The sequence below is a fragment of the Canis aureus genome, chromosome 24 (genome assembly GCF_053574225.1).
Source record: "Canis aureus isolate CA01 chromosome 24, VMU_Caureus_v.1.0, whole genome shotgun sequence".
Classification (NCBI taxonomy): domain Eukaryota; kingdom Metazoa; phylum Chordata; class Mammalia; order Carnivora; family Canidae; genus Canis; species Canis aureus.
Window position 1 is genome coordinate 10107431 of NC_135634.1, and position 57892 is coordinate 10165322.

Genomic DNA, 57892 nt, shown 5'->3' on the forward strand with positions numbered 1-57892 from the left:
AGCCATGGGAGAAGGCACTCTGCTGGAGCCAATGGCGAGGATCTGAGACTTCAAGTTTCTCAGATAGGCCCTAGATGGATAGATATGGGATTATGCCTTCTAGAATGGCCATACCTGTCCCCTTGCTGCTTATGGTTCTTAGACAAGCTGCCCAAGCCTGATAACATATAAAACCTGGAAGGGTTTGCAGCAGTGGGATAAATTTTTCCAGCCTGTGCAGGTGAGAAAGAGCTGTCTATCCGCTTCTTGGAGGAGCCCAGAGGGAGCAGGGGACACTTGTGTGCACGTCAGCAGCAAGTGAACCCCATCTCTGTTAGCCCCTTCACGGCTCATCCAGGAATCATACATTGACCAGCCTTCCCATTGACCAGCTCATTTTTCTTGGCTAAGAGGCCTCAGTGGACTGACCTAACCTGAGGGTACAGACAACCCATGATATCCTCTTTGAGCACTCCATATGTTAAGGGAGAAGACCAGACCCAATGATTAGAAAAGGTTGTTCCAGTGAATACAGAGTCAATGGAGAAGGGAAGGATAATTTTAACAAAACAGAAGTAAATTCTCAAGGAAATTCAATCATAGAGGGAAAAAAAAGGACTTTCTAAGATTTATGATAAAATAAAATTTGATGCCTCGATATTAAAATAGGATAAACAGACCATTTATTGCTAAGAACCAAACTGATATTCTGAGTGGACAAAAGGAAGAAATATACAACAGAGTCAAAACATTTTTTTTTTTAGTCAAAACATTTTTTAAAATGGAAACTACATACAAAAAGTAAAAGAGACTCCAAGAACAGATCCAGGAGGCCTCTGCTGCAAATATTATATTCAGAAGGAGAAAAAGTCTCATAGAGAGTAACATAGCGAAGAAAGGCCATAATAAAAAATATGAAATAAAAGAAATTACCTGAAGTTAAAGAAAATGAAACAGCATAGCCTCGAAAAGTTACTGAAATATTCCAAAGGTAAAGAAACAATCTTATAAGCTTCCAGAAAAGCAAAACCAAAAACTCAGATAACTTATGGCAGTAATTGAACCAGACTAATATTTTACTTACAAATTATACTCTCATCCAAAAGACAATGGAATGACTGTGGACTATTGAGAAAATCAAAGTTCCAAGAATTCTACACACACACAAGATATCATTTAATGCAAAAGAATGACATTTGGGGACAAGTAAGGATTCAATGTGTTGCCACCCTTGCAACCCATGTGAGGAAATACATAGAAACTATTTTATCCAAATAAAAGTCAGATCATGGATCTGATCATTTGGGAAAACAAGAAATGCATGAACAAGTGATAGTTAAGTATAAATGGATGATACTAACATAAATATGTGACCCAAAGTTTATATCTTAAGTCTTCTTTAAATAGGACAAGAAATTGTAAGGAAATCCCTAAGAAAAGCTTGAAGCAAAAATTTCCAAACTATCTGAGCCATGAAGTGAGTATGAATGTATGTGTCCATGAGTGTGCAGGGATGGAGTAGGATGTACAATATGGGATGGAAAATTAAAGATCTCCTCTCAGCAAAGAAGGGAAGAACTATGAAGGTAAATATACTGGAAGCATAGGAATTGTGTAATCTTTATATATTAATAGAAAAATCCAAATTTAGCAATGGTCATGTGTGATTTTTTAAAAATTGCTAGTATAGAAATAGGATAATTTAAAAATTGACAGTGTAAGGGCCATCCAGTGGCTTAGTCAGCTACGCATCTAACTCTTGATTTTGGCTCAGGTCATGATCTCAGGGTCATGTAATTGAGCCCCAAGTTGGGCTCTACACTCAGCAGACAGTTTGTTTGAGATTCTCTCCCTCTGTCCCTCCCCCCACTCACATTCTTGTGCTTGCTGTCTCTCTCTCTCTCTCTCTCAAAAAAAATTAACAGTGTAAGAAAAAATTAGGAAAGAGTAAAAAGAACAACAAAGAATAACCAAAAAATGTAAATCATAAAAACAAGTATGCCAAGCCTTGTAATTATTGAGTACAGGCTAAATTCTCATATTAGTTATAATATAAAACCCAAACATAATGTATTTCTGGCAGCACCCTGAAAGAAAGTTACAAAAAAAGATTGGAAATTAAGGGAAGGCAAATATATACCAAGGAAAGGTAAAGAGGAGCACCTAGGTGGCTCAGTGGTTGAGCATCTGTCTTTGGCTCAGATCATCATCTTGAAGACCTGGGATCAAGTCCCACATAAGGCTCACCATAGGGAGCCTACTTCTCCCTCTGCCTATGTCTCTGCCTCTCTCTGTGTCTCTTATTTATTTATGAATAAATAAATAAAATCTTTTTTTTAATAAAGAAAAGGTAAAGAAAAAAAACCAGTATGAATGGCAACCTTAAAATCAGTTAAAATGTAATTCTTGGCCAAAATTATTTTTTTTTTAAAGATTTTATTTATTTATTCATGACAGTCACACAGAGAGAGAGAGAGGCAGAGACATAGGCAGAGGGAGAAGCAGGATCCATGCAGGGAGCCCGACGTGGGATTCGATCCCGGGTCTCCAGGATCGCACCCTGGGCCAAAGGCAGGCGCCAAACCGCTGCGCCACCCAGGGATCCTAGAAGCCAGAGAGAAATAGCACGCAATGGGGAAAAATTAATCAGTGAAAAAGCTCTATGCGAATCAAACATTGATAAACATAGCAGCTTTATATATTATATATTTACATATATGGATATAAATATATACATAATATATATTGTATAAATACATATGAAATCCTCAAAATACAGAAAAAATTGGTGAAAACATTTTTACTGTGGGATGTTTTTAATATACTTTCAGAATTTGACGGTTCAAGTATACAATTAAAGTGAAGTATCATATAAGAGATTTGAGAAATACCATAAACTATATATTTTTTTCGCTTCTTGTATTCATGTAATATACAAATTAATCACATACTTGCATAAAAGAAAACTTTGCTAAATATCCCAAAACAAAGATTTGTTTTAAAACTTTTGAACAGAAAATCAATAATAAAAAGTTCTTTAAAAATCTTCTAATTATTGGAAAATTAAGAAGCCTCTTCCACATAATTTCTGGGTCAAAGAAGAAATCAAAATTGAAACTATAAATCAAGTATCCAGAGAATTGGAAAAAACATTATAGCAAAGCCTGTTGGATACATTGGGGGTGAGGGGGGAAGGATTTATGGCCTTAAATGATTTTATTGTTTAAAAACAAAATAAAGCAAAACAAGATTAAACAAACCCAGGAATAGATTATTTGGAACAATTTAGTTCTTTTTTTTTTTTCATTATTGAGAAAACGATCCAGTGCTTTCACCGATTTTCAATTTTCTTCATTTCAACAGTTTCCTTTATTTTTCTGCTCCAAACCAAAGTCACAGTGAGAGCGGATAAAGCGATCAAGAATTTGTCTGTCTGAAAAACAGGATGAAATTTTCCATTTAACTATCTAAGTACTAAATAGAGAAATTCTAGAAAGGAGGCAAGTATCAGATAATAGTACTGTATATACAAATTTGATGAGACCAAAATAATCAACGGGCATATGTCTAACACATAAAATGCACAATTGTGTAATTATTGATTTAAAAGAGTAAACTTAGTATTCAAAGGATCGGCAGGGCTTCTTGGAAAGAGCAGAGCGTTTTGAATGAAACTGACTTAGCTTTTCCATTCTGCACTGGCAAGCTTTAGCAAGTCATGTGACCTCTCCATTTCTTCATTTCCTCTTCTTTGAATGTATTCAAGAGGACTTACCTTGCACACCTACTGGATTGGATTAGGAATGCTATGTGTTAAGCACCTAGATAGGACCTGGTCCATAAGAGACAATAAATAGGACAGCATTACCCTTTATTATTGAGAACACAGTCATAAATAGTGATGACAAAAAAACAACACAGGCTATCTTTCCCAGGGCTTCATCGAAGCTGGCACTGTTTTTCTGCTCACCAATGTTGGTGTGCTTTGCTATCTTTGACTGATAACTGACCCTAAGAGGGCCCTTCAACTCCCTGGCCTCCATTTCCTCATCTGGAAAGTAAAGGAATCTTGTCTGGTTCTGAATATCTACAGGCCCCTGATTCTCATGACATATATGTACTAACATTACAGAGTAAAGCTGTAGAATTTTTCTCACTCCTAGAATTGTCATCTGTGCAGCAAAAACCAAAAGAGAGGAAGAATGCAAGTGGTACCTTGTTATCATGTTCAATGTCTGTGTTACCATATTCAGTGTTACAAATGTCAGCTGAGGTCTAAAGATCAGGAGTGTGTGTGTGTGTGTGTGTGTGTGTGTGTGTGTGTGGTCTTGGTTTACTCTCCAGTCCTTCGTGGTTCTTTGTTTTTGTGACCTAACATCCCCACCCTACTTTATATCTTTTTTAACCTCTGCATTTTTAAAAATTGAGGTATATTTTTCATGAAGTGAAACACACTGATCTTTCATGTGCAGTTCAATGGGTTACACTTGCATGCGTGTAACCCATACTCATATAATAAGATCACTGCCACCACTCCAGAAAAACCTATCCTGCTCCTTCCCAGTCAACATCTCCTACCTCAAGAAAGTCAGTGTTCTGATTCCCTTCATCACAGAGATGTGTTGCTTGTTGCAGCCCTTTGCATAAATGCAACCACACAAAATGTAAGATTTTATGTCTGGCTTCTGACACTTAGCATGTTTTTGAAGTTCATGTTGTTGAATGCAACAATAGCTGGTACTTTTTTATTACCTAGTAGTATTTCATTTTGTGAATAAACCAGGTTGTTTATATTCTGCTGGTGGTGGAAAGTCAGGTAGTATCCAGTTTGGGACTCCTAAGAAAACAATGGCTGTGGACATTTTTGTATAAGTCCTTCAGTGGACACAGGTTTTCTTTTCTCCTGGGTAAATACCCAGAAATAGAATTTCTGGGTCATGGAATAGGTATAGGTTTAACTTTATGGGAAACTGCCAGAAATGTTACAGTGATACTACTACTATTTGATATGCCTACCAGCAACATATTGTTTCATATTCTCAACATTTAAATCTTACAACAAAGAGTTAATTTTAAATAAGCAAGTAAACAAATTAAAAAAATCCTTCTTATGCCAAAGATAAGCATACAAGATGAATCAAGTTCCCCACGAATGAATAAAAAAGATGAGATTGTATCAAATTTAATATCAACTGAAATAACTGTTCAAAAAGGCTACCAGTTGTCATTCGAATGCTACCTGTATTTATTATGTGTAGATGCAGATTCATGTCCCAGTGATTTTGTTTATGCTGTTCCCTTTGCTCCCTCTAAATGGCCCTGCTTCTCCTGTCATGCTGAATCATCCTCAACCCCTAAAAGAAACCTCTAAGCAGTCTTCCTTAATGCCCTGTCAATCCACAGGGCTGGGAGTACCCCTTGCAGGCTTCTAATATACCCAAAGACTACTTGGATTATAGAGCCTATGACATTATACCTATGTGTCTCTCCCACACCTGACAATGAGTTCTTTGAAAAGAAGGATTTGTGTTTTATTTATCTTTGTATCAAGTGAGCATTACAGGTATTCAATCAATGAAGTTTCTTGAGCCAGTGAACATATATATCCTTAACAACACTGAATCATACCCTAGGAAGAAATACCCTTGGATAGTCATATCCATGAGTTTTGACTGGAAGAATTGGCGAGGGAGTAATAGCTGAAAGATTCTGAAAACCAGGTTTCAGGTAATTTTGTCTTTTAAGGGAGGAATAAGTAGGGAGATGACAGTCTATATCAATAGATAACAGAGGCACAAAGAGTAAGCTGTTGGTTGGACTGAATCACTCAGAGATTAAAACAGTTACAAAAACAGAATGGCCACCAAAAACATTTAGTTCAAATCCCTCACATTATAATAGAGGAACTCAATACCAAATAGTGATGCGCAGAATTATTAGAAACAAAAGGTTTGTCTTCAGTTGCTCCTCCTTTCTTACTTCCCCAGCTTCATTTTGTCTTCCTGGAGTCTTCTCTATCCCACATCACTCCACCATCTCCCTAGCCGTCTGGCTCAGGCCATGATGTTCATCTTTCCCCTTCCTCTCTCTCTTTCAAAATGTACCTGTTCTGGGCCCCAGGACTGTCTAAGATGGATAACCTAGTAAAATACTTTAAGCAAGATGGTAATAATTCATTCGGCCTAGTATATCTGCCAAGTTTTTTATTCTCTTGCATACTGGCTCAGCCCTACCACAAATGAGCTCTGCTGAGGCACTCGCCATCTGAAAAGTATTAGTGTCATCCCAAACACTAATGACAATTAAATGACAAGAGTTTTTGGACATAAGAATTCAAAGGGAATCTCCTACTTGCTTGTCAGACTCTAGCATAGCTGGCTGATGCTTAGGTCATTCTAAAGCAAAACTAGGAAAAAGAAACTAAAACCCATGATAAGCAGATCCTACAAACACCCAAGTCAGTGCAAAATGGCAAAGCTCTGGAGCCTGAGCATCCGGGTACCTGCCCCCAGTGCCATCCTGAGTTCACCAGAAAAGCAGGATACCTGAAAAGCAACCAAGTCCTAGATTGGCTCTAAAGATACCTTGTTGGTAACAGATAATGTCTCACTTGTTTAAGGAGAAAACCCAGTTGGAAAAACCCAATTGAATCAGCTTATGCTAGGAATCTTGGAGAAGGTAGATCTGAGTCGAGCAGAGGCTGTCAAAGCACCTGCGGAGTCCTTAGTTCACCCTTGAAAGAAACCACTAAGGCGGGATCCCTGGGTGGCGCAGCGGTTTGGCGCCTGCCTTTGGCCCAGGGCGCGATCCTGGAGACCCAGGATCGAATCCCACATCGGGCTCCCGGTGCATGGAGCCTGCTTCTCCCTCTGCCTGTGTCTCTGCCTCTCTCTCTCTCTGTAACTATCATAAATAAATAAAAATTAAAAAAAAAAAAAAGAAAAGAAACCACTAAGGCTCAGTTACAAATCACACACACACACACACACACACACACACAATAAAGAAAAGAGGTGCCAGCAGCCACCATGGTTTTTCCAGGCAGGCAGAGAAGCAGCAACTCTGCCTATATTTCCAGTCCCTGGGCAGATGGGAGCACCTGCTTTGGGAGCACTCTGTAGAGTCAAACAGATGTGGCTCTAAAGGTAAAAATGCAGACTATGGTTTTATATATATGAACCCAAGCTGGGAAAAAGAATTGAAGGCAGGCTGCAGCTTAATGGGTAGCTTCTGCTCTGCCTCCCTGAAAGATCTGAGCTGCCAACCTCAAGGAGCCTCTTGGTTTTCTTCGGAAGTATCAAACTGGCCCAGAAGCATCTGTCAAGAGGAATGAGGTACTCTCCCAATGGCAAATACGGCTTCTGCTTGTTCTTTAGATCGAGGTAAAACATGTGCTTCTGGTACTTTGTGAAACCCAACATTCAAGCTCTTTTAAGGGCCTTTGGGCCATCAACCTTCAGTCTGTAATAATGGAAAGTATCCTCTTTCCTTCCTTTCACACACATACACACAACATGCACACCCCCTTTCCAGTCTCGCCCACAGTAGGGTTTCAGTTTTGTGTGGGGCACAAGATCCTAGCATAAAAGAGTTTCAGTGAGGATTTCAGAGGGTCAAGCTCTTCTCATTGTAGCTGGGGACAGATAAAGGACAGAGATGGGGGACCAAAGGCAGGGAGGAGGCAGGGATCAGTTGGAGGGTTACCAAGCAGCTGGTGGAAGTTCTAAATTAAGCCTGACCACAGGGCACAAAACAAGGCAGTGATCACCACATAGCCCACAGCCCCAAGTGGCATGTAGAAGATGATCCATTGTGTGCATATTTATGTTATATAGGATTATATTGTGTCACTTTTTAGTTTATTTGGCATTTAGTATGTTTTATAACTTACATAATACATTAGCTTAGTGGAGTATGAATATACTTTATAGAAATAAATATGTCTGCATTGAGGCATGTGCTAAAAAATGCAGAGCAATGGAGTGTGTTGACTAGCAATGGATGCTGAGGGCAGCCATTGGAAGAATTTAGTACCCTCTCCCCCAACTTCTATTCTCTGAGTTGACATTTTACACATACACAGACTGACCAGTTGCCCCTGAGATGCTCCCAAGCAGATACCAGTCCTTGAGCCCAGCGCTGGGATAAGTCTGTTAAACAGAATGAACTAACACTGTCCTGAGAATGGAGGATATTATACACAGAGATTCTCATGTACCTAAAAAGCCTGTCACAAAAAGTACCACCAAACAGGAAATAAAGATTATGTAAGATAAAACTGTGAGATGGTATAAACACCCACAGAAGAAATCACTTAACGGCAATAAATATTGAAGTCATCCCAGAGCAATTCAACCATGGTCTGAATGAGTGAAAAGCTAGATGTTTCTTTTTTAATAAGTGGGGATACAGTCACTAGTGCGGCCTCTTTTAGGAAAAATTTATTTTCATTGGGGTTGAGGTTTGCCCAAAACTATGGCATTTCTTTGAAGCAATGTTCATCTTTTTTTCTGAACATTTATTTTTTTTTTTAAGATTTGGTTTATTTATTCATGAGAGACACACACCCACACAGAGAGAGAGAGAGAGAGAGAGAGAGAGAGGCAGAGACACAAGCAGGCTCCATGCAGGGAGCCTGAAGTGGGACTCGATCCCAGGTCTCTAGGATCAGGCCCTGGGCTGAAGGCAGCGCTAAACCGCTGAGCCACCTGGGCTGCCCTTTTGTGAACATTTAACTCCAGTGGCTAAAAGTTGGAACATTTTCTATTTGGCATAAAGCAATGTGTTACGATCTGTAAATTCATTCAATAGTGTCTCAAAGCCTCTGCTTACCTTTGTAGGAAACATTCTGAAGGTACTCTGTGACGTGAGAAGGAGTAAATGAGTTTAAAATCATTAAGAAATCCAGGTAGGCTTTCCCGTAATCACTTTGGTAGATAGTCTGCTTCTTTGTACGCTCTTGATTCCTTATGTGGCTGAACAGCACGGAAGGGACTAGGAGGGACAGAAGAGAAGGAAAGACATGGAGGCTCTTGCTGAGCAAAGAATTCCTGCCCTTCTTTGTCAAACAAGCCCCAACAGCCCTGAGCCCAACTTGGAGCTTAGTCAGGATCCTGAAGGTACTAGAAAGTGAGGTACTGTAGGAGTGACTCGTCCTATGATTCGGGCTATGCAGAGCTTCTGGGACTCAGGACTGTAGTTGCTAGCAGTGGGGGGTGGTTGGGGTTGATGGCCAGAAACTCAGGTTTGACTACCATTTTCAGAAAAGTTCTCCCTGAAATTGACTCTTCTACAGGTCAGCATGTTGGGATGGTAGCAGTCACTATCTCCTTAGTAAACAAATGCCTTCATAGAAGCTTCTTTCCCTTTTGTGCAATCTCCTGTGCAGACGTGGGCTCACACACTAAGAGCAGTCCCTTAGGGATCCAGATGTGTTCAGATGAGCAGTGATGATATGTCCAGCCAGCACTTATTACATATTCAGGCTAATAGAAGTATCAGGTGCAAGAAAAACCAAAATCATTTATGTCTGATTCTGAATATTGTTCATTTAATGTGGGTTCTGATAGTGATGGAATTATCATGACAAAAAAAAAAAAGCAATAAAAATATGATGTGAGAACCTAATTTCCAAAACATGCCCAAACTTTGTAAATCTTAAGGACATCTTAAATACTACTTTCAGCCCCAGGTGTCTCCTTTACAGGGACCACTGGCCAGTGGGAAGAAGCAGGCTGACGAGGGGATTTTGATGCTACATTCTGAGAATAGTGTTATTATAAGGTCTGGAAATGCATTAAGTAGAGAATATGAAAAGTATATAATAAAATTTTTGTATATAGGAAGAATAATTTATATTAGTTAACCTCTGTAGGAAGAAGTAGAACCAAAGAAAAGGTTAGCAAGGAAGGTTCTAGCTGTTGGGAACTTTCAAACAGTATCTAAGAATGAAAAAGCTGCCTTGGGGTGATGCACTGCCCCAAAGAGTGATGACATCATCCCTTAGCAAAGGGGATGGGATAGAGGGGATTCCCACATGGTGTGAGGATCTAGATGAGGTAACTTCTAGACTGTCTTCTAACCTCTAGATGCTAAGCTTCTATCTGTGGTTTGTTTGTTTCACTACAGCACTACTGGATTCCAACTCCTTGCCAGGAATCTATCACTAATCCCAGACTGATACTAAATTATATTCTTGACCAGTAGCTTCAAGGTGGCTTGATCACGAAACTTTTAAAAACCTTTCTGTGAAAGCAACAGGAATCAGGATCATAAAAGAACACTTGAATAGAATGGTTGTCAAATCTGAAGATGCTTACCATGCGGTTAAGTTCCAGTGGATAATTGACAACTCTAATTTGAGTCCTACCCAGTCTCTTTTTTGTTCAATTTATAGCAACTAAATCCTTCCTTTTTGTTTTATAAGGGGGAAGCATCTTCTAATCCCAACAACTGCTCCTCCCTGACCCCACCCTCAGAAAGAGCAGGTATTCATTTCATAAGCATAAACAATCAGTTCTTTTCAAAGACTTACTCATTCCCTGGGTTTGAAGCTAGGCATAGTTTTGATTCCTTGCAGGGATGCAGGGATCACTGGCATTCTTCATGATTGTTACCAAGATTACCTGCAAAGGCCCTGTGTGCCAAAGAATCTTAGAACAAGGACAGAATCTATGGTATCACTTTAAAAGCTACAGGTGTACTTACCTAGACCCTGAGAAGCAACTGGTAGCCTTGAGTAGCATCCGTATTTGAAACTAAAATCCCGTAGCTCAGGAATTTTAGCTGGAACTTGGTAATTCCTTCGAAATTCAGTGTCTGCAGGTCGAGGAAGTAACTTTTTCCATTCCAGAGGCACCTGAGAACTTTCCTTAATCTTCTGAGCTGGGGTGGGGGTACAAATGCAAAAGATCTTGTAAGCTATTTAAAATAGCATCGTACTTTCATTCCATTTTGCTTCTGGCAGTAGAATCCAATTTATCACACTAAACCTGCTCTTCTTGTGTTAAGAGGTACAATCAATGTAGTTTTTATGGATATTTCAACCAAGAAATAATTTTCTGCTTTATCAGGCACAGGAAGTATATGCTCCAATGATTAGAAGCAGCTTCTAATGAAGATATTGTATGTCAGTTTGGAGTACTGTTTTGCTCTGCTGGGTAGACACAGAGGCATTCCTCATTCCAGTAGGCCTGCCTACTACCTAGGACAGAGGTGGGGAGCAGAGTGAGAGATTTTTAGGTAAAGCCAGGGTTGACATATAAAACATAAGATACCAGTTAAATTTGAATTTCAGACAAATAATGAATAATTTCTTAGTATAAGTGTATATAAGTGCTCATTGTTTATCTAATCTATATCTTTAGTCAAATTTAACAGATCATCCTATGTTTTATGTTTGTTAAATCTGGTAGCCCCAGATGGGCAGTACATATCATTCCCATTACCTGGAAAAGAACCACTTGAAGCTTATCCCTTACCGATGAAGGGGTAAGTAACATTGTCCTCATTGGTGGACAATAGCACTATCATTTCTTTGAAATCACTCTGCTAACAAATATTAATTAAACAAAAAATCATTAAATAGCTATGAAGCACTAAATGTCAGGTTCCACAAGCACTACCAGATTATAGAGGAGTCACATGCCATCTCCCTTAGAATGACTTCATCCTTAATTCTTGCTACTAAGTGTTGGTTCAGAGGCACATTATGTAACACCAACTTTATTCAGGACAAAAATGTTAAGACCATGGATATTATGCACAGTATCCAAATAGTGCCAATTACTATTAAAACTAAACTCGAATCTTGTTCTGAATTCATTTTTCAATAGGTCTTTTCAAAATAAATTCAGATATGTATCAAACAATATGTGACATCATCTACTGGCATCCAAGAGCATTTTAATATTGATTTTTAAAAGATGATCTCTGTCTAGACCAGCACAGTGAGAGAAAGTTTCACTATATGCTGCCTCTTTATTTAGATGACTCAGGAAAAGAGGACGTGGGTACTCAAAGGGCCTTATACTGACCTCTTAAACTGCCCAAGACAAGGTTATAGAGAAGAGGCAACTCTGTGGCTTAAAATTAGGACATCTCTTAAGATTTAAAAAAAAAGATACTTTGGAAAATCATCTGGTATTGTTCCTGGTAAGCACCATCTATAACTTGGCTTTTTGTAAATTACTAATAGCTTTATAGGAAGAAAACAAATTCCTGTTGAAGTACGTGCTACATATGCTTATCCTTCTTCCCTAGAGCTACCACTCATTAGCAAATGTCTTCAGTTCCTAATTGTGCTCTGTGCCAAAATTAAAAATAATGTAGTCACTGTTCTACCTTGAGACAACCTCAAACTAGTGTGATTAGAAAGATATACACAGGAGAAACAGACATGGAATGTGATGTCTTGTATTTGGAACCATGGTTCTCATATGGAGATAATACATCGGACTTACCTGGGAAGGTTTTTCCAAACCACATTTGCTGAACCTCATCCCAGACATTGAGAATCTCTAGAAGTAGGGCTGAGGCACTTAAACTGTGAACAAACTTCCTATGTGCTTAAGAATCACTCCCTCAGAGGCTTTGATAGGTGCTATAGAAGCCCAGAAAGTGTACAATGAGCTCAGTTAGGGGAAGGGAAGGAAAGACAAGAATTAAAAGGATATGCTTTAATGATGGGTCAACACTAAAGCAAAAGGTACACAGTGTGTTTGTGAAGTATGGTCTGGCTGGCAGAAGTATAAGGTATGCAGGGCAGGGAGAAATAGCTGAGGGTAAAGCAGGAGAGGTGAGGAACCAGTTGGCAAAGGGTCCTGAGAGGCTAGTTCACATAGACCATAATGAATCAGTACAGTGGAGCAATTGGGGATGAAGACCCAGAAAAGGCAAAAATCGGGGCCTAGACCTACTGAGTTCCTTTGAAAATAAAGATTAAGCCTTACTCTTCATTGATACCTTAGCACTTATCACAGTAACAAACTTCATTAAATGTTTATTAAATTAATGAGGGAATGAAAGAAAAAAATCAGAAACAATCTGAACCACATGCTAGTGACTACGTGATATATGCTTACAGTAATCTGTAGTTCTTCTCAACTAATGCGTTTATTGCCTTTATAAAATTTCATGCTAATGAGTTTCTTCAGCATTATTAAGAAGAGAAATTCTTTATACAAAGGGACCCAACAACCCCTGAAGTCCCCATAGTGGTATCGAAGTTTGGACAGGCGGATAACCATGACTCAGAGCTAACCAGACCCAATACTAATCACACCTCCAGGCCCTGGACTCCTCCCAGGGAGCCATCCCTGTTCCTCAGGAGCTCAGCTCCCACTGTTTCTTTTCCTCTTGATAACAGTGATACTACACTAATGTAGCTATAGCCCAAAGAGAGAAACTGGCCCATTGAAGATTAGTATGGCATTTGCAGAAAGACCCAATTCAAAAGTATATCTGCAGCAAGGACTATTCAAAACCACTGGGACTACTGAGAACTAGTTCTGCTGTCTTTGTCTGCTGTTCCAATTCATCAGAGCCAAATTCTCCAAGCCTGAATGTGAAAACAAACACCTTTTAGTGCTTTTCACTCATTTGCCTTAATACAATAATGAAAATACAAAGATAAGATATGGCCTCTGCGTTTCAGAAGCTTAAAGCTTTAGAGAAACAGATACAAAAAATGAGAATTACAATATTAGGTGATAAACACTGCAAAAGAGATAAGAATAAGATCTATAAAAACATATGAAAGGGCCACCAATCCAAACTGAGGGATCAGAGAAGACTCCCAGGAGAGAAATGAAGTTAATGGATAGACATAGGCTAAAAGAAGGGAGGGACAGGTGTTCCACAGGAAGGAAGCAATGTGTGCAAAAGGCACAAGGCTGCTGGGGGCATGGTGAGTCTGAGGAAGGAAAGCAGTCGGTGTCACAGAGAGCGTGGAGAGTGGTGAGGGAGAATGCTGGTATAGTGGGAAGAGACCAGATTGTACAGGCTCACATTGCGGCATTTGGCTTCTATCCTGTGGACAATAGCGAGTCACTGAAGGGTTTTCATCTGGAAGGTGACATCATTTTGCACATCTGGAAACTTGCAATGACTATAGTATGGGCTGTGGGTTGGAGGCAACAAAAGTGAAAAAAGGAGCTGGATTAGAGGTCATCTAAGGAGGAGACATGATAGCAGTGGCTTTGGGGAGGAAGAGAAGCAGATGGAGCTAAAAGATTTAGGAGAGACTCTTGGCAGGTCTTGGGTATTTATCTACACATGGGGAAATGGTAATTTGTGCACATTGAAAGGACTTTGATTAGAAGCTTGAAGACATCTTTTAAGAATGCTGACATTTCAAATGTCTTCCCATCACCCTTAATGTTTATCTGAAGTATGGAGGTCTTTTGATTCTATACTCATCTAACTTCAGAAAGTGCACTTCCCATATATTTTTTTCCATCATTCAGCAAATATTTACAGAGCATCTCCTATACACCAGGATTAGACTCTATATACTGAGCTAGATTCTGAGTGAACAAAGGCATTTGGGGAACCCGCTGAAGAGTGGAGGAGGAGCAAAAAAAAAAACAACCAAAAACAAGAATCAGTAAACAAATGACTGGAAAATGCAAGGTGCTAGAATTGTGGCACAGTTCTTTAGACAAAATAGTAAGAAAAGCTCTCACAGGCAAGGTGACATTTAAGCTGGAGTCTATAGATGACACAGTAAAATCACAGAAGCTTGGAGAAGAGCAATGCAGGCAAAGGGGACAGCCTGTACACTGGCTGAAGGTGGGGGAAAATTAGCATCTTATAGGAATTTTTAAAAGGCCATGTGGCTGGAGCCTGGTGAATGAGAGGGAGAAGGAACAGTTAGGAGGGAAGCAAAGTCCAGGCCAACCTTGCAGGATGTGATGAACAAAGAGAAAGAACTGAAAAACTGAAACTTGGATTCAAACTGCAATGCAAACCCAGTGACATAAAGCCATAGAATAATATGATCCAGTTTAAATTCATAAAAGATCATCTATATCATATTTGACTACTCCTTCCCCAAACTCCACTAAAATGATAGTAGATTAGAAGTTAACACATTTTTAGAAGATGGAAATCAAATACAGACGTGCCAACTGAATTAGCAAAATAGAGGAAGCTAAAACAAAATGACTGTCAAAAGGGATAACAAAACCGTGAGCTATTATACACAATAGAACCCCAATAGGTTTCTGTAACAGATACTGGAAAAGGCAAGTACTGTAGCTCAGACTGAAAACAAGAGGCTTGGGTGAAAGCTTATATACAGAGTGGATAGAGTTTCTGCACCATCTTCTTAAGCTCATGCAGTTATTTGATTGTCCTTTCCTAACCAGAAGTTTATTAGGTACAAAACTGAACCAAAGAAGCTCTGTATGCCAGGACATGAGGCACAGTGAAATGTGGGCATAGTGTGATGCTGAACAGAAAAAAGAGAGGGGTTCAGTGAGAATTTGCACAGCAAGCAGGAAGATCCCAGTTTCCTCCCTTATCCTGCTCTCAAAATGCCAATAGCCAAACGTTTATCTCCCTGGAGAAACTGACCTATAAATAGAAGCATTTAGGGGTTTCCTAACAAAAAGAGAGCTTATGACCTAACCATCTAAATCAAGGACCAGCTAACAAGCCCCATCTCGGTATGTAGTTTCCAATCGTATTTTAGTATCTCCCTTGTAAGTTTGTGAAACTTAGAGATTAATATTTTGCATACACTCACTTCAAGAAAAAGAAGAGTCCACGGAATGAGACAATTTTATTGGCATCATGGTAAATCTGCCTCTACTATCTTGTAAATATGAACAGAAGATCAAATTTTCATTAGACCATTGAAACTCTCAAAGAAAATGGAGACAACACAATAGATGAAAATGTTGAAGATTAGGTCTATCATAAATATACTAAATTTTGTAAGAGAATTACTACATGTATAAAACAAGAACAGAAGACTTTTAAAAAATAATCATGTTAAAGGCAGGAGTCTATATATTGCAGTAAGTAGAACTTATTAATTTTATTCTGCAAACAAAAAATCAGCAAGAGGAGGAACAAGAGCTTGGAAATTAAAATTCAATAGAAGATCTACATTAAAAGGTAAAGAATTTTTCAAGTTAGCAGAACAAAAATATAAAGAGAAAGATACTAGCAGAGAAAAGGTAAGAAAATTGGAGGGTCAATCCAACTAATCTAGGAATCCTAGAAGAGAATAGAGAAAAGAAATGGGAGAAAAGTAAGAAGGGACTATGCAGGAAACAATGCCAAGAATTGAAGGACATGACTCTAGCCTCTATAGCCCCTGATTATCCAGCATAATCAAAGACAAAAGATTATTACTAATGTATACAATTGTGAAATTTGGAATGTCAGGAATAAAGAAAGGATCTTAAGAGCTTCCAGAAGAATAAAATACAAAAGGGTCAGGAATCAAAATGGCATCAATTTTCTACAAAGAAATCCTGGATGCTAGAAGACATTGGGAGGAATGCATTCTGAGGGGAAGTGATTATCATCCTAGAACTTTATATCCACCCAAACTATCAGACAAGTGTAAGGAATTAAAAAGGACATTTCCAAATTGGGAAGAATACACTCAGAAAAGTTCTTCATGTGCACTCTTGCTTAGGAAACTGCTGGAGATGGGCTTCAGCAAAACTGAGGAAGAGGAAACAAGATCCAATGCAGGCAGAGGCCAAAGCAATTCCCCAGAATGATGAGAAAGGAAGTCCCAGGGCACAGTTGGGCTGCAAACCCACAAAATAACTAGTCTAGATTAGAGGATAATGATGGAGGGTGTCAGAAACATCTCTGGGAAAAATACTAGAAGTGGTAGAGTGTTTGAAACTGTGTTTTGAAAAAAATCTTGGTAAGTATGTGACAAAGTATTTGGAAAAGATTAGTGACAGGCACATCAAAAACTAAGGATGTGAAACAAAGTCAATTATTAACTCTAATAAGTACAAAACAAAACAAAAAAAAAGAAAGAAAAAGGAAAGGAAACAATCATAAAATACCACCTGGCTCAGCAGTGAATATTTACATAATCATATCATCACAATATAAACATTAGCAACTGAATTGAACAGAAATTGTAATATAATTATTGAGTGAATGGATGGAAGGGGTATAAGAAAGAGTTTCAGGAGAGCCAAATCCTCAACCACCATAATAGGAAATCAATAATAATACCTAAAATTGATGAATCAAAGGTAGTAGTTATATGCATATTATTTTAAAATATGGAGGATTACATAAGAAACAGATGAAACGATTGAATTGACTGCTAGTAGGGAATAGGGTTAAAGAACAGCTGTTATTTTGAAATAAGCCTTTATTTGATTTCTGTGTATGCATGCATTCGTTTAATGAAAGTTTTAATTTTTAAAAATAGCAATAATTGGAAACAGCATGTTTAACTTTACCTCTTCATCTTTGCCAGGCTCTTTTATATTCATTTTTCATGCCCAGGAAGCCTTTCCTGGTCCTTCCCCTCACTTTAGGTTACATGTTCTTCTGTGCGCACCCACAGCATTACCCACACGCTGCACCTTTTTATACTTGACTATTTTTGTTTGCTAAATTGCCTTTTTCTGAGTCTATACTGTGAGTTCCCTGATGGAAGAGACTGAATCTGTGCTGTTCACCACTACAACTCCACTGCACAACATATAACCAGAGAAAGGAGAAATATGAACACATTTACCTTTTGCTCTGTCCACAAAGTCTCTTCTAGTATTGGAAATAAACTGATTTGATATTGCCTTCTTAACCTCTTCTTCTGTAGCAGCGATTTTCCAAGGGAGGTAGCTCTTTATTGATGCTGCTGATTGACCTTGAGGTAGTGTCCAAAGAAAGAGGTCCTATCAATACAGACACAATTTTCAGGAAAATCCATATGGGTTCACCTAATGCAATGAAGACTATGTGTGCTTGTGTGTACATATTCTTCTGTATCCTTTACATCCAGATATCACACTGCAGTGTATACAGGAGCCTATTCCAACAGGAGCCATCAGTTTACCCAGCTGTAACACAGGTACTTCATAATTTCTTTGATTTTTCTTATGGAGACAAGAAAAAGTGATTGCAAAGTCCAAAGAGTTATACCTGCAACCAGAAATCTCCAGCTGAAACCAGAGAAGACCCATGTGAGTGCTAGCTCTAGCTGTAAGTGCCCAAGAAGCAGACAGCCACTGCTTCCCCTCAGAGCCCCAGGCTTCAAGAGATACCTGCCTCCCATGGAAAGGCCTCAGAATCAGCCTATAGGAGGCGGGAGGGCAGGTCCTCTCTCCTGCAAAGAAATTTTATGATTATGATGCTTGAAACCTCCAGCATCTCTCTCCATTTTTTCACTCTCTCATGACCTTATTTCCTATTTCCCTGAGAAAATTGAAGCCATCTGATGAGAACCTCCACACACGCAACCCACCATGCCACCACCCAGCTACCATACCCACACTCCCTTATGCTGTGATGGAAGTAGAGCAGCAGGTGCTCCTAGCAGGGCCCATGGGCCCTGGTGTGCCACAGGCCACACATTTAGTCTACTCTGGCACATGACCCCTACAATTTTCACTTCTCTCTTACAACTTCAATTTCTCCCTCTCTTTGGGATCATGGCCGTCAATATCCAAGCTTGCCTTCACTTCTCTTAAAAAGAAAACTCCCTCTTCACCCTACTTTCCCCTCTAATTATTAAGATATGTCTCAATTTGCCTTTATACTGCAATTCCCCAAAATAGTTACATATATTCCTTGTCCCCAAAATGTGTCTTTTAAGTGTCTTTAATCTTCAGGGTCCCTCTGCATCCTCTTCTTTCCCTTTAAATCCCTCTATTGAAGAAACCAAGACATTCAATGTGTAGAGGTTCCCACACTCTGGATTTTGTGGAATGCATACTCATTGTGTAGTTTAGCAAGTTTCTCTATTCCCTGTATTTCCTGCAATTGACAACTAGATCCGGAGACTGACTTACACTCAGAATACATCCGTCTGGCAAGACTATTTGGCAAGGAGGATTATAACATACAGCTGTTTCTCTTTGTGTGCTGTTACCAGCTGTTAATGCTTAATGTCTAGATTAATAGATGCAAAGGGGTGATATTCCAACTTTTTTTTCATTTATTTGCTAGAATATGTTTATAAAGACACATTTTCCCTCATCTATCATTTAGTTTACACACAAATGTGTTTATAAAGATACATTTTCCCTCATCTATCATTTAGTTTACCAGTGGCATAGTTCATATAAGGCAAGGGATAAAAGCTTGATCTTTTCCCCATTGTCAGTTTTTAAGATAATGAATTGGTTTCTTATCCTCTGAAAGTGTCCCCAACTTTTTAACAGAACTCACAGATTTAAGCATGTTTGATATATTTCAATCTATTGCATATATTATCCTTATAGACGCTCAAATTCTGGGCAGCCCAGGTGACTCAGCGGTTTAGCACCACCTTTAGCCCAGGGCATGATCCTGAAGACCTGGGATCAAGTCCCACATCCGGCTCCCTGCATGGAGCCTGCTTCTCCCTCTGCCTGTGTCTCTGCCTCTCTCTCTCTCTCTCTCTCTCTCTCTCTCTCTCTCTCCCTGTCTCTCATGAATAAATAAATAAAATCTTTAAAAAAAAAAAAAACCTCAAATTCTTTTTGGCCTGTGAGCAAAATTTCATTATAACTCTAGTAGTTTTTTAATGGATATTTTGCTCTGTGGCATGACAAGATGTTCCAGACTCATTTTGCACATTTCCCAATCCAAATCTGGAATTTAGCCAGTTCTCCAAGAAGCCCTCCATCTCACACTAATCAAGCATTCTTCCACCACAACAGCTCTTTCCAAGGCAACCAATGACCTCCATTCTGCTAAAGCCCATGGCCAATCTATCCTCATCTTCTTAAACCTGCTAGCAGCATTTCACACAATGGTCAGTCCTTTCTCTTCATTTTCTTCACTTAGCTTCCAGTACAACACACTCAGTTAGATTTTCTCCTTTACAACTGACTGCCCCTTCTCAGTCCATTTTGCTACTTCTTCCACTGGCCTCTTAATAGTGAAGTGCCCCAAGGTTCATTCCTTGAACCTCCTCTGTTTTCTAGCTTGATGACCTCATCCAGTCTCATTTTATTTCGAATACATGAATAACTCCTATACATCTTCAGCTTAGACGTCTCCCTCAACTCAGATCCCTATATCCAATGTCCTCCTGTAGATCTCCTGTTGGAATTTTACCAAGACACCTCTAACTTCACATTCCCGCACCTGAACTCCTGAGTGTCCTCTTCAGTCTTAAATATTCTACATTTTGTTAATGACCACTCTATCCTTACCACTGTTTAGACCTAAATCCCTGGAGTCATTCTTGGCCCATCTCTCTGCTCCCCATCTCACATTTTTTACATCAGAAAATCTTATTTACCTATAAAATATATTTAGAATCTGACCATTTCTCCCAACCATGCCTACCACCCTAGTCTGAGCCATCAGTGTTTATCTCCTGTACTATTGCAATAGCTTCCTAACCAGTATCTCGCCTTCCACCTCTACTCTCTTATACTCTACTCCTGACCAGAGCGATCCTGTTAAAGCATAATCATGTGACCCCTCTTCTCAAAATCCTGCAGTGGCTCCTCATATCTTTCAAAATAATAGTCACAGTCCATACAATGGCCTATAGTGCTCTACATGATTTATTCCCCCCACTTCAGCACACATCTATCCCTCTCCCCCTCCCAACCCTCCTCCTCTTTGTTTTCTGTTCTCACCTCCTCCTCCTTCTCATTGAACTCCAGCTACCAAAACTTCCTTGCAATTCCTTAAACATCAGACACACTTCTGCCTAAAGGCTTTGCCTTTGAAAGGATGAGAAGTTCTCACCAGAAATATCAGCATGGCTTTCTCTCTCACCTCCTTCAAATCTTAGTTTGAAGGTCACCATCTAAATGACTCCTCCCTAAATTATCCCACATAAAATTGCAGACCCTTACCCCATCCACTCCACTCTGGATCCCCCTTTCCCTGATCATTTTTTTCCCATAAAATTAACACTTTCTAACCTTTTATGGCACATTAAAGTTTGCCTGTGTGTTATATTTATTATCAGTTGTCTGTCTCCCCCTACAAACGTGTAAGCTCCACAAAGATAAGGGTTTTTTCCTGTTTTGTTCACGGCTACATCCCCAGGCTCAGAAGAGGGCTTGGCACATGCTGGGCACTCAATAAATATTGGCTGCTTAAACAAGTAAATAAAAAGGTAGTACAGATAACCAGTCACTGCCTGAAGGCTTTGCCCTCCCAGAACATTGCTAGGCCCAGGTAAATTGTTTTTTTTTTCCGGTATCCTGAACAGGAATTGCAGTCACCAGTGACCTCTGGTGGGATACTCCATGGATAGCAGAGATAATTTACATGATGATAGATTGCTCTATATCTCTTTCCCAGACATTTCAGATACCACATCCTTCAGGCTTTCCTTTAGGAATGCTCCTTTGTCTCCATTTACTGCTTCCTTCTTTACCCTACACCTCAAACCTACGGATTCCCCAGGACTTCATCAGGCACACCCATCTTTATCCTCTACATGCTCTCCCTGGTAGTGCTAGTCTTCTGAGGGCCCTCCTATATATGTAAGCCCTGCAAGCAAAAGGTGCCAGTGAACAGAATCAGCTGCAGAGTCCTGTAGTCACTGATTAAACACTGACCCACCTCCAGCCCATTTTCCACCTGACTGTCCACACTGGGATGCATCACAATTGCCACCCATATATATCAGCCGGCCGTTGTTTCCCACCACCCTTTCCTTGAAGGAGCTCCAAACCACTAGTCTACACTTTAACTCCCAGGGCAACTGTTCTTTAGAGGCAGATCCTCTCTCTTAGCAAAGAAGGTGCACCTTGCTAGCCTCATCCTAGGTCAGGCCCTGAGTCACAGCCAAAACCATTCAACAAAAACAAATAAGTAGCAGGTAGAGAGGGTGCAGCAGAGTAAACAAGGCAGCACACGCTCAACGCAGGTCGCAGGTCAAGGGGAAGGGCATTTAGGTGCTGGAGCTGCCGCCACCTGGTGTGTAACCCTCATTGGTTGAAAGTGCACAAGGCAGTCTGCCCCGCTACCACTCATTGGCCGAGAATGCACAGGACGCCCTACCACTTGAGCTCTCTTTGGCTGAGAGCCTTCAACAACACCTAAATGGAAAATAAATGCTTTGTGTGTATGTGTGGATATAACACATACATAGTATAATATTGTAACTGACTGCTTTACATAATTTTAAAATCTTAAGGCAAATATTTAAGAGGTAAACTCATTAAAATAAATGGAAGCATGAGGAACCAAATTAAATCGGGTATGTGTTTATGTTCTAATTACTCCCAAGTCTACATCTATAGCTCTCCTCTTCCACACAAACTCCAGACCTACATACTCAACTGCCTGTTGGACATGTTTTCAACCAACATGTCTTTAACTGAACTCACATTTCCCCCATGCCCTTTCACACCAAACCTGGTCCTAACCCATGTTCCAGCTCAGCAAACAGCTGCAGCATACACCCAGCCATCCAAGTCAAAAACAGAAACTCCATCCTTCATTCTTTCCTCTTCCTTGTGTTTTATATATTTTCAGTCACCAAATCCTGCCCATTCTACCACTTTAGTGTCTACTGAATGCATCCAGGTGGCTCCATCCCACATGGCACCATACCAAGGGGGTAGCCAAGTAAATGAAACCCTTTACTATAACTGAATATTGCTTTCTATGGTGGGAGAAGGGTACGGAAGTCAGAGGGAATATTAGTTGCTTCCATCTGGAGGAGAAGGGAATTAGAGATAGCTGCACCTTGAGGAATGTCTGAATTTCCTTGGGACAGGAGAAGGGATTCCAGACAGAGTAAACAAAATGACAAAAGATCTGGTAGCTGGAGAACACATAATACCAAACACAAATATTTGTGAGCACCAGCATTATTGACAATATAGCCAAAAGCTGGAAACAGCCCAAATGTCCACCAATAGATAAATGAAAGAACAAAATGTGGTATACACATACAATAGAATATTCTTCAACCATAAAATGGAGCCATAAAAAGAAATGAAGTACTGATAGATACTACAATGTGAATGAACATTGAAAGGATTATACTAAGTGAAGAAGTCAGACACGAAAGGTCACATATTGTATGATTCCTCATAAAAAAATATCCAGAATAGGTAATCCATAGAGCTAGAAAGCAGATTGGTAATTATCAGAGGCTAAGGAAGAGGAAAGCAGGATGTAATTTCTTAATGGGTGTGGAGTTTCCTTTTGGGATGATGAAAATGTTTTGGGATGAGATAAAGGTGGTCGTTCCAGAACATTATGAATGTACTAATTGTCAATGAATTCTTTATGTTACAATGGCTAATGTTATGCCCCATGAATTTAATTTCAATTTTTAAAAGTCTTTTTAAAATTTTGGAGGATAAGGGAGAAGTGGTTACAAATAAATGTGAGAAGGTGGGCAAAAGTAGTATAAGAAGGACCATAAGTATAGATGAAACATTTGGGGACATATTCAAATTCTCATTCTGTATGGATTACTGATACTGTATTAAATTCTTTTTTTTTGATACTGTATTAAATTCAATGGATATGTAGATATTATCTTACTTGACTGGGGTGAAATTTGTGGCTCCTGGTTCTTCTTGAAGTCCCTGTTTTGATCAAATCTTCTTTAGAAGGAAATTTCCAAACATACTCATCATTGTACTGTGTCTGATTGGGAATAGGATCACTAAGGGAATATGTATATCCTAGTCTTCTGATACTTTTTTGGCTACAAGAAAAGACAGTGAAAATCAGAATGAGGGGTTAAATACCAAATCTTACAGCAGTACACATGTCAAATAATTTAGCTTGTTACATTTTTTTTTTAAGATTGGTTAGTTTAAGACTTTATGCCAGAAATCACTTAACTTCCAGATTCCCTTGAAAAAAACAATTTTGTGTCTTAGGATGGCTCTTAACAAAAATATGGGAGACCTAAAATGGAATTTAAAAGAACAACCATCTGAAGTTCATTAATTCACTTAATTTTTTAAAATGCTTGTACTCTCCTGTATAAACAGTATTTCAATGTAATCAAATACTTGGTGAAGAAATGTTTCTCTCTATGGAAGTATTCCAGTTAATTAAAGGAAGATACATAAGAACTGAGATACCACTAGTTTGCAAGGCCCTAATAAAACCATGCATCCAGGCAATGATCACCAGTTCCTACTCACAGTCCAAGAAGAGAGTCCACCAGCTATTATGTGCCCTGGATGGACATACACAAAACCTATTAATATTTTTGTCAAAATACCAAACTTGAATCACATGAATTTGGAATATTAGATTACAGGAAATACAGGAAAAGAGAAATATTATTTAAAATATATATGGAAATAAAATAAAATAAAATATATATGGGAATATATGGGAAAGAAATATATATGGGAATGAAATCAGAAAAATCCAGAACAATTATCTGTTTCAAGAAAGAAATTCTTAGGGGAAAAAAAAAAGGAGAATCTATAGATTAAATGAGGTTAAAAAATATAATGACCAAGTGCAATGTGTAGAATTTATTTGGATTTAATTTCTAACTGACTAATTATTTCTTTTTAATTATGAGACATTAGTGGGAAATTTGATTGCTGACTGACCATTTGATATTAAGAAACTATTCCTTTTTTAGCTGAGACAGTGGTATTGTTGCATATCTTTAAAGAGTCCTTTTCTTTTAGATACACATAAAAATAATATTTAGAATTAAAATGATATGATGCCTGGAATTTGCTTCAACATTACCCAGCGGGAAGGCTGGGTGGAAGATATATATAAAAAGTGTCCATGTGTTGATTATGGCAGCTGGATAATAGCTAGGGATTCATTGCATATTCTTTTGTGTATGTCTAAAATGTTTCATATTGGCTTTTTTTTTTTAAAGAAGCCTGGGTTAAACTCAGGTACTGTCTATAAGAAACCAAACATCTAGAAAGTGGGATACATCTGGATGATGGACTATTTTACTTGTCATTCAGATGTGTAGGTTCAGCTAAAGTAATCAAAGGCACATGAAGATTTTCCAAAGGCAACACAGTACAAATAAAATCGCTTTAAGGGAATTGATTTTCAGATCTCCACCCCTCAATGTACTCTTTCTTAATGCGCCTCTGCCTGAGAACAAACCTCCAGATCTCCACAGGTGTTTTCTATCCCACACCTTTCACCCTTCCGCACATCATGATAGGATCTTACATCAGTGCAAGACACCTCTGGGTATAAGCCTCTGAGGTCAAGAAGGTTGCCTCATGAAGAGAAACTGTTAGTGGTTCCAAGGAAGGAACCTTGTAATCCAAATTCCATACCCCTATCTCCTGCTTGCCTCTGGAGGTCTGAGAGGGTGAGGAGGGGCAGGTAAAAGGGAGGGGGATGCCATATTTTAACCAGGGCATGTGGTCTATGTGGGATGTCCTGAATTTAGGTATGCTGTAGAGTGCTATAGCTAAGAGCAATGTCTAGTTTTTCATTTCCTAACAATTACAGAATGTTCAGCTCCCTTTAGGGAGAAGCATCTGAGAAGAGAACAGGGAATATAGAGTGCTTCAAAATGGCCCTTTCCCCCACATATTTAAAATTAAACATTTTTCCAGCTTAAAAAAAATCCCTAGGACATGTCACTCACTAGAAAGAAAGCATCTCTGAATAGGTAAAGCAGTACAGGGTGGTAATGCTGATTCTTTTGAACACAACCAGAATCTTTTCTGGGACCAGAAAAAGACTACCAGATTCATAAAGACTCACTGGATAAAACTGGTACATAAAAATGTTATTTTTTTCCTTCAGATTTTGTATTCCTCATTCAATAAGGTACTTAAGTCTCATTTTTTTAACCCAAACATATTATGAAATATTTACTCTAATACAGCCAGTCCTCATTTTATTTTATATTGTAAAATATGTAACAATACATGGAAGTAATATGCTGACTTGCCAGACCAATTCATTTTCAGCATGTAGAACTTTCTCTTTCATTAAGTGCATAACACATGTTTGATTTGTATCTATAAGGGAAGATAGATGTTACCTGAATCTATTGTGGCAATCATTTCACAATGTATGTAAACCAAACATCATACCATATGCCTTAAACTTATATGTTGTGATGCATGTTAATTATTCCTTAATAAAACTGGGAAAAAATATTAAACAAGTTTCTTCCAAGTGAAAGAGTAACTGATGTAATTGAATAGTCATTTGTTAAGACGTAGCTTTTCAGTATACTTCTCAGAAAATGAGTTAGCAAATAACTCAGTAACTGGATGACATATCATCTAATTATTTGCTTTCAATAAAATCAAAAGAGTACCCAACCAAGTTGTCAGCTGCTCAATCATAAAAATCACCTTGTAATTTTTGGCATATAACTCAGAAAGAGTTCAAAGTCTTGAATGACAATCCCACACTTAACTCCTTTCATTCACAGTTCCTCATGTGAACAAGATTGCTCAACAGTAGCATCTATAAATTGAAAAATAAACACCAGAAGCAGAAAAAAAATTGATGCTGAATGCAGTCTCGTTCCAAAAATAATAACACTTAAAACTGGATACATAAATTAATTTCAAACAGAACAGTCACATTTATCTCTTTAAGATGCAATTTCAAAAAATTTACTTTCTGTGTTTAGTAATTATTAACATTTGTAATGTATTTATTGCTTTGAGCAATCATGTACTAAAAATAATTGTGATAACTCAATACTTAGGGTCACGTAACATGTTTAAAAATTAATTTCAATTAATATACTAAAAGAATTTCAACAAAGTATAATGGAGTGATCAATAAATTGCTTTCAAACAAAATATATTACAGCAGATTAAAATTCTTTGGAGGAAGTGGAGTGGAATAAGAGAGTTCAAGAAGCAAAGGGAATGAAATAAATGGCTTATTAAAGAAGGTGCGTATTTTTCAAAAAGATCATACCAACTATCAATTTGTTAAAGTGTTTAGATTACCCATTGGCTATATTTTGTTTCTGCTGACTTCATAGTTTCATTTTAAAATGTCAATCTTTTAGGATGGGCTATGCATTTTCTCTCTCACAATTATTTTACAATGAAAACTTTTCTGTGAACTTAAAAAAATATGCGAATTTGAAGACCACTGACCTAGACTCCATTAGGACCCATTTGTTTTTGGAATTTTTCCCAAATGTTTCTTCTTGAGACAACTGTTACTGACTGGGAAGCTGGCATGATCATTCCCGTCAGATGATAAATCTCCCAGTTAGGGGACATAATGTAACTCAGTGGGATAGACAGTAACTCAGATATCAAGAGTCTTGCAGGCTTGTCGTTTTTGAAAGTCTATCAGATATATACTGAGAAAAAAATTAATGAAAAATTCGGAGTAATTTCTTGGTGCTAGTCACTGTACTAGTGCTTTCATTCCATCCTTAGAAAAACCCCTAAGGCAGGGATCATCATTCCCACTTCGCCAACCATAAAACTGAGCCACGGATGGCTTGTAACCTGCTGAAGGTAGCAGCGATCATAGCAGGTAGAGCAGGGGAGCAGAGGGTAGAATCGACTTCTGCTGTACTCTTCAGCCGTGCTCTCGCCCTTACGCCATTTGGCTTCTCAATAATTTGGACTTTTTTTAAAAAGATTTTTTATTTATGTATTCATGAGAAAACGCACAGAGACAGACGGAAGAGACATAGGCAAGAGAGAAGCAGGGAGCCCTATGCAGGACTCGATCCCAGCACTCTGGGGTCAGCCCTGAGCCGAAGGCAGATGCTCAACCACTGAGCCATCCAAGCATCCCAGCAACTTGAACTTTTAAGGTGAAAAGATCCTCTTTGTGGGAAACACTTCACAGAGGAAACACAGGCAGGCAGAAGGCTCTCCATGCTGGTTTCCCACCCACCACGGATGCAATGAACAATGATAGGGCTTTCCTGATCTCACTCTTCCTCACCCACCAATGAGTTTAAAGAGGCGGCTGATGGATAGAAATTCTCAACACTCACAATTCAGGTGGAAATGGAGCTGTTGCAAGCCATTTTAGGAAACAGTAAGTGGAGCAGTGAAGGTAAGGGTAAGTACTGGTGGCCCTCCAGCTTCCAAGACCAATGTTGGTGATGGAAGTGCTAACAATTCTTCATTCAGCCACTTATTCAATTGTCATTGCCTGCCTACTCTATACCAGATAATGGATTTGATTCCTACTCCATGTTCAGGTAGCACAATTCAGTTAACCTATATACTGGCTCTATCATAAAGCATGACCTGCATCAACTTTATGAAGATTCCATGTGTTCCCTTCCTTAGTTCTCCTGTAAGAGGTCTGGATACTGTCTTAAGAAGGGAAGCCTGTCTGGTGCTTGGAGGAGCACTGTGCACTGTACCTCAGTGCATTTTCATAAGCCTTCTCTGATTACTCTTTGTCTTGGTTTTAGACTCTGAATAATAGAATACAGGTGAACAGTTTAAGGTGTGCACATCAACCTGACATAAATCAAGATCTACCGAATTAGAGCAGGAACCGCTCCTGTCTTGGGCGTGAATGCAGTCCTCATGGTGGTGGCATAGGAATCCCAGGTGGCATCACCTGTCAAAAGTATGACAAAACAGTTTGAAATGTGTCAGACCAGAAAAGTTCCATCATATGTTGTTTTAATAATTAAAATAATTTGGAACGCCTGGGTGGCTCAGCGGTTTAGCGTCTGCCTTCCACCCAGGGCGTGATCCTGGAGTCCCGGGATCGAGTCCCAAAATCGGGCTCCCTCAAGGAGCCTGCTTCTCCCTCTGCCAGTGTGTCTGCCTCTCTATCTCTCTGTGTCTCTCATAAATAAATAAAATCTTTTAAAAAAATAATAATAATAATTAAAATAACTTTTCAAGAGAAAAAATATTTTTTGATAATAATTTAAAGTCTAAAGAAATAAAGACCAATTTGCAGCCTCTTGTAGGAAAGAGGAAAGCTCAGGTGAATTATCTAAATAAAAATAGGTCCATTGTTTTTCCTGAGAATTCATACAGGCTATTTTAAAGAGTTCACACAACACATAAAAATATGAAACAGAAAGTCTGAGGTGCCCTTGGGTGCAGCCTGGCAGCTGGACCTGCTCATCCATGACTGTCTCCCCACGGCCTTTTCACTGGTCGAGATTCACCTCCACTAGCTTCCCCAGTCTAACAAAAGTCTAGCCCCTGAATGCTACACTTGGGGCCTCTGCTTACACACACTTTGGGGGCCCACGCCCTGATCCCATTCTGTGAGAAATGACATTATGCTCTGATGTCACTGCTTTTAGTGGGAGTCACTTCATGCTTTCAAGCATTTTGTTCCAATGGCAGAATTAAATGTTCTTTGTTCAGAGAATTCCAAGTATGGACAAGTAAGTGGGAAGAAATTGGGAGGCAGTGCTGTTCTTAAAAGAAACCTTCACTTAACCTGATTTGAACCTCGGCATATGTCTCTTGCAAGGATCAGGAAGGGTCCTCTGCATAGACACCACACATAATTTCAGCCTCTTCTTCCTAAAGCAAAGGATACTAACCCCATCCAGATCAATGTCCTGTTAGGCCCAAATATGCCTAAAAAACCCTGGCAATACAGCTTCCAGGTAACATCTCCCAATTCTCCCAATCCATCACATGGGCAAACCAGACTATGGCTTGGGTGTCCCTCCTCTGGATGTTCCTGCCTACGGCCTTTCCCCTTTCTGAGGACAGTCTGGGGGCTGGCAGCTGGCAGCCTCCTTTTGCTGAGATCCTATTCCAGAAGGCATCAGGTGCAGGAGGGGCCATGCCCAGCTGCTTCTAGGATCTGAGACCAAGTGTACCTCCTTCTCCCTAACTCTAACCCACTTGGATGACTAAAATGATGACATGTGCAATTTCCAGTAGCTCTTTCTACAATTTTTTGTTTAATGACTTTTCTTACTAGATGTCAGGTCAGTGTCTATGCTTCATATTTCCATTGACAAAGCTTCTGAAAATAAAATGTTATTCTAATTAATCCTCTTTCAGGTGCCTGGGTGGCTCAGTCCGTTAAGCACCTGCCTTCAGCTCAGGTTATGATGCTGGGGGTCTTAGGATCAAGCCCTGCATGAGGCTCCCTGCTCAACAGCGAGTCTACTTGTCCCTCTTCCTCTGCCCCTCCCCACATTTGTGCTCTCTCTCTCTCTCTCAAATAAATAAATAAAGTCTTTTTAAAAAGTAGAACAAATCCTCTTCATTAACAGAAATAACTTAAAAATCTATAATCATAATATTTTAAACATCTATTTCCAGCGTGTCCCCCTGCTCCCTTTTGTATTTATTCCTGGTAAGTATCTCAGTGTTTCTCCCTATAACTCTGTGTCCACCTCTCCTAGGATTCTGTCTTCCTATTTCTACCTTCTCTCATTTTCTGTCCATTCTATAGTCAAGTCCTACATCACTCCCATGGATGAACCCCTCTGCTAGGCCCTAGGACATACAGACCCTGTTCTGGACTTAGGGAACTCACAGGTGAGTAGAGGGGATGACAAATATCCAATGAGCACAAGCTTATAGATGTACTGCTGTGCTGTGTGCCATAGGATATTTCTAAGGAGGGTGTAATTCTTTCTGGTTGGATGAGAGAAAGGACACTGAAGGTGGGTCCAGGAGGTACTTCATAGAATAGGTGGTGTCTGAGCCAGGACTTAAAGAGGGAGTGTGAGGGATGCTTGGGTGGCTCAGTGGTTGAGCATCTGCCGTTAGCTCAGGTCATCATCCTGGAATCCCGAGATTGAGTCCTGCATTGGGTTTCCTGCAGGGATCCTGCTTCTCCTTCTGCCTATGTCTCTCATGAATAAAGATATAAATAAAATCTTAAAAAAAAAAGTGGGAGTTTGACAGTAACCACAGGAGGACACAGAGTGAAACATTTTTCAGACAAAGTGCCATGACATATAAAAGTCTGAGACACAGCAAATGGTCCAGGTGAGGAAGGCGGAGGAAGTGGCCAATGACAGGTCAGTGATGCCTGGTTAGCCCTGCTATACCCTCGTGCTTTATCACCCCTGGAGGTATTCACAATTATGAAAATTTATTATGAGGTTTTGAAAATATTATAAAACAGTAGCTAGCATGTGCATATTACATTACACTTTACAAAGTGTTTCCATGTATGGAATTTCATTTTAGCTTCACAACAGCCCAATAGATGGGCAGGTATAAACAGTACCTGATTGTTCTAAGTTTGCCTTGTATTTGGGAGGACTAAAGGGGATGGTAAATTCAAGCATTTTTAGTAGGTTGAAAGGGGACCCAAAAGATAAATCTACATCCAAACGCCAGAGCCTGTGAATGGTACCAAATAAGGGGCCGTTGCAGATACAGTTAAGGATCTTGAGATGAGGAGATCATGCTGGATTATCAGTGGTGCCTAAATGCAATTTCACCCCCCTTAGGAGAGGCAGAGGGAGATTTCACACAGAAGAGCAGGTGATGTGACCACAGAGACTCAGGCTGCAGTGATGGGCCCCAGGTCAGGAACGCTGACAGCTCCCAGAAGTTGCAAGAGGCAAGGAAGGATCCTGCCCCAGAACTACCGCTGAGAGTGCAGCCATGTCAGCACCTTGATTTTGACCTTTTGGTCCCAGAATGTGAGACAATAAATGTCCTTTGTTTCAAGCCACCGGTTCACGGTTATCCATGATGGTCCTTCAAACTGACACAGCAATTATAAGCCCATATACAATAATAGTTCGATTACTATATAGCAAGTAGCCCAGGATAGTTATTGTCAACCTCACCTTATTTTTGGACCAAAGCTGGGCAGTGACACATCAGTCCCACCTTTTGGAGCATGACATTTCTAGCAGTGGAAGAAAGAGTGGCACTCTATTAGAGCCCCAAGACTAGGCATGGAGAGTCAAACTTCCCCACTAGAAGAGGAACTTTGGGGGCAAAATCAATAAGTCTTACTAATCAAAGTGGGGCATCAGTGAAGCTGCTCTCCTTTTTACCTTGAGCAGCTGGCATCTTCCTAACTGATCCTGCAAAGTCTAGGAGAACAAGGGGTGGAACTTTGTATATATTAGCCCTCTGTGACATCCAAATGAACTATCTGGTAGGCAGTTGGATACTTCGGTATGAAAATGAAGAAGAGAGAGTGTGACATAAGATTAGGAAGCCATTGGCACGTTCCAGTAGACTTGAAGCCCTTGGTAGGACATGGCCACTGCACAGAAGATGTAAATCAAAAAGGATAGATCTTGGAGGACTCACATTCCCCAGACGAGAAGGCGGAGAAGAGACAGTGAAAGATACCAAGACAGGTGGCTGGAAAGAGAGGAGGAGATTCAAACAGAATGCAGTGGGGAAACCCTGGGGAGGAGGTTCTCCCTATCTCTCTTCTTTGCCTTGTCATCATACAGAAACAGTGTTTTCAATATTTTTTGTGCGAATTAAGTATTTTAATTTTCCATCTTTAATTTACAAAGAGATCAACAGAATGAAAATATGCATTTCATTCTGGTGGGTCTGCAATTCTAGAGACTTTGCAGTTGAACGGTTCCCACTGCTCTGTAGCCACCACAGAACCACAATTACCCAGCTGGAGGGCTGCGGTGGGTTATTACTGCCATGAGAAAGGCCAGGATGGAGCTGACTACACAGTAATCATGCCACTAGCATCACAGTTAGAACGGCTCTCCCTCCACTAACACAAAAAGCTGACTTTGTAAACCTGCTGCATTTGCATGCAAAATTAGCATTAAAAGCTCTACCTCAGTTAAATACAAAATCACTTTGAAAAAAATCAGCAAAGGTTGGATAGAAGTGGCAGCTGAATGCCTAGTTTCCAGCCTCTGCTACAGCTACGTGGGGGGATGCTACTTCCGCAGATCCGCTTAGGAGCCCCTGCATTCTGCATCTCCAGTTTTCTGGGCTGTTCTCTAAATCCTGGATGGGGATCAGATCTCTGCTGGATCTGCTGTCTTCAGAGCATCTGACCTCTGTACCTTGTTTGTCTTTGACCTTGTTCTCCTGGAAATGCACTATTCCCTCCTTTCTCCTATCCCTTCCTAGGCACGTTGCGGGGTGTTTAAAAACACCTGAGCGGTTCAGGGAGAGGTTCTGCAGAAATGCAGCGAAGGGCTGTAAAGGACAAGTCATGAACATCTCATGCTCTCTGACTCCCAGACCCTCCATGAATGGAGTCCCGCCCATAAGAGGGAGGCCAGGAGCCTTGCAGACCAAAGCAGCCTTTGCTCTAGTGCACCCCCTTCCCAGGAAAAAGCCCGCCGTCCCCCCACCCCCCCCGCCGCTCCCCCGCCCCTCGCAGCCCGCAGGGTCCACAGCCTTACTTGGCTGCCTCTTGAAGCGGTCTTGAGAGGCGCTCGCGGCCTCGGGCCCAGGCAATGCCATTCTTGCTCAAAAGAAGCCCTAGCGGCGCCCTCTGCCCCTGCTGGACTGGGTGCTCTGGGCAGCAGCTCGGGGCTGCTTTGTGACGCGTCGCTATGGAGACGCGGGTCACTCGCCGCAGCTCAGCGGGGGGCCGACAGGTGCGGGAGGCGCCGGCGCGCTCCACCAGGCAGGCTGGAGACCGGGTGCTGGAGACCTGGAAGCAGAGTTGTGCTTCCAGGAATATGGATACTTCCTTCCTTCCGCGTATTCCTGTAGTTCTTGCAACGAGCTTTCCTGTGCATTGTCTTGTATATCTGGGGAGAAGAGCATAAAGACAAGTGTTGAAGAGAAAGTCATATTGTCAGATTTGCAATTGCAAATTTTCATCTGTTCCTAACTTTCAACTTAAGTGACTGTGGGCAGAGTTGTCTAGATCTTTGCATTAAGTAGGAAACAAGAGTGGGCAGGGTTGTGTGTGACACCTTTCCCCTCACCAGGGGAGGTTTCTGGCACAAACCGTTGTGTTTTGTGATTGTCAATTTAATTGTTCAATTCCCACAGACTGAACTGTCTCTCACCGCCCCTCCCCCTCCGCCTCTGAGTGTGTCATAGTTTTTCCAGAATGTGGAGGGTTTCTATCTTCGTATTCTTGACAAGAATCTTGGTAGTTTGACACATAGTAGGTGCTTAGTAAAATTGAATGCCTCTAGGCTAGGACATAGCTATTAGCCACTTACCTGGGTGCAAAGAAAAGAGAGGAAGTACTCATTAGAGACGTTGGCAATATATTTGGAAAGCAATTTGCAACCATTCCTTCTCTGCAAAGGGGTTATTCGAAAGTAGGACCTAAGGTGAAGGTGTGACATTTTAAAAAAGGAGTTTATCAAAGGTCACAGAATACATATCAAAGTAAGCATCCCAAGTGTGTATGCAAGGCATTGCTTAAAAATTAAGAACTAAAGTAGAATTTTCTGAGAGGAGTCCTATCCATATAGTGGAACACATATAATGCATTTTTTGGACTCTCTAATTTTATAGTTATGAATGATAGTGGAACACTCAGAAGGTTTAGAGTTCTGTCAATGTTATTAAAAGGAATGAGTTTAAACGAGGATTTAGTAGTAGCATCTAAATGGGGGAAATAACACCCAATAACAGATTATGGTCTGAAAATGGCAGAGCTCATTAGGATAGCATAAGTTAAGAAAAAATAATTTTTTTTAATGAAACAGTGAGTCTTTAGAATGTTGAGAGTGAATTCTTATTAATATCTTATATTTGTCTCTTCTTAGGCAAGCTGAAAAATTGTGGCCCCACACACCCAATCGGGAGTTGGGAGATCTCTTTGTACTTTCTACCTGGGGGCCCTTGGGAATCAAGCAAATACTTCTCTGAGCCCCAATTTATCTATAAAACGAGTATACCAGTGCCCACCTCACCGGGCTGTAAAGATGAATAATTCTAACAATAATTTATAAATTATAAAGCCACATAAACCTAAGATATTGCTCTATTGTCTTATTTATTCTTTTTATAGCCTTTCCTTTCTGTTTCACAATGGATTTTTGGTACAAGTCCATTTTATTGTGAGCAGTATAGCACTATTCCTGCCTCTGAATTAGGGTTGCTTGAGGCAACCCCTTTCAATGATTAAGTTGACTTTTTTTCCTTTCTTCTTCCTCCCAACAAATACTGCACTGAAAATGAGCTGCATGATGTCATTGAGGGCAATGCCCTGGATATTGATGGGAGCTTGGGGAGCTGGCCCTAGCTCCTCCTAGTGCCTGTGCTGAGTTCTCAAGGATGCCTAGGAGCAAACCAAGAGAGGGAGAGCTGCCACCAGGTGGAGCAAAGGCCCAGGAGGCAGGGAACATGGGATTGCCACATTGGAAAGAGTGAAGGCAGAGCCTAGGAAACTGCAGCAAAAGGCCCTGCAGGCTGTGCTAGGAAGTTGGGCCTCCCCTGAGCAGTGGAGTGGGTTAAAGCAACAGAGTGAAGGGATCAGGTCAGAAGTTTATAGAGATCCCAGCCTCTTTTTCCAGGGAAAAGAGAAGCACAGTTATCCATACCACCTACCAGTGAAGGTTAATCATTCAGAAATTAAGACGTCCAGGTTACTAATATATGCCTTTTACAGAGTCTTGAATCGATCATCAAACAATTGAAAGTAGTCATAGTGAACGGGCTAAATGTTAAATGGTCGTCTCCAATTTAAAGTATTATAATAAATGTCTTTCTGTGTACATACACGCACAAACACATGCATGCTGCAGGAATGTGATGTGAAGGAGTAGCGACAGGTGGGTGGGAGACGGAGGGGACGGCAAGGATAGAACTACCCAGCTTTTGGCTGTGAAGGAGAAGGGAGTCTCCGGCTGGAGGAGAGAGAATGGGTCAGGAGAGGGAGTGGGTAAGGTTAATATCCAAACAAAAGAGAAGTAACCAAGTTCACAGGCCATGGGGATGAAGCAGGGAGAGAGATGGGGCTTGCCACTGTGGAAAAAGCCGATGGGACCTAGACTTGGAGAAGACAGACATGCTTCTCCTCAAACTGGGCATGCCCACCAACACCTGGGCATCTCGAGAGCACAGATTCTGACTCAATTGGTCTGGAAGGGCCTGAGATTCTCCTTTTCTAACAAGATGCCTAGGAGATTCATAAAGTTTGAGATGGACAGATCCAGAGCCTTGTCCTAGGACGAGCAGAATCTGCATCACCCAGATTGTTAGAACACAGACCTGATGACTCAGAGTCTGCAGCTTTAGCAAGACCTCCAAGAAGGTCCTAGACATAATCAAGTTGGCGAAGCTGTGCTCCAGGAACTATCATAGGCCAAGGTGTCTCCTGAATGAGAAGGAATATAAAAAATTAGTTGATGGGAGAATTCAAAGAGCAAGCCAACAAAGGATGTGTAAAAGATTCAGCAGCAGAAGACTTGCTTCCAAGAGCCCTGGAGAGGGCTCCTGAGTGGCTCAGTGGTTGAGCATCTGCCTTTGGCTCAGGTCGTGAGCCTGGGGTCCTGGGATCCAGTCCCATATCAGGTTCCCCAAAGGGAGCCTGCTTCTCCCCCTGCCTACGTCTCTGCCTCTTTCTGTGCGTCTCTCATGAATAAATAAAATCTTTAAAGGAAAAAAAAAAAGCCCACGAGAGGCCACAGGTGATCTCCTGTGTACTTTGGATATGGGTGTACTGAATGAAGTTTCTCCAGCTTACTGCATTTGGGCAAAAGTTTTTCTACTACTAAGTGTATGCAGTGCTTTTATTCAAAGATCTTCATGTTAAAAGAAAAAAAAGGAACCAAAAAAAGCATGTTGCTTCTTCTCCTTTGTTTTAGCTGATTGATTCATTCATTAAACATTTTCTCAATTTCTGTGATGGAATCTGTATTATTCGGGGTTCTCTAGGGAGACACACAATAGAGTCTGTGTATGTGTATGTAGAGGGAGAGTGAGAGGAAAGACTTATTTCATTCTAAGGAGTTGGCTCGCACAGTTGTGCAGCCTTACAAGTCCAAAATCTGCAAAGGAAGCCAGTATGTAGGAGGCCAGGGCAGGATGGACATTGCAGTTCATGTTTGAAGGCCACCTGTGCAGAATCCTCTCTTGTTCAGAGGAGGTCAGTCTTTTGTTCTATTCAGGCCTTCAATTGATCTAAGAGGCCCTCTGACATTGTAGAGGACAGTTCTTCCCTTCTTAAAGCCCACCAATTTAAATATTGGACTCATCCAAAAATACTCTCCTAGAAATACCAAGAATAATGTTTGGACACCATGGCCCAGACACATTGGCACATAAAATTAGTCATGATGGACCCAGATCTTTTTGAAGTCAACTAATTCATATCTGCCACTCAGAGGGGTTGTTGTTAAGTAGTCAAGAATGATTGCCATCCTTTTATTGAAAGCTCAAGAAAAGAAAATTCTACAATGTTTTCTATTGTATTAGGACAGTCCAATCTAATGGGGCAGATTCTAAGTACTGCTTCTAATATGCCACTCACTAAACTTACTTGCATTTTATCCAAACAAAGCCATAGCAGCAAGTTCAGACTGCTGATTCCGTCAAACCTTGTCAATCCAGTACAAATGTCACCTTACTTCTGAGCCAGCTCTGCCCTCCCTGGTTCTTCTGTGTTCCTCTTCTCTGAACTCTTGAGAGGTTAAGTGGGCCAGGCCAGCCATTGGGTAATTACTAATGCTTTACACTGTCTGTTCTTTCAAGTGTATTCAAGTAGTGAATATCAAGTGTGAACACTCCTTTTAAATCTGTTATACCAGCATTTACCCATCCAAATGAATGCTCTCTTCTTCAAAGCAATAATTTATTCTAATGACACTGCCATTGCTTAAAGCATTTTCGAAATTCTTTAGAAACTCCCTTCAGAACTAGATGCATATTCTTTTGAATTTCTTAAATAGGGGCATAACTTGGCTCTTTGAAGATAGATTGGGAATTTGAAACAGTAAAATGACATTCACATTCGAGCTGATAATTAAGGTAGGCAATCAAGTTGGGCAATGTTATCCTTTAGCCAAAAATCAAACTATAACTATGAGGTAATGAGAAAAAAAAATCTCCCTCATTCTACAGATGTCTGGATTTGCATTCTTGTTGGAATAAATTAATAGCCTCCAAGGTGACTCTTGTACTGAGGGCTTCAGTAAATCAATCACTTGAATAAATCAATCCTCATATATTGGTTTTAAAACTAAGTTTTATAGTTTCATGTTATTAATTTTACATCCAAAACTGTATCCTAAGTGTTTTAGATGTTCTCTTTTTAGAACTTCTCTCCTAGCACTCATTTTATAATTATTCTTAGCTTACACACCTATCTTCTAAGACTGGATGCTCCTTGAAAGCAGGGGCCGTACTTTAAATATCTTTCTGTCCCAGACCCACCTGAGTGCACTGCACAGAGCAGGCACTCAATCATTCTGCTGAATGAGTTGAATGAATGGATGAACTGAATAAATGAATGAATTGCTTAGATCATTGTTGTCCCATAGATTTGCATGGATCTTAGATCTTCAAAATATCTGAATTGGGCTGCAATTATATCCAGATTGAAGCCTCCTTTACCCAGAAAGATCTGTCCCCATATACTTTTCACCAATTTTAAAGATTGCTCAGTATCACTTCTTCGTGACACATGTTAACAAATACATCAGCACAGTGTATATTCCCTTAGAAGCAGTTCATAAAACTGCTGAGTGAATACTGAATGAGTGAATGTATTCAGTGAAAATTGCTTTTAATTCAATGAAAAAAAGTTTTTAATTATGAAAGTAACCTTCCAGATCTTTAGTCCATTCCGGAGTGATTACTGACAGTTTTTCCTCAGTTCAACTACTTCCAAAAAAATCTTCTTTGTGATCAGAGTCTCTATTTCCTTGGGGAAGCATTTAATATTTGATATCCACCTAAGGTTTGTTTGCACTGTTATAAAACTTATTTTATTATGAATACCTTTCATTTTGCACTAAGTTGAATAACAAATGCTTAGCCTCTTCTTTTTTAAGGAACTTTTTTCCTTTTGTGAAAGATCATGATCGAATTATTTTTCTTTTCTCCAAATGCTTCTTAGACCCATTCTTCAAAAAGCTCTTCTGGAGAAAGTAGCTGTGAAAACTCAATTCTTATTATAATTTAGTAAGTTATAAGGCAAATAAACCACCTGCAAAGCACAATGGAAAGATCACACATACACAAATTTAATTGATTCCATGTTGAATGCTAAGAAAAGTTTTAATTGCACAAATACAGTACCCAACATATCAATATAAATGAAGGGACAATCAGTAGTGCTATCAAAATGTATAATACAAGAAGTTGTTTAGAAAAGATAGGAAAATTATACTCGGACCCATAAATCTTCCTCATTATAAGGATATGTAGTGATTTGTTCATGCAAGTTTTTATATGTAAACAGGATTTTTTTTCTTTTTGAAGAACTCCATTGTACCTATGAGATGAAAAATGTATTGATGTAACAATGTATTGTGGTAATGTTATAGCTTTCTTCTATTTTGCTTTTAGTGTTAAGATTGCTAAAAGCTTATTTAAAATACCCAACTGACATAATGCGCTTCCAATAGAGGACACTGCCATGTACATTATCCTTCCCCTGTCAGTGGTACCACATCATCTGGCCTTTTTCTATGCAGGCCACTCTGATGAGAGAGAGACAGCAAGAGAGCTCAAATGTCAGGCAGTGGGTGGCAAGGTTACTGTCCTCTCAACCTGGCCAATCCTCCACTCCCCTTACCTAGAATGTTTCTCCTAAGAACGAAACATATCTTTCAGTGAAAGATGTTCTAGGCTTTTTTGTCCAGCCATGTTCACAAGAAAATAGCACTGCTAACCACCTGCTTTATGGGTTTGGGTTCAGACAAGGAGGTCCCAAGCAGAGGGCCAGTGATTTACATGGTATTGAGAGTCAACACCCAAGTCAGACTGGTCCCTCAAAGGGAGCTTTCCTGGATGCCAGGATACTAAGCAAAGCATTCAGGGAGGCAGGACTCTGCTGTTCCCTCTGCCTCTTTGGAGGAATGTTAAAAAGAAAGGCTACCCCTCCAGGCCATCGGACCAAAGCCCTCCCTTCCTGAAGCCAGCTGCATCAGGCCTGCCGGGGCATCACTCGGGAAATGGAAGACAGGAACCTTCTGTGGGAGTAGAGGGGTTGACCGACAGGTTGAAGTGCCTGCCTCCCACCGCGTCTCACGTCCCCTCGGCCTCCTGTCCTCACATGCCTGGCAGGTAGCAGTGACCACAGAATGTTCAAGCCCATCACATAAATTGGTTAGGTGTCTCTTCAGATTCCAGGACACTTGCAACTGGCAATTCTGCCAAAAGAGCCTCCGTCAGAGATGATCTGGGTGACAGACTGCAGTTGAAAACTTCATCTATTGAACCTGAGAAAAGTAACAAGGCACATTATTATTGTCACTGGAAAAACAAAAACAAAAACAAAACAACAATAACTTAAAACTCACACAACATACAATGTAACCATTTCAATAATTAGTAGAGAATCCTGACTTCCTCAGAAAAACTCAAAACGCTAAACAATTTTTTGTGTGTGTCTGTCTACTAGCAGGACGTGGACCAGGTGCTTTTCCGTGGGCCAGAGCAGACGTGCAGACAGTTTTCTCACTTGTGGCAAAAGGCCCACAGTTCAGGAGCAGAGGCCTAGGACAAAGGTAAATTTAGGCAAAGTAGATAGAGCTGAGATGATTCACCAGGACAGAGCCAGTAGAGGCCAGGCCTGGCCTGCCTGCCAGGGCAGCTCATGCATCTTGGCTGTTCCACTTGTGGTGCATAATGAAGGCTCAGGAGGTCTTGTTGTGGAGTGCAAGTGGCCCCGGGCATGGCTCCTAGTAAACTTGCAAGCAAGCACTGCCCAACTTCACATCCTTCTTGGTTTCCCCTGGATGGCAGTGGACATCTCAGGTAGCCACACGCAGAGCAGGGAGGAGGACGGATGTACAACTGTACCCCATACACACACCACCCCCACCCCACCCCCACACCCACACAGGCTGCCAAGTCCAGTGGGTGGGGCTGGAGGGACCAGGCAACCCAGCAAGTTAATCTTTCCCCAAAAGAATCAGTGTATAATCCTCCGCATGCTCCAATGGAGCAAAGCACAAAGTATCTTTGTAAGAAACACCCCCAGACAGAGAAAGCTAAAGCGACAGGGTGGGGGAGAAAGAGAGAGGGTGTTAGAAAGGGGGAGAACAAGAGGGAAAGACAGAAAGGGTGGCAGGTGGAGGAGCAAGGGAGGAGGGAGAAAGAGACTGAGGAGTCAGGGAGAAAAGGGGAAAGAAAAAGGAGTAGGAGGGTGAGGGAGTGCATGTGCGCATGCACAGGAGTAGGGGCTACTTCCAGGAAAAGAAATTCTTAGGAGTAAGCATTTTTGCTATAAATATTGGAAGGAAGCAACTCTCATTAAATATAACTAATGAAGACTCTGTTTTTTTACATCTGAGCATTTTTTATACTGCAGGTTCATAGAGGTTGGTGTGTTTTTGTTTGTTTCTTTTCTTCTTGTGATTAACCTCAAGAGTCCTGGTTCAAGGAGGCAGCTTTCAGCAGAGACTAGCACAGGACAGAAGAATGGGCTCAGCAGAAGACAAACCCAGACAAGACTTAATTGATGTCATCTGCCTTGGCCACAAAGCAGACTGCAAAGTCTCATCCACTGCTGGGGAGGAGGCCCTGAATATTAGCATCTAGGTTAAAATCTGTTAGGTAAAGCGTTCTCAAGAGTTATTATTTTGTGGTCTTACAAACTCTGGAGAACCCTTTCAAATATTCTTAAAGATAGATACCTTGACCATGTACAACCCTCCCCCAGCTGACGCTATTAACATTCTGTTGCCTTGAATATGCACATCAGGAAAGGATCATTCTTTCATAATATTTAAATTATTAATATTTAAATGAGTAGTGATATGTATTTGAACTAATAATATATTTTGAAATTATATTCTGGGTATGCTGCATGCTGTAAGTGCTCCGTCACAAAACTTTAAGGAACCTCACAAGAAAAGTCACTGTATTTCTTGGTAGCATACACTTCGTGCTTCTTACGTTCTGAATTATGTGATGTTATATTCCCCCTTTATCAAGAGACCTTTCTTTTTCATTTAATTGACTCTCCACTCCTGTGATATTATTCTACCCTTTCATTTAACTGCCCTCCTCAAGTACTTGAGAATTTTTAACATACCTCTAGAAGTTACACTGAATTTTCGGTCAGAGAAACTGCTCCTACGGATTAAAGGTTCACTCATTTTTTCCAGGAATAATTTAATTGTCTCCTTCTTTTCTGGACTTGTACTTGACAAATTCAGAACTTTTCCCTTCACCTTTACAGTAGAATTGCTGAGCCCAAACCAATAGAAGAAATCAAATAATGCATCAGCTTTGAATTCATACGCAAAGCTCAAATTTTCTCCATTAACCACCTCATTTCCTGGCGGGAAAAAGTTTTTTACTGCCTCTTGAAAATCAAACTGAAAGAGAGAGAAGCATTTAATTAATGCCATGGAAATAACTATAATGGTACATTACAGAATTATATATTACTACAGAATTATATAATTGAATTAACAACGGCCCAAGTATCCAAAATATCACACCCTTTATTTCTTTTTCATTCAGACAGGTATTTTTGAACAGTTGGCTCTCATTTTTTAAAACAGACCTTTGCTTTTGCATCCTAGCCATTTGAAGCCCTTGAACTGCTTGGTTAAATTGACATTTATTGTTTCTAGATTAGTTGCTAGAAACCAAGTTCATTTTCTTGAAATAATAAAACAATTAAGCTCTAAAGACTCAGCCTTGCACAAGATGTGCAGACCCCTTTCTGTGTGGTTAACCATCCCTGGATTCAGATTGATGGAAGTTTACCTGAAGCCGGTAGCTTTCCCCAATCACCGAGGAGATGATCATGTCCATCCCTTGCTCTATCTGTCTTCTTATTTTGGGGTGCCTTGTGTTCACAAGAAATGCATATGTTCTTTCTAAAAATTAGGAAGCAGAATTCAGATAGAAGTGTGCATGTGTGACATAAATATACTTCTCAGCATTTGATAAAGCAGTGATTCCTACCTTATTCGGAGATTTTATTCATTTACAACTTCCCTCATGGGCCCCTCAGACTCTCACTGCACAGCTGAACCAGATTTCTCTAGAAATATTCCTGAGAACTTTGTAGATGTGAAGGAAGCTCTGAGATACTGTAACAGCCAGTTAGAAAGTCAGCTCCCCCAAGTGCACTCTGTCACTCTAAGTGTCACAGATGAGAACAGAGTACCATGGCATGCAACCAGCGTGGGGTGGCAGGGGCTAAAGCCAAAACAGTCTTACTGGGTATTTAAACAGCAACTTGGTTCTCACCAGCATTTCCTCATTTGCAAAGCAGAAAATCAGCCAACCCCATGCCTTCTCCTCCTATCACCCATCTCTCCCAATCCTCCCTCCCCCAAAGACCTGGCATGCATTCTGCAAAAGGCTGGTCTAGTGTTTTTTTTTTTTTTTTTTAATTTTTATTTATTTATGACAGTCACAGAGAGAGAGAGAGAGAGAGAGAGAGAGGCAGAGACACAAGCAGAGGGAGAAGCAGGCTCCATGCACCGGGAGCCCGACGTGGGATTCGATCCCGGGTCTCCAGGATCGCGCCCTGGGCCAAAGGCAGGCGCCAAACCTCTGTGCCACCCAGGGATCCCTGGTCTAGTGTTTTAAAGATCAAGGCAATTTGAGACTGAGTCTCCTTTACACCCCACCCCAATACAATCCCCGGCAGAGGAGCAGTCCTTCGCATTGTTTAAATAATACTATTGCCTCTGCCCTAGCAAACAGTTGTTTTGTTGTTGGTGGTGGTTTGATTTGGGGTTTCTTTCTTTTCCTTTTTTTTTTTTTTTAAGATTTTATTTATTTATTTATTTATTTATTTATTTATTTATGACAGACAGACAGACAGAGAGAGAGAGGCAGAAACACAGGCAGAGGGAGAAGCAGGCTCCATGCAGGGAGCCCGATGTGGGACTCTATCGGGGTTTCCAGGATCACACCCTGGGCTGAAGGCAGGCGCCAAACTGCTGAGCCACCAGGGCTGCCCTCTTTCTTTTTTTTAATTCCTTATGTCCAATTCTCTCTAATTCTATACAATCTAGGCAAAGAGGAGATTCTTTGCTCATTAGGAAATTCGAAATACTATAAGCCAACAATTTCTTACCTTTTCCAGTCCCCAGAATCAAGCTCCATGGACTTAATTAGTCAAGTGTTTTTTTCTAGACAGACACATAACATAGATGGGCACTCTCTGTTTAAAGGTTACAGACCTGCCATAATGTGATTTTGAGAACTGAACATTTTGCTTTGGCTTTGAGAGCCAAACCTGTGGTCCACCAATAATGAATCTTATATCCCTGAAGATTATATTTTGAGCTAACTTTTCCACTAGCCTTATTCATCTTATTTTTTCTACCCTTGCTTCCCTTCTCTCAAATTACCATTTCTGGGGGGTATTTTATTTTATTTATTTTTTTAATTTTTTTTTATTTGTTTATCATAGTCACAGAGAGAGAGAGAGAGGCAGAGACACAGGCAGAGGGAGAAGCAGGCTCCATGCACGGGAGCCCGACGTGGGATTCGATCCGGGTCTCCAGGATCGCGCCCTGGGCCAAAGGCAGGCGCCAAACCGCTGCGCCACCCAGGGATCCCCTCTGGAGGGTATTTTAAATATAAATTTCTTATATCCTCTTTGAGATAAGAGATAAACAAAGCAAGCAAGCTATTTGGTACCTTGAGTTAACTTTCACACAAACCAAACTAAGATCTTTAGGTTCATTAGATACCAAGGACTACCACCCTCCACACTGCGCTGGTTGGGCAGGTTGTGCACTGCACAACTCTAGAGGTACCACTGACATTCATAGACATTGTCTATTTGCATAGTTACTATGACAGACCTCTACGAAGGATTAGTAGATTGTGTTAAGTTACTGGTGGCGGCTTTTTCTAATTTGCACAAAAGTGCAGTTTAGCAGCAAGGTTGGATGCGTTACCTCACTTATAATTCTCATAATCTAAATTTGACCATTTTAAGCTTCTGTGTCATAGAAGCTCTTAGTTTCACGGCTTTGTTCACAATTGCACGGCACAAGGTCTCTGTACCTCCCTCCATGATAGTTGTCATACAACTGTGTACCTTTTGTAGGCCACCCACAAATCCACAAATATCTCCTGTACCATTCCCTGCACTTTCATTAAAATGCTAAAATGGAGAGGCTCTTATTCTTTCCTAAGATTCCTCCTGAGAGATCGACGCAGGAGGTGTACTTGATATGTCTGTGAATTACATTGCTGGAGAACTCTCTGGCTTTCTGGTCATCATCAGCCAAATAACATCAGGGGCTCAGATGCTCTAACAAGCACCGCTTGTTACCTTGTGTTCTGTTCCCAGCCCCTCCTGCCGAGAGAGCATTGTGACTGAATTACCAAGTGAGCAGAGAATCTGAATGATTCTGAATGAAATGAACAGAGAATCAACTCCACTGAATCTGAATGAGAATGAATGCTTGAGAAAGTCTATTTGGAATTTGTAGATGGTTTCTTATTACCTTGGACTCATTTTAAGAATGCTATTTAGAAGTAGAATTATGAAATTCTGTCTCTATCACAGAGCAATATGCCCATGACTTCCCCCACATAACACTAAGCAGGAAGAAGGAAAAATGGAGGCATTTCCATATTGGAACTGGAGTTAGAGTTGTTAGCAGTTATTCTGATTTCTTGGAAGAAACAATGAAGAGGTACCCCTAAAATTAGAATTTGAAGACCACAGCATGAAACATAAAAGCATCTACAACTCCTATTTATTTCTTTACCTTAGTTTCCTTATCTATAAAATGGGTATAAGCACCTCATAGGTAGGATGACTATGCATCATAGTTCCCTTGGGTCAGTGCCATTTTATACCTCAGTCCCAGCATAATTATTAATAGTAATAATTAATGAAACTATTATATACAAAAATAATAATAATGAAATCATGTGATAATAATGAAAGTAGTTTCATGCTCGAGAATGTTCCCCCTTGGATGAAAGCCCTGCAGGGCTGCAGTGTCAATTAATGACATGAGAGTACACCTCACAAACAAAAGTGTTTGTTACGTGGTGCAAAGTATTATATATCACCATCATTCCAGTCATTTTGGCAACCCCTGCAGACTCGGAACATGATAGCACTTCCTGCCTAGACGGGGAGTATAAGACAAAACCCAGAGACAGATGGCTTTTGCCCTCAAATCATTTAAAGGTTCTGCAAGCTTGTGCTGTGCTTCAGATGGTCTAACGCTCCAGGCTTCTCGCTCCCAGCCTATTCACAGCTGGCATCTACCCTGCTCACTCCATGCACAACTTCTACCTCATTAGCGTGCCACAGTCCACAGCCCCAAGAGGCAGAATCAAGCCAAAAATATTTATATACCTACCTCTCGAGGTGTCTTTTTTGGTCTGTACGTTAACAAAGAAGAGCATTGGTTTGCTCAGTATAGTTTCCCTGTAGTCTTTATAATCGCAGTAGTTGGTCAGTTCCACATATCTATGAAAAAAGCAAAGATCATTGTAAACGTAATACACCCTCCCATCTAGGTCAGGAAGGGGATGTACTGGACAGGGGCCTGCCATATCCACAGATCTCACAAGGGAGGATCCCTAAAATGTGTCCCATGGAGGCAGTCATATTTTGTACCATATAAATAAATCCCCTCCCTGGTCAGATGAGAGATCAGGATACAAGCCGAAGGTGGCCATGGTCTTTAGGGTAGCCTGGCACCAATGCTTGGCTCTCAGGGGCAGCCCTCATTAGATGATGGCCAGTACCATCTATCTTTTGGGCTATAAGAGTTTATTTGAAGCAGTAAGAGCTCTGTGTCTCTCCAGATTGAGAATAAATTATGCTCTACAAGTGGCATAAGTTAGGTCTTCTCCGAAGAAAATTTCCCTTTTCTTCTCCTCCCCTCTTCCGTACTCTAATCCTGAGATAAGACCCCAGCCCCTCCATAAATTACACAATCAACCAATATTCATATGAACTAATTCATATCTCCCTGATCCTGAGATTTGTGCGATGAAGAAAAAAGAAAAGAAAAGAAAAAAGAAAAGAAAAGAAAAAAGGAAAGGAAAGAAAAGAAAGAAAAGAAAAGAAAAGAAAAGAAAAGAAAAGAAAAGAAAAGAAAAGAAAAGAAAAGAAAAGAAAGAAAAGAAAAAAAAGAAAAGAAAAGAAAAATACCAGACTAATTTTGGACTTTTGCCCATGATCCTATTCAATTTCACCTCTTTGGTTTTCATTCATTATTCCACCCTGGGAAGTTCTTTTTTTTTGCATTTTGACTCTGTCATTCAGCATGTCAGCTATCTCCTCCTAGTTTATGAATATTCCAAGTAGTCTTTCTACCTGCATTGTTGATAAAAAGAGAGATCTGAGTACAAACCGGCTTCCCTCGAGAAGATGGCTTATTTCTGATCCACACCCAAGCTCAGACACCACACGGACGCAGGCAGGCTGAATGGCACCCAGCAAGCTGGAGAATGTGTCTGCCACCGTCCCTCTTCAACACAGGACTGGTTCCCCACGGACAGGCACAGCTGTGCACATCTGCATAGAGCGAATGGCTGCCCTGGCTGACAGCACGGGCTGTTTCGCTGTGCTGTGGTGTGTTTGCTTCTTACATCTAGTCACGGGCAGAGACAGCTCAAGAGTTGCTTTCTGGTTTGTTATCTGCCCCGTGCCTGACATGAAAATCACAGCCTTGGAGGGAGCCCTGCTGCAGGGAGCTGTGACCACACAGGCCTCTCTCCCGCCCCGTCCCACTTCCCACGACCCGCTCAGAGGGCCCAGCAAACAAGACCCGGACCCCGGCGTGGGGCGGGAGCACGTGGGAGACTATGTACCCCTCCGAGGCAGAAAACCACAGCTTCGGCTTGTCTGTCTCCCAGCTTGGTTTCTTAGTAATCTGTATCATTATCTTTTCTCGGGGATTGTCAGACCTGATTTCGAGAGCTTTTAAAACCTGACCCCTGGTGGGGCCTCAAAAACACGTCCTGCCTTGTCTTTCACCAGGCTTTTAATATAGCCTCTGCCTCCCACGCCAGGGGCACTGGGGGTGGTCAGGGGGCTCGTCCTGGGGTGGGGAAGGGGATACAGGGCTGGTGTATTCAGAGGGGGGCAGGGGATGCGGTTGTTCATGTTCAGGGGTGAGGTGAGGAGGGCAGGTGTTGGGAAGAAGGGTTGGGGGGGACCAGCAGAGATAACAAGGAAACGGACTGTGGAAGACAATGCGGACCAGGGATTCTGTATGGTTCTTCTGACGTCCCGCTCCTGCCCTCATCCTCACCTAAGAGCACAGTGAGAATGGGGAGAGGTGGGACACCTGAAGGGGACTAGCCCTCATGTTCCACATCAGCAGGGAGAGAACGTTCCTGTTCCTTTTTGTCCTAACTGGCCACCTGCCAAAAGGCGCTGAAGAAAGGAAGCAAAAGAGAAGGGAGGAGAAAGAGGATCATCATGCTTGGAGTTTATTTGCTCCCATTCATTCATTCATTCAACAGCATTTGCTGGGCCCTGATTATGGGCTGGGCACCAGGTAGGCACCAAACATGCTTTATCACAGTGGAGGGGCTCAGGGCCTGTGAAATGGGGCTGGGGTAGAAGGTGGCAGCACAGGGGTTCCCTGTATCCCCCCAGCCCCTCTGCCATCACATCTCTTCAACTGTCCAGGACCTCGCACGGGCAGACAAGAGTGGCCCGGGAGAGGCCGCATAGAACCAGTGAGGTCTGTGGTAGCAGGGGGTACGGGGAGAGGCACAGAGGAAGAAAAAAGGAAGAAAAGTCTTATAGCCATGGAAGAAGAAAAGGATGAGTCGGAATGCAGTAAACACCAACAAGATAGATGCATGATGCTGGGGCAGAGTCAGGTACCACCTGTGTCCCATCCAAGGCAGATTTTCCTATTCTCCTGCCTTGTTCACCATGGAGTTAATTTATAGTCACTTAAACATTTCACATTTTCCTCAGGCTGACTCCTCTGCTCTCTCAATATCCATGGTCTGAGTGTCATTCTCTAGGGTGCACACACAGCATTGGTGTACAGCCTGTCTGGAAAATCTGCCATTCCAATTACTATTCTGATGTTGCAAATGACAGTGCAGTACTTGCCTCTGCCTGTGAGACCAATCAACATCCAATCAGAGGGACCATCGATTTTATTCTGATGAATCCACAGCTTATAGGAAAAGATGAAAATCTCAATTTAACAACGACCACTGGTTGGGAAAATAATCAGTTTTCCCCAGAATTCTGTGGCAGGTTTTGTGGAATGCTTTGAGGCTCCAAGAGCTGTTGTTTCTCATGATCAGAGTAGGGATATCAGGCCAGGGGTGGCGAGGGGCTTCCAGATAGTCACACAATTAGTTTAATATATAGCCTATACATGAGTCATCCTTTTCGGAGTCTGAATTTAATAAGATGCCCTGAATATTATAACTATGCTCGACATAATTTAATCTTTCTTTGATGATTCAGAGGCACTTTTAGGATCTTAACGGGGCTGTAAACATCGCCACAGAGCATGTCAGTTATCAGGATGCCACAGATGTGTGAAAATGCTATTTATACAAGATCTCCGTAACAGAATTTACAGACAAGAGATTGTGGCAAGATCCCTACTTAATGAACTCTCTATTTAAACCAGGTCACAAATAAGAAATACCTTCCTAATTCATCATTCCCAGCTTCCCAGTACAATTGTTTAACACCTGGAAATTCCAGTGAAATTAATAAACATGAGCATTCTTTGGAATTCACTGTTAAAAAATTTGTATATGTAAGTCACTAAAATACAAAAAGACTGAGGACCTGTTGTGAAGTCTCACAGGTATTTAAGTATCTGACATTGAATCATTGGTTTTGTTTTAAGATGAACCTTACTAGATGACATTAGGGACTAGTTATTTCATCTTTAATCACGCATATTTCTGAATTACTAAAGCAAGTACTGCTTCTTGTGTGCTGGATGTTTATTATATTTGCCGAAGTTATTAAGGATGAAAAGCAAAGGGTTTAAGAGAGCTCTTTTAAACTCTCATTTCTTCATTGCTTTTACCCTGGCCTCACGATGCTTCTAGGCTGAAACTCTGGCTTCAAACCAAAGATTGAAAGGCAGATACAGTGTGACACAATGCATAGTGATTCGAAATAAGAAGATATAATTCACTCCCTAATTGACTGGCTGTATGAACTCAGCTGCAGAGCCACAGCTCACTGTGACCTTGAGTGAGTTACTTAACCCATCTGAACCTGTGCCCTCATCTGTAGAAGGGATAATAACAATATCTCCTGTGAGAGGACTCAATGCAGTGCAAGTAATAGAGACATATGTTCTTGAGCCCATAGTAGATGTTCAACAAACATGGTTAGTATATTCAAACCTGGCCAACTCTGCTGGCCATACGGTGAAGTTCTATAAACTTGCAAAACACAATCAGGACTGTGTTCATGTGAGTGACCAGGAAAAAAGACAACATGAGCATCTGAAAAATACACGAGCAAGAGTTTCTCCGTCCTTGCTCCAATTTCTTTCCTCCATTTTTCAGTGTGGAAGGCTAAAGCAAAGCTTAATGAGGTGATACCTGGACTAGGAGACCAAGAAAGAACACTATATTTTTGCTTCTAGCAAATCTAGAGTGGCTGAGAGATCATTCCCCTCTGAGATGCCTAACTTTCTCTGGAGGTTCCTTTAGGTTTCACATCATTTCTGGCACAATTCTTGAAAAGTTGCCCCAAATTTCCCTTGGCTCTGGTGATTTAATGCTCAGAGCAAATAAGAATGTAAACCTATAGCTTCCATCTGAGGGTGTGTGTGTGCTTACGTGTCTGTGTGTGTGTGTTGATTTAAAAAAATACGGAGCGTGGAGCACAGAAAAAAAGAGGAACACATAGAAAACTGTCCTTGCATAGAAGGTCCAGAAATTGCTTATAGCTCATAATCCTTTGCTGTGACAGTCAGCAAAAGCATTCTGCCCTTGGGAGCGAGCAGGATGGCCCTGCTGTGTTTCCAGTGTTAACTTGACAGCTTTATGTGAGGCCTCAGCCTGAGCTGTCAGATGGTTCCTTTTCTTTCACTTCCTCTCTTCCCTCTGCCCCTACTTGAGGGAAATTAAACAAAATTTTCTGATTTCTCACTCTACTGTCTGGTGACTGGAATCAAGGACACACATGTTTATCTACTCATTCATTCACTCATTCATTATTGATGCTCAGTACATGCCCCCACCCCCACTGCCACCCTGGGTCATGGGGCAGAAACGATACGTTCAAGCATACATTTACTCATAAGCACTAAGCATAGGCGCTGAGCTCCAGGGACATAAAAAAAGCAAAAAGAAATAGTCTTGCTTTCAAGAAGCATCTACTCTATTAGAAAGACACTAGAAAATGCACCACTTCGATATAAAATGATAGGCAAAACCTTGTTGCTCAAAGCATGGTCACTGGACTATCAGAATTGGTATCACCTAGGAACTGGTAAAACTGCTGAGTCCTGGGCTTCCCTCAGTTTTATTCAACTTAAAAACTGTGTTTTAATAAGATCCCCAGGGGACCTGCATGCTTATTTCAAGTTTGAGAAGCACTGATCTAAGACATGGTCCTTCCCTGCCATTAAGAGGCTTACAAACTAGTTAATGATTCAAACGTGCAAATGCCAGAGAAATGCATAGCTCTCTGCCTTCATGTGTTCCAGCTCCAGTTATTTAAATAAGAAAGAGCAAGACAGGAGGGGTCTGGAGTTAGAACCATTTACTGAGCTGAGACAGACAAGAGGAATTGTTCTGTTGGGCCAAATGTCCCATCACTGAGTGGGCCAAAGCCAGAGGGAGGCGTCCCCAGCAGAAGTCACGTCATGGGTTAGCCAAGCCTTGGGGACTGTCAAGTGGCTGCATTGGGGCCTGCAGGCGGGCATTTGGCAAGGACCAGGTGAGCTGAGGGTAAGGAATGGCTGGAAGTCCAGAGCAAGGCTCCTGAAGAAAGAAGGCAGTAATGGCACGTGGCTTTTGAATCATCAGATCTGGGTTACGTTTCTATCTCTGTGACCTCAGCGAGCTTTTTTTGGTTTTGCTGAGATTAATTTCCACACCTGTAAAATCTGGCTAACAAAAGGTACCTCATCAGGTGGCTGGCTAACAGATTAAATCATGTGTGTGAGCCACTTGGCTTACGGGGCTGCTTAATAATATTATAGGCTAACATTTGTCAAGTGATTCATTCGTGCCAGTAACTGCTTTAAGGACCTTATAAATTTGAATTCTGAACAAGAACCCTGTAAGGTTGTTGATGTTATTATTTCCATTATACACAGAGGATACGGAGTCACGGAAATTAAGAAATCTCCCGAAGCCCTCAGCTAGTAAGCGGTAGGACTAGAATTCAAACCAAGGCAGTCTGGTCCCGACCCCCATGCTGCTCCACACTAACTCTAGGCTGCATCTCATGCACACCATAGCTCCACACGTAAATGATGATTACTTCACCGTTATTGTTACACGTCCCAGTAAGGGGCTGCTGTCCCAGGCAGGTCACCAGATCTGAGACTCAGACACCAGGATCAAGGCAGGGGACCAGTCACAAGGACTGGATGGGAGCCACCCAGTATTACACATTGCAAATGGGGCTGCAATTGCTTCTCTGTCTCCCATCAGCAATCAGGGTCACCTCAGAAAGGTGAGCTAGGGGTCAGCAGACATAGCCCAACACTTCCCCTGGTGGGTGGGAGCAAAGCCTCCCCAGGCTCCAGCCCTGACTCCTCCTCACCTGCCCCCTGTGTCTCCCCATGGCCCCCTGCACCCCCTGCCCTGGGTGACTGAGCTCCTGGCAGGTGTCCCTGTCACCAGCTAACAGCTGGGTAGGATATGGGAAGGAGCAGCTCACACCTCTGCTTTTGGTGGCTTCCTCAAGGCCACTGGATTTACCCTCCCCTTTCACCTGAATATGTAAGATGCCTTCTGTCTGCTGTAATTCCAGGTGTTTAGGTGTTGATTTGGGAGAAGTGTGAGAAAGCCGCCACTGTCTATACTAAGCCAGAATCCTTTCAGCCTCGAGGCAGCTGGCTGCAAGCATAGGCCTACAGTTAGCCAAGGCCACACAGAAGACCTGGTTCTACCACTACTACTCACCAGCATCTTGCTTAGGTAAGTTATTTAATCTCTCTGAGTCCTAATTTCCTCACCTATAAAAAGAAGGGAAATACCACAAGTGCCAACTTTGTGAGCTCTTGTGAAGTAACAGCTGTGGAATACTTTGTGCCATTCTTGGTACTCGAGTAAACAGGAGCTGGCACCACTATTATGGTGTACTTGTGTTTATCACCCCAACAGCCTCCGTCGTGCTCAGGGGACCCCTGAAAAGAAGGCTGGTGCACCTGTTTGCCAAGCACATGCCACTACATCTCACTAAGCGGCTGTATCGCATCACAGGGAAAAACGTGTGTGCGTTATCAGTTATTTACACCGGGTGTTCCATATAGGTTTTGTTTGTGACACAGATGGAAATTATGAGCTTGAAAGAAAAAAGGAACGATAAAGATCTTGCCATTCACTCTCCCCAAGTTAGGACAGACTTTTCAAGAAGGCTCCCAGGAGCTCTATAGCCCTGGTGGCCATCCCTAAACTTCCCAGCCACCCCAGGTTCCCTTAGGTTTATTTAATAGAGATGAATTTCCAAAATGTTCAAGTATCAGAAGACATATCAGCATAACTTAAGCCATCCTCCCATCATCCTCTTATTGTCTGAATGAGTGAATCATATGAATGTCAGGGGCAACAGCCCTAAGCCTTTTCCTGAGGAAAGGACCTCAGGAAAGACACAGCACACATTTTTTGAGGCCGCAAAAAGGAAATCCTGTTTACACTGTAAGCTTACCCACACCAAGAAATAATTGTTGAATGAAAAAAAAAAAGAACTAAATTAATTAATTGAACAAGGATCCTCAAGCTGGATCCAAATAGCTCACTCATAAACTACCTGGACAGTTAGCAACGTCAGCACATACATACGCCTCTGGGAGAGATGGCCTACATAAATTCTGAAAAGCTCTGTAGTCTAAAATGATTAAGAATCATTACTTGCCTTTCTCATGCCCTGGCTATCTTGACAGCCAGCTGTTCTTGGTAGGAGGCCATCCCACACCTAAAGTAGGAAAGCGGTAGCCGCAGAAAAGATGAAAAAGTTGCTGGAGTCCATCAACTCTAGGTCCTAACTGGACATGAAAAGTGGGAAGTACGTGCTGGAGTTCAAGCTGATGGTGATGTTTTACAAGGCAAAGCAGAACTGGTCATCCTCAACAACGGCCCAATCTCGAGGAAGTCTGAAATAGAGTACTATGCCCTGTTGGCCAAAACTGCTGTCCAGCAGGACCGCGGCAGTAATGTTGAATTGGGCATAGATGCAGAAAATAAATATGCACCCTGGCTCTCATTGATCCAAGCGAATGAATCACTGCTTTGGAGTAATGTTCTGAGAGAGGAAGCTGGATGTTATCCCCAAAGCCAAAGACAGCTGGGTAAATTTGGCAGATCTGAGAGGCAACTCTGATGTCTGCATTCTGACTACGTGCCCACTTTCTGATACATGAAGACAAAAACCTCTCACTGTTGCCCACAACCCAGGCTTCCCTTCTTTTCTAGAATGCTCTCTCCATCTAGATCAGGTTCATCCTTCAGGACTGCACACACACCTATAAAAGCCTACTTCCCACATGCCACAGCACGTCCCCTGAGAGAAAGACAGATCATTCCTTCTACCACCCCAATTATTCTCAGATGTTCCTCGCTATGTCCCAGGGTCCAAAGGCCCTCGCTCAATTGCTTTGACAATGAGAACCTTGTGGTTGCATCCTCACTGCATTCTGCTGTGTGTCACCCGGTCATTGTTTATTTTGGACTCTTCACTGCCAGGGGACCACTGCTATTTAATAGTCTTTTGTGTAGGAGGTGTTCAAAGCAAGAGTTTAATGACCAGACTTCGACATCATTCTAAATTCTGCTGCACTGGTTGCTAAGATTGAGGAAGCTGGCTCTGTCAAAAGCCTAACCTATGGCTTCAATTAATCCTGGACATTTGAATTTTTCATACTCTGTTCTCAAATACAATGGTTACCTTTTCTTTTAAAAAAAAAATCTTCACAAATAATGATTTCTAACTCCGTTCCTCCCATCGTCCCCTGATGCGGGTTAGAATATTCAATCCACTGAAAAAGGAAGAAATTCTTGCTGCAGAATGGTTTTTCAGGCATTGGAAGCCCTCACTCTCTCTCTCTCTCTGTGGAAAAGCAGCTTTGAAGAAGGCATTTTAAATATCTCATTTTGTTTGCTTGCCCTCCTTGGCTCCATCCCACTTACAGGATACCACAGTGCTGCTGTCCTTCCCAGTAGCAAAGGCTTTATATCCTCCTAGCTGGCCAGCTTACTCATCTCTGATTCAAACTCTACACTGCGCTGTCCATTTCCCGACACTGTTCGGCAGCACAAGTATAAGACACCCCCCCTCCACACACAAGTACAAGGTGACCTCTGGAAGGCATGAGGCCGTGTAAAATCAAGCATGAAGCTTCCTCTTGCTTCATCCCGTGATGATCAAAGCCTGCTTCAGATGGACTACAGCCTGCTGGCCGCAAGTTTGCTACGAAGTGCCTCAGACACTTTGGCCACAACAGCTAAGCATATCCTGGGCACTCGCCATCAAATGAGGTTTGGGCCCAGCTCTGTGCAAGAATCCTGGAAGCTACACTCATTGCACCTATTTCCCAGAACTTACCTGCCCACATCACAGCCCACATGGCCCCGGGTTGGATTTCACGGGGCTTTGTTTGTTTCTCAGGCATGGTTTTTATTTCTCTATTTTTTGAAAACAAAGGCAGGCCGAAGATGGGAAACTTTGAACCTTTGCACGCTTTTTCACTGAGTCTCCTCACTGGATCAGGCCAATAATACCCAGAATTGAGCATCCTCTCCCCTCCCCACAAATCCAAAGCCAGGGCATGAATCTCTCCTCTGCAAACATCCCCTGAAGGGTGTGTCCCGATTTGAGCTCATCTGACCCAGTTAAGGAGCCAGAAACGGAAAATCACCCCCCAGTTAAGCTCCCCACCCAGCCCTACGCCACGCGCCTGCCCTGATGCCCTCCCGGGCGGCTTCAAGCGGCAGCTGCAAGATGTCATGCAGAGGGCGGAAAAGGCCAGGGCTGGAGGAGCCATGCACCCTCAGGTGACCTTTGCAATGAGGCGAACCTAGAAGTGGCACGAAAGAGGGGGGTCCCCCAGGGGAGGGGTGGCGGGAAGCAGGGCCAGCCCGGGTCCCCGGCACGACAGCCTGGTGGAGGCCTCCGCGGGGACCCGGCGAGGCCACCCACCTCTTGATGTAGCTGCTGAGGCGGTAGAGCTGCCCGTCGAGGCGCACGCGGCCATCGCCGAAGACGTTGAAGCCGCCGCGCGCCGCCGCGGGGCCCCCGGGGCCGGGCACCACGAGCTGGTCGCCGCGCAGCTGGAAGGCGCCGGGCTGCAGGCGCAGCAGCTGTGCCAGCGGCAGCAGGGCCAGCTCGCAGTCGCACGTCCACAGGCTGCGCAGCTCCCCCGACGAAATGGAGGTCAGGCTGGGCCGCGCGGCCGGCGCGCACGCCACCCCCGCCGCCCCCGCCGCCCCCGCCGCCCCCGCCGCCCCCGCCATGCCCCGCCGCCCGCCGCCCGCTCCCGCGTCAGGCCCGCCCGCCAGCAGCGCCGCACGCCCGGCCCGGCGCGGAGAAAGCGGGTCCCGCGCCGCGCCGCCCTTTTATCCGCCGCGGGTGCGGCCGCCCGCCCCTCCCCGGCCTCGGGCGCGACCCCGGACGCTCCGGGCCCCGCGCGCTCCGGGCTGGGACTTGGCACGCTCCGGGGCGCCGCGCCTGCTCGCCGCCCGCCGAGGGTTACTCATCCCCCTCGGGCCCGCGGCTCCACGCCCCGGGCCGGCCCGCCCCCGCCTGGCCGACACCACCGGGGCCGGGGCTCGGGGCAGGCGGGAGCAGGACCCGCACCCCCGCGGACGCTGGCCGGGACGGGCGCCCCTCCCCGCGCCCTCCCCGACGGCGCCCAGGGGTGCGCGGGCGGTGCCCACCTCTGACCTCCGCTCCCAGGCGGCCCGCGGAGGCGTCCCTTACCCACCACCGTCTCCCAGCTTGTTCTTAACTTTCTTCTTTTTTCCTCCCCACCATACCCTGCCTTGTTGCTCCGCTCACTGATTTCCTCCCCCTGGATCCCTTTTCATGTGGCAAGTCCACTGATCTTCGCGTCACTTTTCCGGAAAGCCTCCCGGAGTCCGCCGTGCGTTGTGTCTCTTTGCCTCGCCTAGCTCCTCCTGCACGTGGACCACAGGCCCCGGGGCGCAGAGCCGTGGGCACTCCCGCCTCCTCCACCGCCTCCACCTCGGCCTCCGCAGAGGCCCGGAATCTGCTGGTTGAGTCAGTCTGTAGATGTTGGAGGGCTGGCTACGTGCTCATTCTGTGAACATACTGACTGAATGTGCTGGGTCGCCCGAGGTACGAAAGGACTGCTTCACTCAATTAAACAACTGTTTCCGAAACACCCACTAGGAGCCCCACAATAGGTAAATTCTGGGCGTACTAGGATGAATAAGCACAAGCCCTGTCTCCACCTAACTTACCCTGTGGTTACAGATGGTACACAACATTTCAGCAGTTGCCATGCACGGAATACAAAGCCCTGCTGAGGACAACCTTGAACTTATGGGGGTACAAGTCAGCCCAGTTTTGGGAAGCTGGGGTGGCTTCCTGAAGTATTGTAATTTAGGACACTGAACTAGATCCTGAAAGTTGACTAGAACTTAGAAAATATTTTTAATTCGTCTTCATGCACACCTGGCATGGACCC

The 57892-nt window shown here is 42.1% G+C and overlaps 2 protein-coding genes across 5 annotated transcripts; both read right to left on the reverse strand.

Moving 5' to 3' along the window:
- Window positions 1–3176: 3176 nt before the first annotated feature.
- TEX26 (testis expressed 26) lies at window positions 3177–33616 on the reverse strand. 4 transcript variants are annotated; one of them, XM_077868199.1, is made up of 8 exons: window positions 33368–33616; window positions 32289–32342; window positions 28554–28635; window positions 23647–23812; window positions 17708–17864; window positions 10687–10863; window positions 8812–8973; window positions 3177–3412 (listed from the first exon to the last, which is right to left on the reverse strand). In XM_077868199.1, exons 1-8 carry the CDS (start codon window positions 33426–33428, stop codon window positions 3336–3338), a joined length of 936 nt encoding a protein of 311 aa, XP_077724325.1. In that variant the 5' UTR covers window positions 33429–33616; the 3' UTR covers window positions 3177–3335. The 4 variants fall into 4 exon arrangements, with proteins under 4 accessions (XP_077724325.1, XP_077724328.1, XP_077724327.1 ...); XM_077868202.1 differs by lacking the exon at window positions 32289–32342 and adding an exon at window positions 31814–31875 and having other exon boundaries at window positions 33368–33608; XM_077868201.1 differs by lacking the exon at window positions 32289–32342 and adding an exon at window positions 26427–26541 and having other exon boundaries at window positions 33368–33419.
- Window positions 33617–39120: 5504 nt separating this feature from the next.
- On the reverse strand, window positions 39121–56696 carry MEDAG (mesenteric estrogen dependent adipogenesis). The gene is made up of 5 exons (XM_077869695.1): window positions 56383–56696; window positions 46412–46521; window positions 42825–42937; window positions 42142–42427; window positions 39121–40321 (listed from the first exon to the last, which is right to left on the reverse strand). Exons 1-5 carry the CDS (start codon window positions 56694–56696, stop codon window positions 40197–40199), a joined length of 948 nt encoding a protein of 315 aa, XP_077725821.1. The 3' UTR covers window positions 39121–40196.
- Between the last annotated feature and the right edge of the window lie 1196 nt (window positions 56697–57892).

Excerpts from the sequence above, each read along its gene's own strand:
- TEX26 (XM_077868199.1), bottom strand. The coding sequence starts at position 33,428 with ATGGCATTGCCTGGGCCCGAGGCCGCGAGCGCCTCTCAAGACCGCTTC. Across the intron at positions 28,636-32,288 it reads CGCCTTCTCGTCTGGGGAAT|GTGATGCCACCTGGGATTCC; the intron begins GTGAGTCCTCCA and ends TACTTTTGACAG. Across the intron at positions 10,864-17,707 it reads CTTTGTGGACAGAGCAAAAG|CTCAGAAGATTAAGGAAAGT; the intron begins GTAAATGTGTTC and ends CCCCCACCCCAG.
- MEDAG (XM_077869695.1), bottom strand. The coding sequence starts at position 56,696 with ATGGCGGGGGCGGCGGGGGCGGCGGGGGCGGCGGGGGCGGCGGGGGTG. Across the intron at positions 46,522-56,382 it reads CTCAGCAGCTACATCAAGAG|ATATGTGGAACTGACCAACT; the intron begins GTGGGTGGCCTC and ends CTTTTTTCATAG. Across the intron at positions 40,322-42,141 it reads ATTCAGTGTAACTTCTAGAG|GTTCAATAGATGAAGTTTTC; the intron begins GTATGTTAAAAA and ends TACTTTTCTCAG.